This window comes from Gossypium hirsutum, chromosome D10, assembly GCF_007990345.1.
Source record: "Gossypium hirsutum isolate 1008001.06 chromosome D10, Gossypium_hirsutum_v2.1, whole genome shotgun sequence".
In the NCBI taxonomy this organism is placed as follows: Eukaryota; Viridiplantae; Streptophyta; class Magnoliopsida; order Malvales; family Malvaceae; genus Gossypium; species Gossypium hirsutum.
In genome coordinates, this window is record NC_053446.1 from 59,647,423 (window position 1) to 59,719,511 (window position 72,089).

At 32.2% G+C, this 72,089-nt stretch overlaps 2 protein-coding genes and 1 long non-coding RNA gene across 3 annotated transcripts; 2 read left to right on the top strand and 1 right to left on the bottom strand.

The window, feature by feature from the left end:
- Window positions 1–6,384: 6,384 nt before the first annotated feature.
- On the bottom strand, window positions 6,385–14,004 carry LOC107916242 (uncharacterized). The gene is made up of 5 exons (XR_005919834.1): window positions 13,846–14,004; window positions 12,370–12,399; window positions 7,170–7,313; window positions 6,559–7,085; window positions 6,385–6,477 (listed from the first exon to the last, which is right to left on the bottom strand). It is a non-coding gene; the product is annotated as an uncharacterized lncRNA (long non-coding RNA).
- Window positions 14,005–16,663: 2,659 nt separating this feature from the next.
- Window positions 16,664–18,475, top strand: LOC107950201 (cytochrome P450 71A1). The gene is made up of 2 exons (XM_016885007.2): window positions 16,664–17,621; window positions 17,712–18,475. The coding sequence occupies exons 1-2, from the start codon at window positions 16,677–16,679 to the stop codon at window positions 18,324–18,326; spliced, it is 1,560 nt and encodes a 519-aa protein (XP_016740496.2). The 5' UTR covers window positions 16,664–16,676; the 3' UTR covers window positions 18,327–18,475.
- Window positions 18,476–52,813: 34,338 nt separating this feature from the next.
- On the top strand, window positions 52,814–54,624 carry LOC107915770 (cytochrome P450 71A1). The gene is made up of 2 exons (XM_016844927.2): window positions 52,814–53,817; window positions 53,903–54,624. The coding sequence occupies exons 1-2, from the start codon at window positions 52,909–52,911 to the stop codon at window positions 54,515–54,517; spliced, it is 1,524 nt and encodes a 507-aa protein (XP_016700416.1). The 5' UTR covers window positions 52,814–52,908; the 3' UTR covers window positions 54,518–54,624.
- Window positions 54,625–72,089: the final 17,465 nt, after the last annotated feature.

Genomic DNA, 72,089 nt, shown 5'->3' on the forward strand with positions numbered 1-72,089 from the left:
AATTAAAGTCTTACTGCCGCAACAAGCGATATCCAGAAGGATCGATTGCTGAAGGCTACTTGGCAGAGGAATGTATGACCTTCTGCTCAAGATATTTGGAAGATGTCAAAACAAGGTTGAACAGACCAAATAGGAATGCTGAACTCACAGACTATAACTTAGCCGATACTTATTTGTTCCAACGTTTTGGAGAACCAATCGACAAAGTTGAAATTGCAGAATTAGTTCATTTATCGTGGGTACAAGCACATCGATATGTTCTGTTTAACCACGAATCATTGGAACCTTTACGGAAGTAAGTTCTACAAATTTTATAAATATTTATCGAACTAAAACTTGTTTATCTTCTAACAAAGTGAACATTTTTTTAACATAGTGAGTACAAACAAATATTGAGATCTTGTTCGCGCTCCCGAAGAACACAACATCGAGATATCAATAAGTTGTTTACAGAATCTTTTTATGAATGGTTAAGCCAAACAGCATGCAGTTGGAGCTTCCGTTTACAAATAATAATGCTTTCTCATAACATTTTTAATTACTCAGTTTACTTTCCATTTAATAGGTTTGGAGTGGGAAGAACGTAAACGACGAAGTTAAATGGCTTTCACAAGGTCCAAATCGAGTGGTTAAAAGATATAGTGCGTTCCTCATCAACGGATTCAGATTTCATACAAAATATCGTGAGAGGTTGAGGAGAATGCAAAATTATGGAACAGTTGTCAATTCTGCAATTACAAGTTATGCTAGTGCTAGGGACAATAATCCTGTCGAGGGAAATGTGGAATATTTCAGACATCTTACTGACATAATTGAGTTGGATTACTACGGCAAATGGAAAGTTGTCTTATTTCAAGGTGATTGGGCGGATGTTAATACAGCTCGTGGAATTAAGTAAGATCAATTTGGTTTTACAATGGTGAACTTTGACCGATTGATTCACATAGGACAACAACTGATAGATGAGCCGTATGTATTCTCATCTCAAGTCAAACAAGTTTTTTACTCAAAAGATCCAACTGATGAGGGTTGGTACGTTGTACTCCGTAACATCCCTAGAGACTTGTTTGACATGGGCAGTGGAAGTAGAGATAACATCGACGACAGATCAAAAACTTTGCCCTTTCCAGAACAAAACTTAAACGATAATATCCCTAGTACTAGTGCACAATTTCAATGGGTTCGTCAGGATACCGATGGTATTTACGAATAATGATGTAGTAAGATTTTACAATTGTTTAATTATATGTAATATCATAATTTAAATCTTGGTCTTATTATATATTTCAGTTGTTTTATATGTGCTGTTATTGTTGTAATTAGTTATTAAGTTGTGAACTATTTTATGTGTATTGCAGATAAAATGCCTAGAAGAAAAATTCTAAGGGGAAGCATTGTTCAAAATGAACCAAACTCGACAGAAACAAATAGTACTGAACAACAGAGAGTAATTGGATCTTCGAATGTTCCGATTACAGCTGAGGATCCAACAGAAGTTCAAAGTAATTTTACATTTAATTTACATGCGTGTTGACTTATAGTTGATTTATTTTTCAAATTCTTATATGATAATATACCATTTGTAGCTGAAAATGGTGGGACGCGCAGAGGTCGAGGACGTACGCTACTTAGAGAGTTATACGAGTTAGATCCAATCGAGCGTGTCAAAGTTGGACGAAACAGTTTTGGTCAGCCTGTTGGATCAGAAGCTCGACTTTTAGCAGGATACATGGGCATTTTAGCACGAAATCCGAATATGTTGCCTATCAACTATGAGTCATGGCATCAAATGCCCGATAGCAACAAAAACCAAGCCCTCGATAATATTAAGATAACACAGAATGTTAATGTCATCTGTAATGCTTGGGAAGTAGTTTCATTTATATTTACTTTATTAACTTGTGTTTTTTTTTGTTTTTTGTAGGCGAGGTTTGCTTTAGAGGTCTCGGATGCTTATGTAAAGAATGCATTGGGAAAAAGATGGAGAGACAATAAAAGTACTTTGAAGAAAAATTATTATAAGACAAAAACAACCCTCGATGAGAAATTGCAAAATGTCCCGCCGTGTATGTTGAGGTACCAATGGGAAGATGCGGTTAGATTTTGGCATTCGAAGAAATGCGAGGTATGACATACTTCCAAACTATTGTAATTATTTTGGTTTACAGTATTTTCTATTTACGTACTAAAAATTGCATAACATAGGATCGTGAACAAGTTGGAAAAAGCAGCAAACAGAAACAAAAATTCACCCACACAGCCGGGTCGAGAAGTTTTGCATGTGTAGCTGAGGCGGAGGTATTTTTAATTTTTTAATATTGTCAAATATGTATAACTTTCTATTAAATAATATTTTTACTACTATATTGTAGGAACTGTCGTCCGGTCAAAAAGTTGGACGCCTTCAACTTTTTGAAATTACACATAGGAAGAAAGATGGATCTCCCATGACTCCTGAAGCTGCTGAAATAATGGTACGTTTACTTAATACGATTTGACTTGTTTTAGTTATTTATAGTGTTTATTTTCTAATGGTTTAATTCATTGCTTGTAATGCGACTATTGTTATGTTGCATATGTTTTTTAATATATAATATTGCGTTCCTAACTATGTGATTTATTTATTAGAAAAAACTAAAGGATAAAAAGGCGGAGTACGAAGCGATTGCTTCTAGTGATAGTTCTGTTCATCTTGAAGACATTGATAACTGGATTATTACTGAAGTTTTGGGTTCTGAAAGGTATGGTCGGGTTCGATTTCAAGGATCTTTTGTTAGCCCAACCCAATATTTTGGATCTAGCTCGCACCAATACATGGCTTCGGGGAGTCAGGCTCAAGCTGAAGTTCAGAGGTTAAAAGACCAAATGGCTCAGATGCAAGCGACCACAGTTGAGGTTCAAAAGAAATATGAAGAACTCCAGCTACAACTTAAAAAGGAGGCGACAGCGAGGGAAGTAGCGATTGCAGCGAGGGAAGCGGAGGCTGCAGCGAGAGAAGCAGAGCAGAGCAAAAAGTACGACGAACTCCAGCAGCAGCTTCAGATTATGATGAAGATGTTTCAATCGCAACTTCCGCCGTCATAGTGTATGACATAAATATTTTTATCATTTTAACATTTAACATTTTTGCAAAAATAATATGAATTCACTTTTATTTATTGATATTAATATTATTTTATTCGTTTAATTTGAAATATTATATAAATTTATTGTTTTTGACTGGTTTAGATCTGGTTGCTTTTGATTTGTTGCTACAGGAGGGCTAAAAAAATGAAAAATTTAATATAAAAAATCCCCAAAATAGTGGCATTTTTGTAAAAAAACGCTGCTAAAGAACATGTTCTTTAGCGGCGCTTAGAAAAAAAGCCGCTAAAGACCATGTTCTTTAGCGGCGCTTAAGAAAAAACGCCGCTAAAGACCATGTTCTTTAGCGGCGCTTAAGAAAAAAACGCCACTAAAGAACATGTTCTTTAGAGGCGCTTAGAAAAAAACGCCGCTAAAGACCATGTTCTTTAGCGGTGTTTTTTCTTAAGCACCGCTAACGAACATGGTCTTTAGCGGCGTTTTTGTTTATAAACGCTACAAACGTTTGCGACGTTTTCGTTAGCGGCCTTTTTTGCGGCGCTTGTGGAAGCGCCGCAAATAGATTTAGTGGCGTTAAGAAGCGCTGCTAAAGGCCTAAAAAAACGCCGCTAAAGACCTGTTTTGGTTTAGTGATAGGATTAGTCCTTTCAATATATTTTCATGTCATTTAAAGTTTGAACATTCAATTTAAAAGATATATGCTAGTTGGACCCTATATTTAGAGGCTATTTGCATGTTGTTATTATTGCTGGTGCATTTATCCATAACTGATATGTTGTTATTTTCTTCTCCAGCCTAGACTGTGGTGGCAGAATGAGATCCACAGTCTCCATTATCGGTACTGAAAACATCAGTTGTACAGATTTGGGAGAGAATGGTGTTGTAATAATTCCAGACTTTGTTCTATCAATTGATGATTATCTTCAAATTCTCACGAGGATGGCACGGCACACAGTCAATGGTGTATTGCATAGTTTTTTAACTAAAGATGATTCGCAGCATGCTGGCCCGTTGATCGAAATTCTTGAACAATGTGGGCAGGAAGTAGCGAAGAGCTAAGAAACTTGTGAGATGGGGATCTTCAGTGTTGGAATGCTTGAAAAGGGATAAGCAATCATTGTTTCAAGACCCTCCGATTTCTTTGCAGGTAATGTTAGTAGGTGAACTGTTGCACCTGCAGTTTTGCTAATGCAGCACTGGTGTTGACAATTTGTAAAATTAGTAGGCTGTGTGGTCATAAAGAGGCATAAAACAAGTTATTTGATTATTGCTAGGTATCGAATGATGAAAAATTAGAGCTTGATTTGAGATAAAATCAAATTATTCAAGTTTGGTTCCAATTCCAATTTAGCTGTTGGTTTTTCTTTTATGGTTTAAATTTTAAACATTGATGGAGCATTATTTATTTATCATGTTTTAGTATATAAATTAACAATAAATTAATTTTAACAGATAATATCTAGTTATTTACATGATTTTTTTTAAGAAATCATTTTTCCTTGCTACTTAGTTTTTTAGTTTCAAAAAATTATATTCATTATCACTACACCAAAACAAGCTTTTAGCGGCGCTTTTTTAGGCCTTTAGCGGCGCTTTTTAGCACCGCAGATACTTTTAGCGGCGCTTTTCAAAGCGCCGCAACAGACGCCGCTAATGAATGCGCCGCTAACTTTTGCGGCATTTTTTTCTCAAAACGCCGCTAAAGACCCTAATCTATAGCGGCGCTTCTAGCACAAACGCCGCTGAAGACTAAGACCTTTAGCGGCGCTTTAGTGGAAGCGCCGCTAAAGACCCTGATCTTTAGCGGCGTTTGTGCTAGAAGCGCCTCTATAGATCAGGGTCTTTAGCGGCGTTTTTTTCTCAAACGCCGCAATAGACCCTGATCTATAGCGGCGCTTCGACCAGAAAACGCCACTAAAGAACCTAATCTTTAGCGGCGCTTCGACCAGAAAACGCCACTAAAGAACCTAATCTTTAGCGGCGCTTTCCCCCAAAACGCCGCTAAAGACCATGATCTTTAGTGGCGCTTTTTCCACAAACGCCGCTAAAGACCCTTATCTTTAGCGGCGCTTTGACCAAAAACGCCACTAAAGGCCAACACCTTTAGTGGCGTTTTTTTAAAAACGCCACTAAATTTGGCAGATTTGTAAAATAAAATTTTTTATATTTTCAGCCCTCTTGTAAAAACAAATCAGAAGAAATCATATCTAAACCAGCCAAAAGTAATAAATCTATATATTAAACAAATAATAAATATCAATAAATAAAATAAATTTCGTATTATTCTTACAAAAATGTTAAAAGTTAAAATGATAATTAAAAGTCAAAATCGAAGTATATTTACACGATAGTCTAAGACGGCGGCTGTTGCGACTGCTGAAACATCTTCATCATGCTCTGAAGCTGCTGCTGGAGTTCATCGAACTTTTGACGCTGCTCTGCTTCCCTCGCTGCAGCCTCTGCTTCCCTCGCTTTAGCCTCTGCTTCCCTCGCTGCAGCCTGTACTTCTCTAGCTGCCGCCTCTGCTTCTCTTACTGCCGTATCTGCTTTAAGCTACTGCTGGAGTTCTTCATACTTTCGTTGAACCTCAACTTCTCTCGCTGCTGCATCTGCTTTCAATTGTAGCTGGAGTTCTTCATATCTTTTTTGAACCTCAGCTTCTCTCGATGTTGCCTCTGCTTTAAGTTGTGTAATTTGCTCAATTGTTGTCGCTTGCATCTGAGCCATCTGGTCTCTTAACCTCTGAACTTCAGCTTCGGCTCGACTCCCCGAAGGCATATATTGTTGCGAGCTAGATCCAAAATATTGGGATGGGTTAACAAAAGATCCTTAAAATCGAACCCGACCATACCTTTCAGGACCCAAAACTTCAGTGATAATCTGGTTATCAATGTCGTCAATATGAACAGAACTATCACTGGAAGCAATCGCTTCGTACTCCGCCTTTTTATCCTTTAATTTTTCCTAAAAAATAAATCCTATAGTTAGGAATGCAATATATATTAAAAAAACCCAATGCAACATAACTTAACAATATTTGCACTACAATAAATGAAATAAATCATTAGAAAATAAACTCTATAAATTATTAAAACAATTTAAATTGTATTAATTAAGCAAACGTACCATAATTTCTGCAGCTTCAGGAGTCATAGGGTTTCCATCTTTCTTCCTATGTGTAATGTCAAAAAGTTGAAGGCGTCCAACTTTTTGACCGGACGACAGTTCCTACAATAAAATAGTAAAAATATTAATGTAAGTAAGTAATAAATATCTGCCAATATTAAAAATTGAAAATACCTCTGCATGAGCTACACACGCAAAACTTTTCGACCCAGCTGTGTGAGTGAATTTTTGTTGCTGCCTACTTTTTTTTCCAACTTCTTCACGATCCTACATTATGAAATTATTAGTATGTTAATTAGGAAATACTATACACCAAAGTAATTACAAAATTTTATAAGTTAAACATACCTTTCCTTTCTTCGAAGTCCAAAATCTAATGACCTCTTCCCACTGGTACCTCAGCATTCCCGGTGGGACATTTTGTAATCTCTCATCGAGTGTTGTTTTTGTCTTAAAATAGTCTTTCTTTAAAGTGCTCTTATGGTCTCTCCATCTTTTTCCCAATGCCTTATTTACATAAGCATCGGAGACCTCTAGAGTAAATCTCGCCTACAAAAAACACAACTTAAGAAAGTAAATGTAAACGAAACTTAAACCCAAGTATTATAAATGACATACACGTTTTGTTACCTTAATGTTATCGAGAGCTTGGTTCTTGTTACTCTCGGGCACTTTATGCCATGACTCGAAGTTAATGGGTAACATATTTGCATTCCGTGCTAGAATGCCCATGTATCCTGCTAAAAGGCGAGCTTCTGATCCAACAGGCTGACCGAAGCTATTACTGGATACTTGGACACGCTCGACTGGATCTAGGTCGTATAAATCGCTCAGTACCGTATGTCCGTGACCTCTCCGCGTCCGACCAGTTTCATCTGAAAAATAAAAGTATTGTAATATACGAAATTTAAAAAAACAAACAAGAAGTCAACACACATGTAAATTAAATGTTAAATTACTTTGAACTTCTATAGGTTCCTCAGGTGTAACCGGAACATTCGAAGATCCAATAGCAGTCTGTTGTTCAGTGCTGTTTGTTTCCGCCGAGTTTGGAGTACCTTGAACAATGCGGTGCGATCGCACTTTTCTTCTAGGCATTTTATCTGCAATAGAAATAAATTAGTTGAAAACTTAGTATACAATTACAACAATAATATCACATATAAAATAGTTGAAATGTCATCATTCGTAGATGTAATTAGATAATCGTAAAAGCTTACTACATTATAATTCGTAAATCTCTTCATCCGTATCCTGGCGGACCCATTGAAATTGTGTACTAGTACTAGAGATGTTTTCGTTTAAGTTCTATTTTGAAAATGGCAAAGTTTGTGTTCTATCGTCAATGTCATCTCTACTTCCACTGCCCATGTCAAACAAGTCTCTAGGGATGTTACGGAGTACAACGTACCAACCCTCATCAGTTGGGTCTTTTGAGTAAAAAACTTGTTTGACTTGAGAAAAGTTTACCATTGTGAAACCAAATTGATCTTGCTTGGTTCCACGTGCAGTGTTAACATCGGCCCAATCACCTCGAAATAAGACAACTTTCCATTTACCGTAGTAATCCAACTCAATTATGTCAGTAAGAAGTCCAAAATATTCCTCATTTCCCTCTACAAGATTATTGTCCCTAGCACTAGCATAACTTGTAATTGAGGAATTAACCACTATTCCACAATTTTGTGTTCTCTTCAATCTCTCGCGATATTTTGTATGAAATCTGAATCCGTTTATGAGGAACGCACTATATCTTTTAACCACCCGATCTGGACCTTGGGAAAGCCATTTAACTTCGTCGGTGACGTTCTTCTCACTCCAAACCTATTGAATGGAAAGTAAACTGAGTAATTAAAATGTTTTGAGTAAATGTTATTATTTGTCGGTGAAAGCTCCAATTACATACCGTTTGGCTTAACCATTCATGAAAAGATTCTGTAAACAACTTATTGATATCTCGATGTTGTGTTCTTCGGGAGCGTGAACGAGATCTCAATATTTGTTTGTACTCACTATGTTAAAAATATGTTCACTTTGTTAGACTATAAATAATTTTTAAATGATGAATATTTATCAAATTTCCAGAACTTACTTGCGTAAAGGTTCGATTGATTCATGGTGAAACAGAACATATCGATGTGCTTGAACCCACGATAAATCATCTAATTCTGCAATTTCAACTTTACCGATTGGTTCTCCAAAACTTTGGAACAAATAAGTCTCGGCAAAGTTATGATCCGTGAGTCCAGCATTTCTATTTGGTCTGTTCAACCTTGTTTCAACATCTTCCAAATATCTTGAACAGAAGGTCATACATTCCTCTGCCAAGTAGCCTTCAGCAATCGATCCTTCTGGATAACGCTTGTTGCGGTAATAAGACTTTAATTTGGATAGGAACCTAAACACGGTATACAACATTATCAAAAGTTGTAACTAAAGGCATATAGGTGAATGGAGGAAAATTTTAAAAATTGTAATTAACACATTTCTATGGGATACATCCATCGATAGAAAACGGGTCCGCCAAGAATTGCTTCATGCGGGAGATGGATTATCAAGTGAACCATAATAGTGAAGAAGGAAGGTGGGAAGATTTTCTCCATGTTGCATAAAGTTAAAGCGGCTCAATCCTGTACCTTCTGAAGTTCTTGAACATCCAAAACTTTGCCACAAATGACTTTCATTATATTGGATAGTTCAATTATACAAGACGTCACCTTCTTGCACATACAACATCGTAGAGCCACTAGCAGTAAATCTTGCATCAAGATGTGATAGTCATGTGATTTTAGCGAATATAATCTTCGATCTTTAACACTAACACATCGAGATATATTTGATGCATACGCATCTGGAACCTTTATATCCTTCAACACCGTGCAGAATAATTCTTTTTCCGTCTTCGACATTGAAAAAATAGAAGGCGGCAATCAATATTTCCCATTCGGAGTGGATTGGGATGAAGATCAGGTCGGATTCCCATTTGGACTAAATTAAGTCGACTCTGAAGATTGTCTTTTGATTTTCCGTCGATATTCAAAACTGTACCCACAATGTTCTCACAGACATTTTTCTCAATGTGCATAACATCAAGATTGTGTCGTAGAAGGTGATGCTCCCAATAAGGTAACTCAAAAAAATACTTCTTTTTTTCCACAACTCCGCCTCATTAGGATCGTCCTCTTCATCAGAGTCATCATCAGCTTCATCATTGGATCTTCTATTTCTTTGCGTGTTTGGCGGTTGGTTCATCTTCCCATAAATAAAATTCATATCTTCCAACATGAACAAGATTTCAGAGCCACTGGTCTGCGAAGGAGCTTCTCTGAACTCTTCAATACCGTCAAATACAGAACTCTGAAATCTAAATCTATGATTTTCCGGTAACCACCGACGATGCCCCATGTAAGAGAACTTCTTCCCATTGTACAACCATTGCGAACATGTTTGTGCAGGATAATAAGGACACGCATAACGACCCTTGGTACTCCAACCGGATAAATTGGCATAGGCGGGAAAGTCATTAATGGTCCACATCAAAGCTGCACGTAAATTAAAGTTCTCCTTTCTCACCACATCGTATGTCTCGACACCAGCCCACAATTGTTTTAACTCTTCAATAAGTGGCTGTAAATAAATGTCGATATCATTCCCGGGCCCTTTCTCCCCAGGGATAATCATAGATAAGATAAAGGAAGATTGCTTCATGCAAATCCACGGAGGCAGATTGTAAGGAACAAGCACTACTGGCCAAGTACTGTAGGCAGTGCTCATGATCTTGAAAGGATTAAATCCATCAGATGCTAGCCCAAGCCTCACACTCCTAGGATCGCTTGCGAAGCTTGAAAATTTATTGTCAAATGATTTCCAAGCTAAAGAATCTACCGGATGCCTTAATAGTCCATCATCGGTTCGTCCTTCATGGTGCCACGTCATTGACTCTGCTGTCTTCGACGACATGAAAAGCCTTTGAAGCCTTGGTATCAGCGGAAAATACCGCAAAATCTTGATCGACTTCTTTCTTAGCTGTGCATCATTTTCATCGTCGTTCCCATCTTCTGTGTTTCTATTTATCCAACAGGATTCGCCGCATACATGACAGCACTGTTGGTTTCTCCGATCGCCCCAGTACAACATGCAATCATTCGGGCAACTATGGATTTTGTTGTACCCAAGACCTAAGTCTTTTATCATTTTCTTCATATCTTTGCATGACTGAGGGATTTTTGCAAACGGAAACATTTCTCTCAAAAACTCTAACAGCATTGTCAATGAGTTCCCGGTCCACCCTCCCAAACATTTTAACTGGAAAAGACGAATGCAGAAAGGCATTTTTGAAAATTTCGATCCCTCATATAGTTCTTCGTTCATCTCATTAAGTAGCGCGTAGAACTTCGCCGCTTCTGCATTCGGCTCTTCATGAGGTACACTTGTTCCCGGTTCGGTAAAAGCATTTGCACCAACATTGTAATCATCAGATGCCATAAAGTCAGCTGGGAATGACGGCTGAAAACCCTGATTGTGCATATTAAATGCATCTCGCAACATACCTTCCATATCATCCCTCCAACAGACTGATAGTAAGCAGTACCAGGATAAGATACATCCATCGTTGAAGAGGAGGTACTAGGCGGGCATTCTCCATGAAAATGCCATTTTTTATAACCCCGAACAAACCCATCAACAATTAGATGCTCGTATACAACTTCGCGATAATGCCAGTTTATGTTGACACACTTCTTACACGGGCAAAGAATCATGTTCTCTTGGCTTGCATATTGAAATGCAAAATTGAGAAAAGTCTCAACTCCGTTTCGATAACCGTTGCTTACCCTTGACAAATTCATCCAAGATCGGTCCATATCTTAATTCTTGAAGTCTGACGTTGACAATAAATTGCACGGGTAAGTTATGTAAGTTATGTAAGTTGTGTATTATGTAAGTTATTATTATGTAAGTTATGTAAGTAATGTATTATGTAAGTTGTGTATAATGTTAGTTATCAAAGTTACAGTATGTAAGTTATTTAAGTTATGTAAGTTGTGTATTATGTAAGTTATGTAGGTTATGTATAATGTAAGTTATTATGTTATTATGTAAGTTATGCAAGTTTATATATAAGTTTATATTATGTAAGTATTACACTTTTATGTATCTTATTTATAATTATTTTTAAAATTATAAAATATATTGACAATAAAATTGACATATAGGTTATATATCCATACCATATATGGGGTGATATATTAAAAATATAGGTTTTAATATTTAAAAATAACATTTACAACTATTTTTAAAATTATAAAATTTATTGACAATAAAATTGTAATATAGGTTATATATCCATACCATATATATAAATAAAATTGAAATATAGGTTATATATCCATACCATATATATAAATTTTAAATATATATATATATATATAAATTTTAAGTAATGTAATATATTTAAGTAATGTAAGTTAAAAATTTTTGTAAGTAATGTAATAATTTTAAGTAATGTAATATATTTCAGTAATATTGTAATATATTTAAGTAATGTAAGTTAAAAATTTTTGTAAGTAATGTAATAATTTTAAGTAAGTAATATATTTAAGTAAATTTTAGTAATTAATATATTTACGTAATGTAAGTTATAAATTTTAAATATATATATTAATAATTCATTGACATTCATTGACAATTCACTGACAGTCAATCAATTAATCACATCTAACGTCGATAATTTATTCATTGACATAAAATCAAAAATCGATAATTTATTCACATTAAACCGAATAAACTAATCGGCCATAATTTATTCAATTACTCAAATATAAAAAGTGATTGAAGAATCATAATATGAATTTTAATAATTTGCCTCATATAGTTCTTGGGTAAATGATACGTACAAAAATAACAAGCATAATTTAAAACTAGCATAACTTGTAATAAGCTGTAAAGTTACACGCAAATTGAGCTAGCAACATATAAAGCAAAGATGATCATTAAAACCGATACCCACGGCTTTAAAACCAAAAATCTTAATTAAAACTCCGTTTTAAAACTAAAAAAAATAACTAAACGATAAAGCTAAAATATAACCAAATCCAAAATTTAAACATTTGGAGGTGTTTTTTTTAAGAAAACTATCTAGGGAAACATAGAAATAAATACCTCAAATTTCCTCAACTTCGAAGCAAACTTCTGCAAAAGAACAAAAAACACACACACAAGTAAATTAGTACCAACAAAACAGAAAAAAATAACAGAAGAAAACAAAAGAATATTTAACTAAATTAAGATTCAAATCTAAATTTGAATTTTAATTATGACAACAATCAGAACAATACATAAAGACCAATGCAGAACATGACTCTATATTTATTCAGAATTACCGTATGAAATATTTCCATATCAAATTCACTTCATTATTCATACCAAAAATTAATATCAAATATTTAACAACTTTGATTCAGATGAAATATCTAAAATCAAATTCACATCAAAGAACATTTGACAGTAGCCTAAATTTAGGATCTAACCAACCATTCTTTTACAAATTATGAACAGTTGACAGTAGCTAAGATGCTGTCTACAGTCACAATTTCGGCAAAGCAGCATTGAGTCTCATAACCCACAAGATAAAATTTGTTACATTTAACTAAATATAAACAAGATCTATTATTAAATAATATTTTGCTATCGCAAAATTAGACAAATAAACAGAACAGGTATTTGCAAAACAGAAAACAGAAAATATCGCTAAACAGACTAGAAAACAAACTAGAAAACAAAACCCAAGAATTAATACAAGATATTATTCTTCAAATATATTATTTTTTTAAAAAAGGCATACACATTCCATTATCTCCACAATCGTGGATCACTCAAAATCCAAGTAAAATAAACATAGAAATTTAATCTGCAGCAGCATCCTAACACTTGTTGAGTTGAATACATAGAAATTTGGGTTTCAATAAACATAATAATAACTTCATTATTATTTTGAGATTCAATTTACCTAGATTTTCCCTTTTGTGTCCTGCACTTAAAAAAGCCACTAACAAACCCATCATTTTGCAACATATGCTAAGAAACAGTTTTCAATAAACATGAAATGATGATATTTTCTGCTGCAGATTAGCTAGAGGAATGGTTAATTTTGAGATTCAATTTAGCTAGATTTTCCCTTTTGTGTCCTGCACTTAAAAAAGCCACTAACAAACCCATCATTTTGCAACATATGCTAAGAAACAGTTCTCAATAAACATGAAATGATGATATTTTCTGCTGCAGATTAGCTAGACGAATGGTCAAAGACATTCAAACGAATAAAAATAATGGAAACCAAATTGGAAATTTGAGTATACCAAAATAATTAGATACCAAAATAAGAATTATACCAAAATAATTAGATACCAAAATAAGGAAACAGGTATACTTTAGAAGTTAAACCCTGAATTAAACTAATAAACCGTGAAATAGAATCCCCACAAATGGAGTACAAACCCTAACATGCATAACTTTTTCTACAAAATTATCGACCTAACATGCAAAAAGAAAAAAGAAGAAGATTAACTATAGATTAAAAAAATCCCCAAATTGACTGAAAGAAAAATGTAGATCGATTATTGAGGGAAAAAGGGTTACCTTTAAAACAATAATTCCGCAGCTTTGATAACAGAGTGTAGATCGATTCAACTATTGCTTTGTTTCTTTTGATTTCTGAGTTCTCCTCTGATTTTTTTCTTTGTATTTTGGTCTTTCTATTTTTTTCTTTTCCTTTCGATTCTCTACTCTGCCTTACTCTGTGTTTTTTTCTTTTCCTTCTTTCTCAGATACTAAATCGATAGACTGAAACTGGTGTTTAACAACGTGTAAAGAAACGGCGCCGTTTTAGACAAAGTATACAGATTTGCGGCGTTTTAAGGAAACAACGCCGCTATTGCTTCCATAATTTCCAAAATTAAATTCCGAAACAGCACTGTTTTAAGAACCTTAAATATATATTTGCGGCGTTTTTAGCAAAAACGACACTAAAAATTACCTTACTGAATAGAAACGGTGCCGTTTTAAGAAACTTTAATCCATAGTTCTGGCGTTTCCCAAAAAACGCCACTAAAATTTCAAGTCCTGAAGAGAAACAGTGACGTTTTGAAAAACATTAATACATAATTGTGGCGTTTTTAGCATAAACGCCACTAATAGATTACACTCCTCTTCTGAAACGGTGCCGTTCTGAGAAACTATAACACATATTTACGGCGTTTTCCCAAAAAACGCCACAAATTAAATTAAATTTCTAAATGGGAACGACGTCGTTTTGAAAAAAATGGGTACATAGTTGCGGCGTTTCTATGCAAACGCCACTAATGTTTTTTATTTCTTATAATGTGGTCCTATATATCCAAAATAAATAATTATACCTAAATATTCGTATATATATCAATCTATTACTTTTATAACTTATTTATTAATTCTATTTAAACTAATATTTAAATATATCAAATGGTTTAGATTAAAATTTTTAAATATAAAAGCATTAATGTATAAAATTTTATCATTTAATAAATCTTAAGTCCCCAATCAATAATTAACCTTAAATCCTAATTTAACCATTCAATACATGTAATTAAATTACAAAAACTAATTAATCTAAACCTAAACCCCTAAATTGACCCTGAATCTCTAAACTCTAAATCATATAATTCTTAACCCCTAACGTCTAACCCCTAACCCCTAACCACTAAACCTTAAATCCCAACCCTTAAACCATAATCCCTAGTCCTTAATCCCTAAATCTATACTCCATAAACCTTAAAATATTAACTCCTAAACTGGCCTTAAATATTAAATTAATACCCTAAACCCTAAACCCTAAACAAAGTCGTAAATATCTCTTTTATAATTATATAAGAAAATATTTAAAATATAAATTCAAAAACTAATTAATCTAAACCTAAAACCCTAACCCAACCCCTGAATTCGGCCTAAAACCTAAATCATATTCTTAACCCCTGACATCTATCCCTAAACCCCAAACCTTTAAATCCCAACCCTTAAACCATAATCCCTAAATCCATACCCCCTAAACCTTAAAATAATAACTCCTAACCCGGTCTTAAATCTTAAATTAATCATATACCCTAAACCAAAAACCTTAAACAAATTTATTATTACCCCTTTTACAATTATATAAAAACATATTTAAACTATAAATTAAAAAACTAATTAATCTAAACCCAAAACTCTAACTTGACCCCTGAATCCCTAAACCCTAAATCCTTAACTATTAACGCTTAACGTCTAACTCCTAACCCCTAAACATTAACCTTAAAATAATAACTCCTGAACCGGCCTTAAATCTTAAATAATTAATAATCATATATATACCCTAAATTAAACCAAAAACCCTAAACTACAGTGATAATTAATTCAATATTTTAATATTAATACTATCTCTTTTACGATTATATAAGAAATTATTTAATATATAAATTAAAAAACAATCAGTAATCATGTACCCAAAAAACTTTAAAATTATTTTAAATAATATTATTTTAATTTTTCATTTATTTTATTTCAAATTATTTCCACATGTTATTATTTTTTTTGAAGATTTTAAATATTCAATTACAAATAAATTGAATTTTATTTAATTAATATAAATAAACTAGTTAAGATAAAATGTCCTTAGCGGCACTTTTCCATAAAACGCCGCTAAATACCTCAGCATTAGCGGCGCTTTTACAAAAACGCCGCTAAAAGCCCATAGAATTAGCGGCGCTTATTAAAAAACGCCGCTAAAGACCCGAAAGTAGGAAAACGTCGTTTTGCTTTGGCTTTTTTGCGGCGTTTTTATTAAAACCGCCGCTAATGGTTCTTTTTAGCGGCGTGTTATTTAAAACGCCGTTAATGCTCCTATTTTAGCGGCGTTTTCTTAAAAACGCCGCTAATTCTCGATTTTTTCCGGCGTTTTTTGTTAAAACGCCACTAAAGGTGCCGCTAAAAGCCTGCTTTGGTGTAGTGTATTCTTCATGTTACTACTATTATAATATGTATATAGTAAATAAAATTTTCTTTTCTTATTACTACATTAATAATGATTAATTTTTGATGGGGTCTAATTTGAACCTAATGGAGTCCACCCGAATAATTAATCATTTTCTTTTTATATGTGGAGATGAAAAGAAGCATGGTAATAATATGTATTTAAAATTATACATAGTGCGGGATAGTGGTGATAAAGATAGATTTAAAATATTAGGGAGTGGCGGTAAAGATAAACAAAGATTGGGAAAATTGATCCAAAAGCTAATAATGGGGTGGGGGGAAATGTTTGTCCATATATGTATTCTACTAAAAATGTAAATAATGTAAACATTAAACACATGTTTTTATTAATTTATGATTAACTATAATATATATTTATATTTTTGGAAAAATAAAATAACAAATCTTCATGATATATAGTTCTGAACATGCAGTTAGCTGCCATATGCATGGATCTCTTGAAAATGGACCTCTTGAATGTACCCAAACTTCCTAGCAATCCATTGTTTGTCTCTCTCATTCTCCTTTTCACCCTTTTAATTTGGCTCAAACTAGCAAAAAGGAAACACCTCAATTTGCCTCCATCACCCCCAAAGCTACCTATTATCGGCAACATTCATCAACTTGGCAAACTTCCCCACCGTTCTCTTCGAGACCTCTCAAGGAACTATGGTTCTCTCTTGCTTCTGCATTTGGGTTGTAATCCAACGTTACTGGTTTCATCAGCCGACATGGTTAGAGAAATTCTAAAAGACCATGACGTTGTTTTCTCCGACAGACCAAGTTCCACTGCAACAAATATCTTGTTTTATGGATGCAGGGATATGGGTTTTGCACCCTATGGTGAGTACTGGAGACAACTAAAGAAGCTCAGTGTTGTTGAGCTTCTTAGCCACCGAAGAGTACACTCATTTCAGTTTGTCAGAGATGAAGAAGTTGAACTTCTTATCAACAAAATCCGCCGTGCTTGTCTTAAAGGAGACTCTATTAATCTCTCAGAGATGCTTATGTTGGTTTCTAGCAACATAGTTTCTCGTTGTGTTATTAGTCGAAGAAGTGAAGAAGAAGAAGAAGAAGATGGGTGCTGCAAGTTCGGGCAGTTGGCAAAAAGAACGGGGGTTCTCCTCACAAGTTTCTGTGTAGGGGATTTGTTTCCTTACCTGAGGTGGGTCGATGTGCTTACTGGATATATTCCACGTTTGAAAGCATTATTTGGAGAACTGGATTCATTTTTTGATCAGATTATTAAGGAGCATACAACATTGAAAACTGATGACCAAGTTTCCAATAAGGACTTCATTTCTACAATTATGCAGCTCCAAAAGGATGGCATGCTTGAGATTGATCTCACTAACATCAAAGCAATCTTACTGGTTATTCAACACCCTCTCCTTCCTATGTATATAGCATCCCCCCCCCCCTTTTGCATGTTGGTCATAGGTCTTTAATTTTGTCAATCTCAGGACATGCTCGTCGCTGGAACGGATACCACTGGAGCGGCAATACAATGGATGACGGCTGAACTCCTAAAGCGTCCAAATGTAATGAAAAAGGTCCAAGAAGAGGTAAGGAATGTGGTGGGAAACAAATGTAAGGTGGATATGGAGGATATCAATAAAATGAAGTACTTAAAATGTGTGCTCAAAGAAACTTTAAGACTGCATCCGACTGTTCCTCTTCTTGTTCCTCGACAAACATCTGCAAGTGTTGAATTGGGTGGCTACCACATTCCTTCCAATATCACCATCTTGATAAATGCATGGGCCATTCAAAGAGATCCCAAATGGTGGGAAAACCCAGAAGAGTTCATCCCAGAGAGGTTCGAGAATAGCTCCATTGATTTCAACGGTCAAGATGTGCAGTTCATCCCATTTGGTTTTGGAAGGAGGAACTGTCCTGGGATGCCCTTTGCAGTTACTGTTATTGAGTATGTGATGGCTAATCTTTTGTATTGGTTTGACTGGAAGTTACCTGTGGGCGAAATTGCTGAGAACTTGGACATGACTGAACTCTATGGCCAAACAGTCAATAGGAAAAACCCTCTTCATGTTGTACCTATATCTCATTTCAGTTTTTAGATATTATATATTGGCTATGGTTTGAGTCTTTCAGCTCTTTCTTTTATTTGGAGAAGACAATGTTACTATCTTTGGTTCTTGTTGTAGTAATTCAACGAATCCTTATCGTGCAAGTGATCAATATAATAATTCAAGTAACATTTTACAAATTTGTTCCATGTGAAAATGAAACAAAATATTTTTCAATACATAATATTTCTTTGGATAAAGACAAGCTTCATTTACTCATCCACCATCTCTTTTATGGTAATCAAAGTTTATTGAGCTCTCAGTAGCAAATCCTTTTCTTTTCTCTCAAACCTAAGCCTCTTCACAACCCCTCAGACAAAAATGGCCACCAAATCAACTGTTGTTAACCTTGATAACACCAACACCAATTCCATTGTGGTGAAGTTCAATCCGGCATCTTAGTTGCCTATCAAACCAGTAGGCAGTCACAATTTCACGACTTGGAAACCACAAATCTCCGTGCTCATGCATGGACATAACCTCTTTGGTCATCTCCACGGCATATCTGTTGCTCTACCCACCACAATTTCTTACGAAAATAGGAACACTCCAAATCCATTATATCAAAACTGGTTTCGCCAAGACCAGTTGGTTCAAAACGTCATTCTGGAGTCGGTCGGTCCTTCCTTACGTCTACTGTTAATTCACATTATTTTACCTCCAATAATTCATTTTTGGTCCAATAATTCATTTACATTATCGGCTTTGCTTCATTTTTGGTGGGATCTCTACTTTTTCAATAATCCTTCACTTTTTCAATATACTACATACATCATTCATTTGTAAGTTTAATTCACATTATTTTACCTCCAATAATTGCGGGGTTTACTTGAAATTCTTTTGGTTTCAATAGGTTTTTAAGAAAACTTTTTTAGTTGCTACTATTTATATATTATTATGTAATATTTTTGGTTTTATTAAGTATTTCATTTTAAATACTTCAATATTCGTACAATTAAAATTTTTACAAAAAAATAAAAATAAAAATACTCATAATAAATCTAGACAATATTATGTCTAGGTTGTTTTAAATTTGATCAATAATTTATCATTTTATATTTTTTAGAAATTTATATATTTAGATGGGTTTAGGGTAGGATTTTTTAATAATAACATATGTTTTTTTATCTTATTTTGTTAAAATATATTTTTATTTTAATAAAAAGGAATTTTAATTAATTTTTTATGAATTAAAAAGTTAAAAGACTCATGGCTTGACTTGATTCATCAAAATTTTTTTTAAAGTTTTGGACTAAAACATATAACAAAATAATACTTTAAGTATTAAATTGGACAAAAAAAAGTTTAAGTATCAAAATTAGAAAACAAATATATAAATCATGAATTAAGATAAAAAATAAATAAAACAAGTAATTTAATTATTGTTGGATATTGACCGATGAAAAATTAGAGCTTGATTGAAACAAATCATATATATTTTTATATTCCCTCATTTTTTTTGTACTTTTTCATATATATTTTTTAATATTCTCTCGAGTATTAAAAATTATGAGAGAATATCAAAATGTATGAGAAAGTATGAAGAACTCCAGCTGCAGCTTAAAGCAGATGCTGCAGCGAGGGAAGCAGAGTAGCGTAGAAAGTACGATGAACTCCAGCAGCAGCTTCAGAATATGATGAAGATGTTTCAGCAACAGCCGCCGTCTTAGACTATCGTGTAAAATTTTTTATCATTTTGACTTTTAATTATCATTTTAACTTTTAACATTTTTGTAAGAATAATACAAATTTTATTTTATTTATTGATATTTATTATATATTATTCATTTAATTTTAAATATTATATAAATTTATTGCTTTCGGTTGGTTTAGATTTGGTTTTTTCTGATTTGTTTTTACAAGAGGGCTAAAAATATAGAAAACTTTATTTTACAAATCTGCCAAAATTAGTGGCTTTTTTTTAAAAATGCCACTAAAAGTCATGGTCTTTAGCAGCGTTTGTGGAAAAAGCCCTGCTAAAGGTCGTGGTCTTTAGCGGTGTTTTTGGTAAAAGCGCCACTAAAGGTCTTGGTCTTTAGTGGCGTTTGTGGGAAAAGCGCCGCTAAAGGTCATGGACTTTAGCGGCGTTTGTGAGAAAAGCGCCGCTAATGGTCTTGGTCTTTAGCGGCGTTTATGGGAAAGGCGTCGCTAAAGGTCTTGGTCTTTAGCGGCGTTTGTGGGAAAAGCGCAGTTGAGGGTCTTGGTCTTTAGCGGCGCTGTCATTAGCGGCGTTTTTTGCGGCGCTTCTCAAAACGCCGCAAATACATTTAGAAGCGCTGCTAAAAGCCTATTTTGGTGTAATGTTGATTTTAAATACTTCAATATTCGCACAATTAAATTTTTTAAAAAAATAAAAAATAAAAATACTCATAATAAATCTGGACAATATTTTGTCTAGGTTGATTTAAATTTGATCAATAATTTATCATTTTATTTTTTTAGAAATTTATATATTTAGATGGGTTTAGGGTAGGATTTTTTAATAATAACATATGTTTTTTTTATCTTATTTTGTTAAAATATATTTTTATTTTAATAAAAAGGAATTTTAAGTAAATTTTTTATGAATTAAAAATTTAAAAGACGCATGGCTTGACTTGATTCATCAATTTTTTTTTTAAAGTTTTGGACTAAAACATATAATAAAATGATACTTTAAGTATTAAATTGGACCAAAAAATTAGAAAAAATATATATAAATCATGAATTAAGATAAAAAATAAATAAAACAAGTAATTTAATTATTGTTGGATATTGACAGATGAAAAATTAGAGCTTGATTGAAACAAAGCATATATATTTTTATATTCCCTCATTTTTTTTTGTACTTTTTCATATATATTTTTTAATATTCTCTCGAGTATTAAAAATTAGGAGAGAATATCAAAAAGTATGAGAAAGTATAAAAAAAAAATATAAGAGAATATGAAATATTAATTTATCTTATAAACTTTGCTTTATTTATTTATTTTTAAATATTATTAGTATATATAAAAAATTTTATTAGTATACAAAAATATTTTTTTATATTAAAAAATAAATTTTTAAACCAAAAATTTATTTTGAAGCAATGGCATGCTAAAATTTATGAGAGAATACTAAAAATTATAAGGATAACCAATAACTATGAAAGCATACCCAAAATTAGGAAGGAATAACAAAAATTATGAGAAGAAGGAAAAGAAATGAAGGAAGTTGTTTGTGTTAGATGATCATTAATACCACAGATTTAAAAGGTTTATAGCTTAGAAAAAGGCATTTAAGAAAGAATAGCTTGCTCTAAAAACAGTTAATTAAGTTAATTTATTAACGATTTCTATTTTAAATCATGTTGACCGTTAAAATTAATTGACAGATCATTGATGCTAACACGTGATAATTTCTAATCTAATCATATATTTTCTCATGAAAAACATTAGAAATCATAAAAATTTATAATGAATTCTAACAAACTCTAATTTTTTTATAAAATTAATAAAAACATATTTAAAATATTTAAAATGTTATTAAAACTAATAAAAAATCATAAAAATTATTAAAATCATAAAAAAATTATAACAAGTATTAAAATTTAAAAAAGAAAAAAGAAAATACTAGAATTGATATAAACTTATAAAAATTATAAAAAAATCACAAAAACTTATAAAACTTATAAAAACTACCTAACAGAAAGACTAGTTGGGGACCGACTGAGGCTTTGAGACAATTCTGAGACGAGTCAAATCAGTATCATTCTGAGGACGCAACGAGGGTGTTACGAGAATAGGTAGGGGAGAATGTCATGGGCCACGGATCAAAGCCCGTGATGAATGCACACAGAACGTCTCATGGAAGTTAACTAATTAAATGAAACTCATTTGGCCCATTTAAACTAGTCTAATTCGTGAAATACATGGAAAAACCTATCTATTTGAAGCAGTGTGACCTAGTGAAACTCTCTACTATAACGAGAGTTAGTAGAATAATTATTGTAAATCCTAAGATTTTATAAAATTTAAACTCTTTAAAACTTTCATGTAGATAAACATTAATTTCAACTATTAATATAATTCAATTTGTACCCTCGAATTCTTTCACTTAACCACTATCACCCAACCTCTAATAGTTTGAGATGTGTCAAAGGATCATTTAGGCGTGCCCTAGGAAGGGGATGGGTTTAATAATATGTGTTTTTTATGTGGTAATTAAATTATTTTATTAATTAAAAAAAGTTAAAAAAGATGCGTGGGATGACTTGATTGATCGCCTGTTTTTTAACGTCAGCTTATAATGAAATGATATTTTAAGTATTTAATTGAATAAAGAAAAGTTCAAATATTAAGTAGAAAAATAAATATATTTCAGAGGTTAAATCGTGCATTAAGGGAGAAAAATAAATAAATAAAAATAGAAATTCGGTTCAAGTTTGATAGAGTGTTATCCAATGTGATTTAAGATAAAATCGAATTATTTAAACTGAGTTCTATTTATTTTTATTTATTTGTTTGTTGAAAAATAAAACAGCAATATTACATCAAATTAGAAAAGATGAAAAACGCTCTGTTCTACTTATCTCAATTGAGCTGCTGTTGGTGATATTTTTTATTTATTTAATTTTAAACAATAAGTCCCAAATGCATATAATTTGATAGCTATTAATTATTAAACTTTTCTTTTTTAATTTGACATGATTTGGATCCGATACATCCAAAATGCCTGAAATATAACTCCTGAAGAGTTATCAATTATAAAAATTTATAAAAATCTAATAATATGTCATAAATGATAAAAATATATATTTAATAAAATTAAACATATATAATATTATAAAAATTCATTTATTGATTCTTTGGAAATTAAACTCCTAAAATGAAAATGAACATGTAATATTAGATCAACTGTTAGATAATATGAATAATCGTTAGAATCAATGCTGTTTGAACTGAATTAGATTAGCTAGTCAGATCTGAATCGAGAAGAGTACCGATTCAAAGAAAATCATTAGACTAGTTGACTTGGGAGCCGGGTGATTGAACCTATTTTTTTTATTTCTAATATTTTTTATTCTTTTATTTTTAATGATATATTTAATTCAACTAGATGGGCCGATTGAACCAACGAATTGGTGGTTTGATCGATTTGACCATCGATCTAATCTTGAAAACATTGATCAGAATATTTGATGTTGACATGTGCTAATAGTTGGATAATGAAATTTTGATTTAATAGTATCTAACTTAACATAAGATACTTTATATCATATAATACTTAAAAAATAATTTTAAACTTTCAAGGTCCTAACTACACTATTGTACTTAAAATATTGTAGATAAAAATTTTAAAAATAAAAATAAAAATAAAAATTTATAAATAAAAAAGAAGAGGGTTGTGCAATTTTCGTTTTAGTTGTGGAATATTGAGAACATCTTATTCAACATAAAAGTGATCCTAATAATCTGACAGCTATTCCTAGTACCCAATAGTTGGTTTGATGTCATGTATTCATTATAATTTTAGAGGTAAAAATATATTTTTTTAATTTCTAATTTTTTCTAGTTTTCATATTTTTATAATTTATTAGAAAATTTTACATGATTTATATTTTTTATAATTTTTATAACTTTATATCAATTTTAATATTTAATAATTTAATTAATTTTTATGATTTTTATGATTCTTTAAAAAATTTTATGAAAAAATATATGATTAAATCAAAAGTTGTTACGTCATTGATTGGTTTATCAAGTCCTTTTAATGATCAAAGCGTTTAAAGATGAAAATGAGCCGAAGAATTTAATTTATTTTTTAATTAGCAGGTGCGATCCAATCCACTCAAAATACACATTTCTGTAAATCCAACTTAGCATTAAAGTCGAATGGGGATAGGTTATTGGATTTGGAGGATCTAATCGAGTTGATAGAAAGAGAAGGAAAAGAATAATTATGTGTTTACGCTCAACGACTATCACACCAATCTGTCCAATAGTTTGTGATGTGTTTATCAAGGAAAAATTCTGTTGTCGTCTAACAATGATTTAGGTGTCGGCAAGGAAAGAGATGGGTTTAGGGTAGGATTTTTTAATAATATTTTTTATTTAAAAAAGAAATTCAATTAACTTTTTATGAATTAAAAGGTCAGTTAAGTTTTGGACAAAAACATATAATAAAATGATGAATTGGGTAGAAAAAGAAAAGTTTAGATATCAAAGTTGACAGCCACAAAACATATTCTTTTATAATTTTTTAGTACTTCTTAATATATATTTTTGTTTTATATGTACTTCTTCATTTCTTTTGGTATTCTCTTATAAATTTTACAGTACTAAAAAATACGAGGGAATATAAAAGAAATATGAGATGAGTACCAAAAAGTATAAAAAACAACTAAATTTTGGTTCGTCTTATAAAATTTACTTTATTTATTTATTTTTAATTTTAAATCTCATTAGTATGCAAAAATATTTCTTTTATATCAAAAATTGATTTCTCAAGTCAAAACTTTATTTTGAAGCATACCAGAAATTTTAATTTGAAGCATACCAGAAATTTTAATGGCATGAAAAATTTTATGAGAGAATACTAAAAATTATAAGGGATTACCAATAACTATGAAGGCGTACCCAAAATTATAAAGGAATAACAAAAATTATGAGTGAAAACCCAAAAAATATGAAGGAATTTGTTTTCCAAATTTTTTTACCTGTTTATCAAGTAATCCATTTGCAATTACAATTATCAAAAGGCTAACCATGTCCATATGTCACGGCCGTGGATTAAAACTTATGATCATTGTATACAGAACGTGGAATTCATGAAGAAGCCTATCTACTTGAAGCTTTAGTAAACCAGTGAAACATTTCAGTAAAATTAGAATTACCAAGGTAAATAGAGTAAATCCTAAAGAGATAAGATTATATAGCGTTTAAATCTCTTAGGACTCTTAATTGTAGATAGGATATGTAATAACCCGTTTTTTAGTGGTGTCAAAAATAGTGGTTTCGGGACCACAATTTTGAAGAGTAAGTCAGTAGATATTATTTATTTAATATTTATGACTTAAAAAATAATGTTATAGTAAAACATGATTTAATTGATTTTCTTAAATTAGTCGGTTAGTCTAGGTACAAGTGGTACATATCGAAAGTCAGTGATTTTCAAAAATGAGATATCGATACCTCATTTTCATAGGCCAAGCTCGTAAATATTTTTATTAAATATTTATGGAGTTTTAGCATAAGTGTATTGAAGTTTGGTCAGTTAATTTTTATGTTTGGAATGTTAATTAATGAAAAAAAGACTAAATCGTAAAAGTGGTAAAAGTTTAATCGAATTTTTAATTAACCGAAGGACTAGATGAGGAATTAGACCCTCCCTTATTTGACAAACGGTGGTGGATGACAACTAGCATCCACCAATCATGTTAATTACGATTAAAGTGATTTATTTATTTTATTAATTAAATAAAATAAGATTAATTAATTATTAAAATTAATAAAATATGTTAAAAACCATTTATCATGTTTTCTTCAACCTTCCCTCGTCTAAACGGAATAGAAATTGGAGAAGTCATAGCCCAAGCTTCTTCTCATCCATATATCAAGAATTGAATCGTATGGAGGATAACAAGTGAAAAGGGGAAATTATGGATTAGTCCCTATAAGTCAATCAATAGCGTATCTAAGGTAAGTTCATAGAATAGATATATATTTATATGCTCATGTTGTGTTTTGTTAAGAATTAATTAATTAATTTGTGGTTGAATTATTAATATTGAATTGACGATATTAATTGCTTACGTGACTAATACTTAATTGAAATATGATGAATAAATAAATATATATAATTTATATGTTTTGAAAAGAAAATAATTGAATTACAACATGTGTATTGGAATAATTTTTTACGTGCCTTTGAGTTACAATGTTATGAAATCCGTAAAATGTCTGTTTGAACGTAGTAAGCAATTAGGATACGATTGGCATTCCAATAGGGTATTTGCGCTCTATACGAGATATATGTGATGGTATGGAGATATTATTGATTATATCAGAATCCATCATTTGTTGCGGATTACTGAGTTATGCTGGTGTGGTGGAGGGATGTATTGATACTGATTATACGATGCCTGCGACCTTTATCTACTCCATCTGATGTTGCAAAATCACCAACATATTCATTAGCAACATTATCCACTCCATCTGATGTTGCAAAATCACTAGAATATTCATCAACAGCAACTTCACTATCATTATCCTCTCTAACAGTAGACCCTAAACTAATCTATCCACCACTTTCCACACCACCATACTCATCTACCTCAATACCAGTAGCATACACTCTTCCATCAGCTTGTACACCTCCTACGTCATCCTCCCAACAGATTCTACCCTTTCCAGATCACCTTCACCATCATATTCTGCCCCTACATCATCACCCTCCCCATCAACTTCTATCCCTTCAACATCACCTTCCCCAACAGTCAACAGAAACATTTTGTCTATAATTATAAGGTTATCAACCTCATGTTCAACATATAGGTTAAATATCCTTAAACTTGACCCAAAAGTCTAACATAGCTATGGTGGAAGTGTCATCATAAACTTGACCCAAACGTCTACAATTTTAACATCTTTTTGCTTGGGTAACAGAAATAAAAAACATTGGGACCACTATCGCATCACAAATCGACAAAACAAACCCTACATTGTGGCACTGAAATTGCAATAATAAATCACAAATAACCGACAAACCAAACCAAAAAATGGAATTTATTTTCCCAACAAACCAAATAAGAAAACACTTACCTTTCGATTTTGGGTTACGAAAATTGCTCACGATTGTTGAAGCTTTTTTATTCTTAAAAGTTTTAGGGATTCAATGATTTTATTTGTAAAAAGTTTTAGGGATTTCAAGAATATTTTAGAATGCTAATGATTTAGGGATTTCAAGATTTTAGGGATTTAATGAAGATTTTGGATGTTATGGATTTGGAGATTTCATGATTCGAGGAATTTAACGAGTTGGGGATTTTAGAATTTGGGGAAAAAGTTTCAAATTTAGGGGTTTGAGATGATTTGGGGGATTTAGGGTTTTTTGTTTTATGTTTATTAAATTTGTTTAATTTGTTTTTGCCACATCAACGTTATTATTTAAATGTCTACCACGTCATCAGTCAACTGGAACGTCACATAGACTATTTTTTTGACCGGCTGTTGACTAATGGTTAGCTAACAGTTACCGTTTCAACTGGGTTGATGTTTGAAAAGTCCTTTATGTTGAGGGCCAAAATCAGAAAAAAAAGGTTAGAGGCATATATCCAAAATCCCCCAAAGGTTGAGGGCTTTTCTTGCATTATGCCATATATATATACACTAATAAACATAATGAGCAAGACCATCAAAATACAAAATGAACTTTATAACCAAAAGACTTCCTAGGTACATGTCAAAACCAAAATAAGAACATCACCAATACTTGAGTTCAGGATTGTCGCTGGATGCTAAATCGACTTCCTAGGTACATAACTTAGCTGTACTTTTATAATTCGAACAATATGTATAATATGAAACATAAAGGAACATTAAATTAGAATGAAAATAACATGCAATTTATTAATCAAATATGTTATTTCACTTAATCATGTACTCAAACCATCTCATTTCTCTTATATCAACTAAAGTCTGTCACATTTTCAAGTTAATAATCATACAATTCTTATAAGATTCATTTTACCTCGAAATCCAATTTCATGATTTCATGGAACATAACATATTAATGTTCCCAATTCAATCCACAATCCACATTTCATTTTCCATTTTCATTTCCAATTTCATTTCTTATTCTTTTTGTCATATCAAAATCATATAATTCATTTTATTCTTTATATCCCTATTAACATGATTCAAATTCGAATAGATACACGAATCCAACCAACACACCAGTTTGGCACCCAATGCATCATCAGAAAAATAGAACATGGGTCAGCTAACTTAGAGTATCGAAATTCTAAAAATATAAAAATTACGAGAAAATGATTAAATTGCACTAACTAATTTAAACTTTAAAATAAGCCCTAAGGTAGTGTGTGCTTCTCCCCTTTCTTCTTGTTTCAAATTGATGAAGATGAAAAGAGAAAAATAGTTTCTCTTACCATCCACCAACATATTATCAATTCTTTATTTTATTGTACTTTTATTTTATAATTTAATTTAACTAATTTAAATATTATAACAAACATACCGTTTTCATTAACCAACCATACATTAAAATTTTAGTATATTTACTATTTAACCCCTTTATTTAAGTTACAATTATAATTCCTTAGTAAATTGCACTTTTACCAATTATGCGATTTAGTCTCTATACTCAAATTAAGCATTAATTCAATGAAATTATCTAACTGAAATTCAATTTGCTTCTAATATAACTCCATAAATATTTAATAAAAATATTTACGAGTCCATTTTACGGAATTGGGGTTCTGAAACCATATTTCTAACATTACTAACTTTCGAGTCGTTACATATATCTATAACTTTTGCACATTAACCCTAATTTCTAATCAACCCTCATCAATCAGAAATTAGATACTATAGTATCTACACATATTTGACGCATACTTTATTTAATAACTAAAGTTCAGTAAACCTTAACCAAATTATCACACTTTTAATGTGGACTAATCTTTTATGATAGTAAATAAAAACATGTAATTACTATTATTATATAAGTGATGTCCATATTTTCCAATAATCTCCCACTCAGACTGTATATATATATTAATTACTCTATAATTACATATCATTATATAATCTAATGAGCTCAAAAACTTTCCTATCATATCCGAAAGGTATTCCGAATAATCTCGTCCAATAATTATGTTAACATAGAACCAAGGCGACTTCTGTTACATATATCATAACTAGATCCATCATTAATCACATATAATAACATAACCAAATGACATAGATCAAGTATGGATGTGTAGCATGGAAATTACATGCAATGTGAACCAAACATGCCTATTTCCGACTGGTCCTCCTTAAACTTAAGTGAGATCAAACCTTACCAAAATCAGAGTGTGAATAAACCAAATAAACTTTATTTCTACGAAAAATAACCTTAAGTCGAAATAACCAAAAATTTGTCTATAATAGAAAAGCATTTAAAATTACAAACTCCCACTAAAACTGAATATCCCGAAATGACACTACACCCATATGTGCAGTGTGCTCTTGATTTTTTACATTAACAACCAGGAACTTAAAGTCTTTGTACTTTGACTTTGATGTTATAACTCCCCAAAATATAGGGGGTTAAATGAAATGAATAACCAATAAATAACTTGGTCTTCATTGTTAAGTTTTTAGTATACTCCCTAGAGATCCTAGATTCAAACCTCATCTCTCTCATTTCTTTTCTTTTTAATTTCAGCAACCTAGGTTAAAAACCACACTATAATAAATAGTAAATGTGGTGGAAATAAGCTAAGAAAGAGTAGTAGCCTAAGTGGTAAGGCCTTTCATTTCCTCTTGTCCTTAGGTTCAAGTCACGTCACTCTCCTTCCCATTTCCTCTTTTTGGACAGTAAGTAGGGTAATTTCCTAATCAGCCTCTCCAATTTTGAAACCCTAGCTATTCAATAAATTTTCCTAACTATACATTGAGGCTCCGTTTGTTTCACTGAAAATGGCTTTCGGAAAATGATTTCTAGAAAATAACTTACTTCTCTAGAAAAGCTAATATTTTATGGTGTTTGGATGAATTTGTGTAAAAAAAATTGATGTTTGACAAATTTCCTAAAAATATTTTATAAAAGTTATTCTCAATGAAACAAACATACATTTGAGATTTATGCTAGGTAGTGAATTGATTACAAAGTGATGTTAAGGTGAAATTATAGTAAATAATGAATCTTCAAGATGTTAAGGATTAAATTGAAAATTCTGTAAAATTTATAATTGAAACAAGAGAAGTGATATGCATGAAAATTTGTTATGTGAAATAAGATATTATAATGAATTATTTGATTAAAGTGCTTATATGGTGAAAAATAAATTACATGGCAATAAGGGCTAAATTAAAAAAAATGTACAAAAGTTTAAGTGTGAAATAATTTAATATGTGAATAAGGAAATTATGATATAAATTTAATGAATGTGTTATGAGACGATGAAATATGCATAAAGTATTGTAAAAGTGAAATTGTGGAAAATTTTGGAATTTTTATGATGACAAGGACTAAATTGTTAAACTTGAGAAAATATGTGGATAAAATAATAGAAGTGAAATATATAGAAATTTGATATGTGAAACAAGGTATTGAGATGAAATTTGATTAAAGTGTAACAAGAAAGAAATTTGATTTAATATGATTAATTAGTGAATATTGAACTTTTATGACAAAAAGAGACTAAATTGAAAATTTATGAAAGTTTATACGAAAATTTTTGATAAGTGAAGAATTTAGTAGAGAATGTAACATCTCAATGCTTTGACCTGATGTTCAGGTTGAGTCTTATCAGTTTGGAAAATGTCTTACGGATAAATATTTGGTAAGACATTTTATGGGAATAAAGGGGTAATTTTACGTTGACTGGAAAACCTTTTACATTGATCATCCTATTTTACATGAAAAAAAAATCAAAAAAGGATGAAAATATTTTCTGTAAAAACTTTTATGTTGAAACAAACAGAGCCTGATTCTAATTCCTTTTCAAACCTAAATTAAAATAATCTTTTTTTTCCTTTTCAAATCAATCATCTTCTTTTATTATTTTCTTTTCTTTTCATAAAATTTTTACATCCTTTTGTTGGAAATTGATCTCTTGGAAACTCGAGTCAAGATCAATCCTCATTTGGATTTGTTTCTTCGTTGATCATCAAATCTTTTTGGAATAAAATTGTTCTTGTTAATTTTCCAAAATCGATTTCGAATCTTTTACGAGTTTTCCTAAAAATCTTGAGTATCTTGAAAATAATCTCTAATTCTCACATAAATGACGTCTGAAAGACTCATTGTAGCTATCTTGGATCAATTTTGGACGTCAGGACCGTCGCTCGATACCATAGAAGTCAGGTGTGTATTCTTGTACAAATGAATCAGGGCAAAATTGTGCCTAGTAAGGGCTACAGGGGCATGTGGACCACAAGATCTGCCACATGGCCATATGCGTTGGAAACCCTAGTGTGCCCCTATTTTTTAGACGGCTAAGGCATCTCACAAGGCCATGTGCCTATTTTTTAGATTTTATAGTTTTGCCCAGAATTTTATGATATGTTCAGTTTAGTCCTTAATTGTTCCTAAACTATTTTTAGTATTTTATTTAATTCAATTAAACCCCTGATAATACGAATTATATGTGATTGTTACATATCCATTTGTCACTATATTTCTGATGTACTGATATTGTTATGCAAAATCATGATGATACTGATTGCAAGAGAAACATGTCATTGTTACCTTTAAATTGAACATATGATAAGCAAGTTTGTAGCTATTGTTATGATATGTTATAAGCATAATAATTGCTACTGTATATACTTGATATAAGCATGTTAATGTTATCGTACTTAACTGTTATAACATGTCATGTTTCATTGCATGGGGTGGGAAGAACGAACGGAGGAAGTAGGTGGTAGTTCATTTACTCGACCTGTAATATCCCTAAACTGGGTCTAATAGTTTCGAGTATATTTTTCGGGTTCTGAGTGTGAAACTAGGAATTTATAGGGTTTCTAGTAATTTTTAATTTATTTTAGGAGGTTAATTTCATCTAAATCGATTAAACAATAATCCAAAAAAATAAAAATATTTTTGGAAAATTAATTTTATAGTAATTAAATAATTATAAGTGAAAATAATTAATTTAGGTGAAAAAATATTTTTAAAAATATTTTTATTAGGGGTTAATTTGAGCAAAATTTAATTATTAATTAAATTGGGTTTAATTGTAAAGCAAGGGAAATTTTAGAGTATTTATTTAGCAAAAAAACCTTAAAATTCGAAATTTTGGAGGGAAATGATTAAATGGTAAAACAAGAGAAATGTGGGAGTGGCCATTAGGGAAATTCCCCAATTTTTAAATTTTGGTGGGTTGTTTCAGTTTCAAAAACAATGCATCTACTCTACTTTTCAGACAATTTACGTCATATTAGAGAGCTATAAATTTCATTTTCTTTACATGGTTTTAATGATCTATCATCACAGAATAGATCCAACCATTTTCCTTCTCAAAATACTCTCTCAATTCACCCGAAATTATTCTCAAAAGTAGCAAAAAATATTCTGAAATTTCTCTAGATTCTTGAATCAAGGTTTTCAATCAAAGAATTTAGAGCGAATCAAATGTAATCTTCAATCCTAAACTTGTTTTTATGAAGAATAGAAACATTTTTACATAATTTGAGCGTCAATTAAATAATTATTAATCATTGTCATCTTCTTCAAAAGCTTAAGCTGCTTTCATGGTGGATTTTAAATTTTGAGAGGAAATCCACAAATCAATGGATGTTCCAACTCAAAATAGATCTATTAAAAGGTTTTTGGTTTTATTTGTAAAGATTAAACATGATTTGTGAGGTAATTTGAAGAAATTCGAATTTCATCATATTCTTGAATTAATTTTCTGGATTTTTGTGAAATTGATTTAAATGTGAAATTGATACTTATTTTATATGTATTTGGTCTAGTATTGATGTTTGGAAGTGATTAGGAGGGCTGGAGAGGTTGATTTTGTGAGGATCGAGTTTTCAACTTGATGTTACAAATCCGGTAAGGCATATTTGAGAGTGAATTTTGATTAGCATAGTTAATTAAAAATTGTGTTTAATATAGCTTTGGAAAGGCGGTAATGTCTACTTTACCTCTGTTGAAGCTCTGAATCTTGAAGAGGTCCGAGATAACCGAAATTGAAGCTCGAAATTGCCTAGTTGATCACTTGTTGTGATAGAATAAAATTGTGTGGTGAGTGTTTCTAAGGGAAATTTGATACATTGACCCTTAATTATGTTTAATTAGTACCTTAATTAATGATTAAAATTAATTAATTATGGATAAATGGTTGATTTTGCAAGATTGGTATTAAATGTGCAAAAATTGAATTTGTATTGAAAAAAATGGTAAGTGAGTTTTTGGGTGGTGTTGTGCTATTTAATTAGATTAATTTTAAGATGATTAATGATTTATGATTTAGTGTATAATTGGCAATTGAATATGGGAAATTGATGAATGAATTGCTTGATTTAATTGGATGCTAAATGGCTATGTTACAAGTTATACATAATCATTTTGTCACATTAAACAGAGCAAAATAATGACTGATTTATATGCTATGTTTGACTGAATATATCGATAACAGGCATGGTGGATCCATTGGATATAGTTGGCATGCCATAGTATTTGTGGGAACTTACCTTTATTTGTGACATTGTGAGCATATGGCTTTAGATGGACTGATTTGTTGGAGTAGATAAGAGAGTGTTGAGCATGAGTCTCCACTCAATGGGTTATTTGAAGCGTTATAAGGGAGTGTGTGCTTCGGCCCACTCAACTCGGTGGACTGTATTTGATATTTGTGGGAGTTCGGAGATCCATTTATCCGATGTATGATCACTTGATTAAACCATGAGAAGTGTGTGCCAATGTATTCATGTGTAATTGTTGCTATACCAATTGATGATTGAAAGCCATGAATAGATGATTTTTGGTATTGAAAATGCTTATGGAAATTTAATTAACATGTTTTATTATTTTGGCTGATAATTGGTAACTGATTGGCTGTGAATTAAGTATGAATTTGATGTTAAATTACTTGTCATTCTTATTAATATTCACTGAGCTTTTTAAAGCTCACACCCTCACATTCGAGCAGATAATCGTTAGAATTGAGGAGCTGATGAGCCGAGCAAAACAATTCCAATAGATCTAGGCTTGGTAGAGACTTTATTGCACATTTTAGAGACTGTAGTCGGGCATTGTGGAACTCCCGGGAATTAGTTCGATTTTGGTTGTAATTGGACTTTGGACATTAAACATTTATTTTGGATCGTTTTATAATAATTTTGAGGCATGTTTGGGTTTAATTATTGATTGATTTACGGTGTATTATTGCTTGATAACACGATGATTGATAACAGGATGTGTGAAGCATGAAATTTATACTAACGATTGTCGAAACCACTTTTTGAAAACAAAAATTTGTATCGACTTAAAAAAATTAAAATTGGGAGTTGCCACCGATCTTTTATTGAGGTGTGATCGGATCACCTTGAAAACGATTTTGGTTTACGGGTTTCAAAAAATGAGTTCGGGAGTCAGTAACGTGCGAGGAAGGATTAGCACCCTTGTAACGCCCAAAATTGGTACCTAATTGATTATTTAATGCCTTAAGGTCAAAAAAAATTAAAACAAAACAATTCTCCCTTTTAAAAAAAAAACTTTATTGAAATTTATTATTTTGAAAAAACTAAAAACTTGGTCATCTTGCTTCAATGAGGAAATCAAAACCCCGTAAGTTAGGGTACGATTTTTGAAGTTTCGATGACAACACGTGAATTTGCCTTTATTTAAAAAACCTCGTCTCAAGATAAAAAAATGTCATATCCAATGAGTTAGGACACAACGTTTTGAATCCTCGAGATAAGTTTTGATTTGGAATTTTTATGTTTTAATCGAAAAAAGAGATACCCAGTTACCTCGATCCAATGAGAAAAATTGAAGCTCAGTGAGTTAGGGCCCAATCTTCTCAAGAATCTTGGATACCAAGTATTTTGAAAATTTATGGGTAAACAATTCTAATATTTTAATCAAATGCAACCGAATGTAATGCGAATGAATGACAACGTACAACGTAAAGGATAATTTGTAAATATCATACTCTAACGAATAACAAATGGTCAATACATAAATACAAATAAACCTAACAACTATAATTTCAATCACACATTAAGCAAATACCAATATCAGTATTAAAATTAAATGAATTACTAATCAATTTTAAAGGATACACCAAAAAATCAATAACAAGAAGGAAAATCACAATCAATAAATTATATCTATAAAAGTTTTAAAATAAACAATATGTATATAAGTATGAAATGTGTTCAAAATAGAGTAAAAAAATAAACACTACAAAATAATAATATTTAAATTAATTTGGAAGCAAATAGTATACAAGAAGAAAATTAAATAATATACGTATATTAATTTAGAATAAGTAATTCATAGGGAATGGAAACATATTGTAAATGATAATATATAATAATATACATAAAAATTGAAATAAACCAAATATATTAAAATATTTAGAAGAAGAAAAGCATCTATGTATAGAAATAGGTATGAAAGTATATAATTTAAAATTAATGGTATATTACACATGATAAGTTATAATACAAATAATATTATATAATAAAAATTAAATATCAACATATCATAATAAAACAAAATTTTAGTAATAATACATAATTTTAAAACAAGTGTATAATAATAAGTCCAAAATGATAATACAATGAATTTATAATACAAATAAAAAATACGTAAATAAAACGTTAATATACAATAATAATATAAGACATAAAATCATGAAACATAATAAAATAATAAATAAACAAAAGTATAAAAAATATAAAAATAATAGGAATAATAATAGCAATAATAATATAAAAAATACATATATATTAAAATAATAATAAAGATAATTTTAAAAAATAACTAATTTAAAAATAAAATAATAGAAAGACGGATTTGAAATCTGTTTGAAATTAAAAGAACTAATGTGGAAATTAAGCGCACAAAACTTGGCAACCAAGTCAGATCATCGAAAACGGTGCCGTTTCGGGCATATGTTTCCTCAACTGATAGAAGGATGAAATTGAAAGTAATGTAAAGTTATGTGACAGAATTAAAAAATGAAAAGGATTAAAATGAAGCAAAATGAGAAAACAGGAGGACCGCGCACATAAATATTCCACTTTCACAAAATGCGCGGATCCTTCCTGGGTTGGGTCTGTACGCAAGTCGACAGCCAACGTGGCGTCATTTTGAGGCCACTGAGAAAGGCTTCAAACGGCGTCGTTTTTCACACTATATATATAACCCTAAATCAGTAGCTCTCTGCCATTTTTTTGAAATCACAGCCGCAACCTTCATCCATTCTTCCGTCATTCGAACCCATTTAGTTCTGATTTAGACGAAACGAAGAGGTATTTCGACGACGCTTATATGGTAAACTCTTTTCACCTTTCCTCTTTTTTTATATTTTTTATATGCTTAAATGAAAAATAAAAATAAAAATCAGATAGTCACCTTTAGCAAAAACTGCTATTCAATTCTTTCTCTTATATCTTTTTCAAAAATCCCCCTCCCCCTTTACATATTCAAGTCTGCTTTTTATAGCAGATAAGGAAATAGAAAAAAGGTAAGAAAAATCTAATTTAAAATGCATCATTTGCTTGCTGATTTTTTTTATTTTCTGCCTATACTGTTTGTTGCCATCTTTGTTGTACAGGTACAGGCTTCGAGGAAGCGCGCGAGTGGAGACTCGGCACGTGCGGAAGGGCTTGGCTATGGCGGCTGAAGTTTGCTCTAGAAACCCTAGGGATTTCTGAAAACTGCTTTGGGCTTCAATGTAATTGGGCTGGGGTTTTGGGTTAAGGAACTTTAGGTTAAAACGATTTGAGTCATGTATTTCAGGCTTGGTATTTTATAATTTAGGGCGGCTGAAATTTGTAAATGAACTGTTATTTCATTGGACTTTTATTTTTTGATTTGGTTTATTAATTTAATTTGGCTTTAATGGGTCCCGGCAAAATTTGGGTTTTACAACGATTGTTTAAATGAAGCTTCCACAGAGTGGTTTACTAGCGATTAAGGTACGTCACATGTTTGATTTATTCGGTATTTGTTATGCATGAAATTGATTGCCTAATTCATTTTAATTAAGGCTTAATTGATGTCCGTAAATTTAATTGAAGGTGTATGTATATATATGTTAATTAATCGTAGTTAAATCGGGTTTAATTGGTCACTAAAATATGCAAAATTAGGATTTTAAACGAGTTTTCGCAAAAATAGGTGCAGTGGTTTTCACACAGGCGTGTGAGGGGTTGCACACGAGCGTGTGGGTAAATGGCACGAGCGTATGGAAACAGGAGCTATCACACACGGGCGTGTGTGATTTGCCAAAAAAATTTTCACAAAACCGACATGGGCTGGGGGACACGGCCGTGTGGATTTTTGGGGGTTTGAATTTTTGTTTTTGTAAATCTGTATTCTAATTTGTTAAAGTTGCTATCTAGTCCTGAAAATTGATTAGTGTAATTACACTATAGGAAAACAGACTTTTAGCGGCGTTTTTAGCGTCGTTTAGACCAAAAATGCCACAAAAGTTGTACATTAGTGGCGGAAGTGAACAAACGCCGCAAAAGGTTAGAGCTATAGTGGCGTTTGTGTCAAAAACACAGTAAAAGATCAGTATTAGCGGTGTTTATGAGAAAAACACAGCAAAAGTTCGAGAATCAGCAATGCTTTTCTAAAAATGTTGCAAAAATGTAATCAAAACGCATCGTTCTATCTTGAGCTTTAGTGGCACTAGCGACCCTTATTCAAAAACGCCGATATATGTCAAGAATTAGCGGCATTTTTCTAAAAATGCCGCAAAAATATTAATCAAAATGCAACGTTCTATCCTGAGCTTTAGTGGCATTAGTGGCGCTTACAGAAAAATGCCGCTATAGGTCGAGAATTAGCGGCGCTTTTCTAAAAACACCACAAAAATGTTAATCAAAACGCATCGTTCTGCCTTGAGCTTTAGTGGCATTAGCGGCGCTTATTCAAAAACGCCTCTATATGTCGAGAATTAGCGGCGCTTTTCTAAAAACGCTGCAAAAATGTTAATCAAAACGCATCGTTCTATCTTGAGCTTTAGTGGCATTAGCGGCGCTTTCCGAAAAACGCCACAAAATGTTGAGCAAAATGGCATCGTTTATAGTGGAGCTTTAGTGACGTTTTAGCTAAAAACACCATAATAAAATTATTTTATTTTAGGTTTTAGGATTTAGAATTTAAGATTTAATGTCTATGGTTTAGAGTTTTAGGGTTTATGGTATAATGTTTATTATTTTAGGTTAAGGGTTTATGTTTTGGAGTTTGGGTTAGGGGCTTAAGGTTTGGGGTTTAAGGTTTTATGATATATACTATTTGAAAACAGAAGAATAACATTTGGATTTTACTGGGATTCATGCCATTTTGTACTACGTACACCCATATTATTTAATATAAGAATATAAAATATATATTTTGTACTACACTAACATTGGCCACACGAATTCCCAAAGATATGGTTTAGGATTATGGTTTCGGGTTTATGGCTTAGAGTTTAGGGTTAGTGTTTTATGGTTTAAGATTTATGGTTTAAAGGTTTTGGGTATATTGGGGATTGGATTTTGGGGTTTAGTGGTTGGTGTTTGTGGTTTACGGGTTTAATGTTTATGTTTAGAGTTTAGGATTTATGGTTTAAGGTTTATGGTATATTGGGGGTTGGTGGTTGGTGTTTTGTGATTTAGGGTTTAGGGTTTAATCTTGGATTTTTTAGAATATAAATCTACATAAGATAAATATAAATTATTATTTTAAAAAAGATATTTATCAAAATGGGTTAAATCCCAAAAGCATACATGAACAATGGTTTAATGTTCAATTGTATACATGAACTTTTAATTAATTTGATCCAGATCTTGTAAAATATTAACACAATTATTGATTTAATTAACATAATTTTTTATTTATATATTGCATACATAAATATTTATATTTATTCAATATAAATGTGTATTTATTTTTTAAAATGTGTATTTATTTTTTAAAAGTGTATTATTCTCCTTTTTTATTAGTTAATATTTTCTCTTGTAGATATAATTTAAAAGAAATTATAAACATTTTTAAATTTTGTTGAATTTTTAAATATTTATTGGTATGAAACGCATTAGCGGCATTTATGTAAGAAAAACGTCGCAAAATGTAATTTCACGTTAATATAAAATGGTGTCATTTTTTGTGGTGATTGTAGTAGCATTGGCGGCGCTTTATAAGAAACGCCGCAATAGGTGATATATTCCTGGCTTTTCTTGTAAACGCCGCAACTATTCTTTAAGTGTTAGCAAAACGGTGCCGTTTTGTGCTTTGCTTTTAGTGGCGCTTTTAAAAAACGCCGCTAATATATATGTATTAGGAGTTTAGGAAACAGCACCATTTTCTATTGTTATTAGTGGCACTTTACTTAAAACGCCGCAAATATGAATTAAGAATTCTTAAAACGTCGCCATTTTTTCTATGTTATTAGTGACGGTTTAGCTAAAAACGCCACAACTTTAAGTTAACTGTTTGGGAAACTACTGCGTTTTGTACTTTTATTTAGTGGCGTTTTATTTATAAATGCCGCAAATGGGTTTATTTTTATACGAAAGCGGCATCGTTTTTTTTCGTCCATATTACCCAAACTTAAACCCGAAATCCCCAAATTTCCCCCATTTCCCCCATTTCCAAATTTCCCCAAATCCCTAACATTTCCCCAAACCCTTTCATTTTCCCCAAATCAAAATCGAGCATTCCATCTGCCGTTGAAGACTCCGAGCCGACCACCTGTTGTGTTGCCATCTCCTCTACTGCATCTCTGTCACCATCGGTCTCCGCTGTCGCAACCATCGGTAAATTTTTACTAGGGCATTGATATTTGACAGTTTAAAAATGAATGTGATTTATCTAATATTGAAAATATAATATTATTAATTCCAAATTTGGCTGAAAGTTGCGTTATCCTTGTTATATAATATTGGTTGGAAATTATAAATAGTTTTATTGGTTTTATTGTTATATAATATTGGTTTTTTTCATTAAGATTTAATTTTATATAAAAGAATTCAATAAATTCGACTCTGTTTTAAAAATACATTTAAAATATTTAATTTAAGTTGAAGCCAAATGCATTTTGTATGAAAGAAGTCAAGTATATTTAATTTTACAGTACTTCGATATATGCAATTAAATTTTCATTATTTTAGTTAGAAATAGAGAATTAAATCAACTAAATAGAAAAAATATATAAAAATAACAATAAAAATCATATATTATATTATTTTAAATTTACTTAATAAAAACGAAAATTAAAAAAAATCAAAATTCTTAAAACTATAATAGTAAAAAATATTTTACACTTGAAGGGTAAGTAAGTTTTATCTTAAAAAGTTACCAAAAGAAAGTCCATTAAATGAGTTTACATCTTAAATGCTAAAAAGGGGTGGACAGTACATTGAAGTCCTACGAAGATATTGGGGACTCCAAAAACAGGTTATTTTGTGGCACTCAATCGCTGTTTTTTAATTTCGATTTGAAATTTGGGATTCTTTTACCCCATTAATATTACCTTTTCTTTAAAAAAAAAACAGTAGGTAAGGTAGAGGAGACATTTAATTTCACACAAAAACTTTTAAATTCTTCCTTGGTATTATTACGTTTCATTGTTGGGTCTGACACATTTTATTAGGGGTGAGCATTCGATCGAATCGAATCGAATCGAATCGAAAATTTTCGAGTTAATCGAGTTTTCGAATCTCATTTTATCATCCTAACTTTATTTGAAGTTTTCTCGAATCGAGTCGAGTGAGATGAAATTCGAATTGAATCGAATCGAATCGAATATATTTGTTCGAGTTAAGTTTTAAAAAATAATTTTGGGTCCTTGTAACTATTGTCACCCATCGTAATAAAATTTGTCCACCTTAATCAAATTTTTTATTAACTTTCATCACCTCATAATTTATTTATTAATTTTTTATATACTAGTTAGCTTATTTGTTTGCTTAGCTGTTTCAATTATCTTTAGATTCTTGTCACTATGTATTTTGGAATTAAAAAATATATTAAATATAAAAATATGATTTTTTTAATAAAAGTTATTTTAAAAATAAAATGTTAAATTGATACCAATATAAAATTTTAACACGAATATTTTATGGCATAATTAAGAATTCAATTTTAATATAAATATTCAATATGACTAAACAATTCAATAATATAAATAATATAAAATGTGAAATTTAATTTAATAATATAAATAGTATATATAAATAAAATTATTACTATTTATGTTTAGTGATTTTTTTGGATAATTTTGATTTTTTATTTGAGAGTAAAGGGTGAGAAGTAAAAGTTTAGGGGGAAAATAAAAAATTTTGGGGAATAAAAGTTTGAGGGAAAGTAAATAGGGGGAGTAAAATTTTGGAGGGAAAATATTAAAAAAAATTGGAGGGGGGAGGGTTTGGGGTAGATGGGAGGTGGGATGGGAAGAGAATAAAAGTTTTAGGGGAAAAGTGGGAGGTATGGCATGGAAGGTATGGCATCCGATGATTATAATTTTGGTGGAAATATTTTCACCCAAACGGGAAGAAGTGTAATTGATGAACAACCAAATGAATAAGCGGCGAAGTTCTACACGTTACTTGGTGAAATGAATGAAGAACTTTATGAGGGATCAAAATTTTAAAAAATGTCTTTTTGTATTCATCTTTTTCACTTAAAATGTTTGGGAGGGTGGACCGAAAACTCTTTGACAATGTTGTTAGAGTTTTTGAGAGATATGTTTCCATTTGCAAAAATCCGTCATTCATGCAAAGATATAAAGAAACTAATAAAAGATTTAGGCCTTGGGTACAACAAAATTCATAGTTGCCCAAATGACTGCATGTTATATTAGGGTGATCGAAAAAACCAACAGTATTGTCATGTATGCGGTCAATCCCGTTGGATGAATAGAAATACAGAAGATGGTAACGAGGATGAAAATGATGCACAGTCAAGAAAGAAGCCAATTAAGATTTTGCGGTATTTTTTGCTAATACCGAGGCTTCAAAGACTTTTCATGTCATCGAAGACTGCCGAGCCTATGATGTGGCACCATGATAGACGAACCGATGATGGAATGTTAAGGAATCCTGCGGATTCTTTAGCTTGAAAATCATTTGACAGTAAATTTTCAAGCTTTGCAAGCGATCCTCGGAGTGTGAGGCTTACGCTAGCACCTGATGGATTTAATTCATACAAAATCATGAGCACTGCGTATAGTACTTGGCCTGTAGTGCTTGTTCCTTACAATTTGCCTTCACGGATTTGCATGAAACAATCATCCTTTATCTTATCTCTGATTAACCCTAAAGAGAAAGGTCCCGAAAATTATATTGACATTTATTTTTAGCCACTTATTGAAGAGTTAAAACAATTATGGGCTGGTGTTGAGACATATGATGTACTGAGAAAGGAGAACTTTAATTTACGTACAGCTTTGATGTGGACTATTAATGTCTTCCCAACTTATGCCAATTTATCTAGTTGGAGTACCAATGGACGTTATGCTTGTCTTTGTTGTACCGTGCAAACATGTTCGCAATGGTTATATAATGGGAAGAAGTTCTCTTACATGGGGCATCGTCGGTGGTTACCGGGAAATCATGGATTTAGATTTCAGAGTACGCTGTTTGACGGTACTGAAGAGTTCAGAGAAGCTCTTTCGCAGACCGGTGGATCTGAAATCTTGTTCATGTTGAAAGATATGATTTTCATTTATGGAAAGATAAATCAACCGCCTAACACGCAAAGAAATAGAAGATCAAGGGATGAATCTGATGATGAATCTAATGAAGAGGATGATCCTAATGAGGCGAACTTGTGGTAAAAAAGAAGTATTTTTTTAGTTGCCTTATTAGGAGCATCACATTTTATGACACAAGCTTGATGTCATGCATATTGAAAAAAATGTCTGCGAGAACATCATCGGGACAATTTTGAATGTCGATAGAAAATTGAAAGACAATCTTCAGAGTCGACTTGATTTAGTCCACATGGGAATTCGGCGTGAGCTTCATCCCCAAGCACTTTTGAATGGGAAATATCAGTTGCCGCATTTTATTTTTTCAATGTCGAAGACGGAGAAAGAAGTGTTATGCATGATGTTGAAGGATATAAAGGTCTCAGATGCATATGCATCAAATATATCTCGATGTGTGAGTCTTAAAGATCGAAGACTATATGCCTTAAAATCACATGACTATCACATCTTGATGCAAGATTTACTGCTAGTTGCTACGCGGTGTTGTATGTCGAAAAAGGTGACGTCTTGTATAATTGAACTATCCAATATAATGAAAGCCATTTGTGGCAAAGTTTTGGATGTTCAAGAACTTGAGACACTACAAGATCGAGCCGTATTGACTTTATGCAATTTGGAGAAGATCTTCCTACCTTCCTTCTTCACTATTATGGTGCACTTGATAATTCATCTCCCTCATGAAGCAAAACTTGGTGGAACCATTTTCTATCGATGGATGTATCCCGTAAAAAATATGTTAATTTATTTGTATATTATTCCTCCATTCACCTCAATTTCTTTACTTGCAACTTTTGATAATGATGTATATCGTGTTTAGGTTCCTATAGAAATTGAAGTCTTACTACCGCAATAAGCATTATCCAGAAGGATCAATTGCTGAAGGCTATTTGGTAGAGGAATGTATGACTTTCTGTTCAAGATATGTGGAAGATGTTGAAACAAGACTGAACAGGCCAAGTAGAAATGCTGGGCTCACTGATCATAACTTCGCCGAAACTTATTTATTTCAAAGTTATGGAGAACCAATCGGCAAAGTTGAGATTGCAGAATTAGATGATAGATCGTGGGTACAAGAACATCAATATGTTCTATTTCACCACGATTCAATGGAACCATTACGGAAGTAAGTTCTAGAATTTGATCCCTTATTCATCAATTATAAATTGTTTATCTTCTAACAAAGTAAAGCTTTTTTTAACATAGTGAGTACAAACAAATCTTGAGATCTCGTTCGCGCTCCCGAAGATTACAACATCGAGAAATTAATAAGTTATTCACAGAATCTTTTCATGAATGTTTAAGCCAAACGGTATGCAATTGAAGATTTCATTGACAAATAAAAATGTTTTCTCATAACATTTATAATTACTCAATTTACTTTCGATTCAATAGATTTGGAGTGGGATGGAAGTCAATGACGAAGTTAAATGGCTTTCCTAAGGTTCGAATAGAGTAGTAAAAAGATATAGTGCCTGCCTCATCAATGGATTCAAATTTCATACAAGATATCGGGAGAGATTGAGGAGAATTCAAAATTGTGGAATAGTTGTTAATTCTTCAATTACAAGTTATGCTAGCTAGGGACAGTAATCTTGTTATGGGAAATGTTGAGTATTATGGACTTTTTACTGACATAATTGAGTTGGATTACCATGGCAAATGAAAAGTTGTCTTATTTCGATGTGATTGGGCTGATGTTAATACTGCTCGCGGAGTTAAACAAGATTAATTTAGTTTTACAATGGTGAACTTCTCTCGATTGATTGACACTGGACAACAATTGATAGATAAGCCGTATGTATTTTCTTCTCAAGTGAAGTAAGTTTTTTACTCGAAAGATCCAACTGATGAGGGTTGGTAGTACTCCGAAACACCCTTAGAGACTTATTTGACATGGGCAATGGAAGTAGAGATGATATCGTCGAAAGATCAGAAAATTTGCCTTTTCCAGAACAAAACTTAAATGAAAATATACCTAATACTAGTACACAATTTCAATGGGTTCATCAGGATGTGGACGAAGATACTTATGAAGTATGAAATAGTAAGATTTTACGATTTTTTTAAATATATGTACTATTATAATTTTAATATTGCTCATGTTATATAATTTAACTATTTTATATGTACTATTATTGTTGTTATTTGTTACTAAAATTTCAACTATTTTATGTGTATTGCAGGAAAAATGCGTAGAAGAAGATTACAAAATTTAAGTATTGTCTAGAATACTCCAAATTTGGAAGAAGGAAATAGTGAACAGCAGGCAACTATTCGAAAGAAGGAAATAGTGAACGGTAGGGTCGAGAAGTTTTACTTGTGTAGCTAAGGCCGAGGCATTATGAATTTATTAATTCTGTCAAATATTAATCACTTTCTTCTATTAAATAATATTTTTACTACTATATTGTAGGAAGTCTCATCTAGTCAAAAAGTTGGACGCCTTCAGCTTTTTGACATTACGCATAGGAGGAAAGATGGATCTCCGATGACATCCGAAGCTGGAGAAATTATGGTATATTTAATTAATAAAATTTGATTTATTATAAATATTTATAATGCTTAATTATAATGGTTTTAATTCGTCGTTAGTAGTTTTAAATAATGTTAAGTTATGTTGTATTCCTTTTTATTATATATTTCGTTTCTAACTCTTTAATTGATTTATTAGGAGAAACTAAAAGATAAGAAGGTAGAGTATGAAGCGATTGCTTCAACTGATAGTTCTGTTAATTTTGAAGACATCGATAACAGAATTATTAATGAAGTTTTGGGTCCTGAAAGGTATGGTTGGGTTCAATTTCAAGGATCTGGTGTTACACAAACCAATATTTTGGATCCAACTCACAACAATACATGCCTTCCGGGAGTCAAGCTCAAGCTGAAGTTCAGAGGTTAAGAGACCAAATAACTCATATGCAAGCTAGCACAGTTGGACAACTTTTTCAACTTAGAGCGGAGGCAGCAACGAGGGAGGCAAAGGTAGCAATGAGAGAGGCAGAGCAAAACAGAAAGTACAATGAACTCCAGCAACAGCTTCAGACTATGATGAAGATGTCCCAGCAGTCACAAATACCGCCATCTTAGACATTTGTTTTCTTCTAACTTTTAACATTATTGTAAGAATATTTTGAATTATATTTCATTTATAATTTATATAATATATCTTTCGTATAATTTTGTATCATTTAGATTTACTGTTTTTGGTTGGATTTTTGCAAAAATATTTGCTGTTTTTGGTTGGATTTCATGCAGGAAGGGTTGGATATTGGTGAAAAATGTATACTGCAAATTTGCCCAAATTAGCGGCATTTGTAAAAAAAGTGCCGCTAAAGACTACGAATTATAGCAGCGTTTTATAAAAAAGCACTACTAAAGGCCATGGCTTATAGCGGCATTTTATAAAACAACACCGCTAAAGGCAATGACTTATAGCGGCATTTTATAAAAAAGCGTCGCTAAAGGCCATGATTTATAGCGGCGTTTTATAAAAAAGCGCCGCTAAAGACCAAGACTTATAGCGGCGTTTTATAAAAAAGTGTCGCTAAAGACCACGACTTATAGCAACGTTTTATAAAAAAGCGCCGCTAAAGGCCACGACTTATACCGGCTTTTTTATAATAGCACCGCTAAAGACCACGACCTTTAGCGGCGTTTGCTATAATAGCGCCGCTAATGACCATGACCTTTAGCGGCGTCTTCTATAAAAGCGCCGTTAAAATTCAGGATCTTTAGCGGCGTTTTTTTCATATAAATGCTGCAAATAGTTATAGCGGCGCTTGCCAAAAAAAACGCTGCTAAAAGTCTATTTTCCTGTAGTGTTAGGGCCCTAGATGATAAGAAAACTTGTTAAAATTTTAGGATTGATCTCGTAATAGGAAAAGTTTGATGGAAACACACTTAATTTGTAACTTAGAATAAGTCCTGATAGTTTTATTTGTTACAATTTAGTCCATAATAGTAAAACTTGAATTAGATATAGCAAACGAACTTAATTTAAGCTGAATATTTTAGGCTTGTATGCTTTTGACTAAAAGAAGGTCGGTAAATAGTTAGATCTAAAATCGGGTTAGTTTTACCATAGGTGGTAAAATGATTAAAATGCCCTTAGGTTAAATTACCTAGAGAAAGTTTAAAATTGGCTCATAATTTTCTTCTGTGTTAATAAATAACTAAAATTCAGATATGATTAAGGTGTTATAAGGTTGGGGTGTGTCTTGGGTGGTCATTAGCCGAAGAGTCACTTAGATGGCTAATGTAACGCCTCGAATTTGAGCTGGTCCATCCTGATCAGGTTTAGGGTGTCACACGACCAATGGTTTATCCACAACATATTTTAGTCAACAATCATCTACTCGACTAGTGGTTTATCTATAATGTATTCTAGTTGACAGATCATCTGCTCGACCAGTGGTTTATCCACAACGTATTAGTAACTTTTATCTACACAGATATATGGTTCATCCACCAATATATTTATCATTGGCAATTCATTTTCAATGATTAGTGGTTTATCCACAACGTCATGTGAAGGTAGAAGAGTTTTGAGGAACTCGTAATTGTTGTGTGTAGCAGTGGGTAGGAACTTTCTACTATTAAACTAAACTCTCATTGCATTCATAAGCAATTACATGGCTACGGACATTGGAATATTATGTTGATTAGTTGTTCTGAATTATCGATATCATGTATTGTTATTAATTGTGATTTGTTCTATGAGTTGTTATTCTGCATGACTTGTCTACTGTTGTAATCTCTTGGTCGTACTAGGCCATCTTTGTGGCCAATGTAATCTTCCAAATTCGGGTTTAGCGTCTAGGCTAGGTTGGGGAGGTTATCGATGTACTCCTACTGTTATTGGAATAAAAAACTACTAATGTTGTCACAATTTGAACCCTAATGACAAAATTTTACATCAATATTCCATCAAAACCGGAGTATGTATACTTGATGGTCTCTAACTTACCAGGCCTCCGATATGTGAGCTTGTAATCTTTTGTTCTCTGAAGATATCTCATAACCCTCTTGGCTGCTATCCAATGGTCCATGCCAGGTTGCTTAAATGTCTGTCTAACATCCCAACAATGTACGCAATATTCGGACATGTACATACTTGAGCATACATTAGACTCACAATAGCTTATGTATATGGAATCTTTTGCATTTCCTAAATTTTAATGTTACTTTTAGGGTATTGAGTAATATTAAATTTGTCTCATTTAGCAACAAGGGTGTCACCTAGTCTACAACCTTGCATGCCAAACCTTTTGAGTACTTTATCAATATAACTCTCTTGTGACAATCCAAGAATACCTGAGATTGGTCTCAGTGTATTTGAATTCCTAAAACAAGGCATCCCCATAATCTTTCATCTCAAAATGCTTAGATAAAAACCTCTTGGTTTTGTGTAATAAGTCTATATCATTAGTGGCAAGCAAAATGTCATCGACATATAGAACCAAGAATATATACTTACCCCCACTGAATTTGTGATACACACAATCACCAACAATATTCATCTCAAAATCGAACGAGACAATTACTTGATGAAACTTGTGGTACCATTGATGAGAAGCTTGTTTGAGCCCATAGATGGATTTTGTTAATTTGCGAACCTTATTCTTTGGGTCTCCCGATTCAAAGTTTTCTGGTTCTACCATATACATTATTTCTCAATGTCGCCATTGAATAACGCAATCATAAAATCCATCTAATGTAACTCAAAATCAAGATGAGCAACAAGTGTCTTGTCTTAAAAGAGTCTTTTTATGAAACTGGAGAGAATTTATTATTTGCCTTATAAAAAGCATAAATTATATATATTTAATAAATTTATTTTATGTAAAATAATTAAAATACTTATTGTATGTAAAATTTATTATTTTATGATATTATATGAATGAATGAAAATAATTTTTATTATTCATTATTATATTATATTGACAATTGAATAACTTTTTAGCTTTCTTATTAAATTTATAAACCTAATACTCATATTCTAAAATATTTATTTCAAAACTCAAATATATTATATTAAGCTCAAACCCAAATAATATACTCATTAATACCCAAACTCAAAATAAATTAATTATAACCCAAATCTCAAGTCCAAAATAAAAAGAATTTAAACCCAATACTCAAATACAATTCGTAAAAGTGAAAGCCCAATTCAATTTCTAATTTAAAAAATAATATTTTATCAAGATATTAAAATTTTAATAATATTTTATGTATCGCTAGTTATAATTATAAACATGTATTTTAATACACTAATTTACACATAAATATTGATGTTATATATTTTATTATAATCTATAATATAGTAATAGTTATTATATTAATACTTATAAAACATTTTATTTCATTGTATAATACTATATCACATATTATAATAGTAAAATAGTACTAATATATTACTTATTATCATATATTATTGTTTATTATATTGGTTAAAATATGCTCTAAGTCCCTATACGTTTCTTACATTTGAAAGTTAACCCTCCTACTATATTAGATAATGTTATATTATACCGTATATAGTATGTTAATAGTTTATATATATGCATCAATGATTAAATATTCTAATATCATATAATACTATATGTTTTATTATAATCTATATATCTATAGTAGTAGTACATTATATATTACTTATTATATATTATTGTTTATTATTATACTAGTTGAAATATGCTATAAATTCCTATACATTTCGTACATCCGAAAGTTAGTCATCCTACTATATTATATAATGTTATATCTTATCATACAATATATTAATAGTTTATATATGCATCGATGACCAAACACTATAATATCGTGTAATACTATATCTTTTATTATAATCTATACTATAATAATAATAATTATATATGTATTAATATTTTTAGTAATAGTTATATATTATATTACAATATTATTTTATGTATATAGTACCACTGCTCTATGTTATAGATTTTAATAATTATTAATTTCATATATTTATGATACATATCTAATTATAATATTAAAAATATTTTATATATTAAAAACATGGATAAACAATTGAAAACTCTGCTCTATGTGAATTAAGTTTATATTAAAATGTTAAAAGTAATATATTATATAAAATCAATGTTTTTTTTCATAGTCGCTTAATCGATTTTGTCGCGTTTAATTTTGGGTTAAAACTTAAAATTTAAATTTATTGAAAAACATGAATATTTTAATTTTTACAAAAGTACGAAGTTTTATTTAAAATAGAACTCGTCCAATCAGAGAATCATCTTTTTAATTTAAAAAGAATTGAGTTTAAAAGTTGTTTATGCGTTAGGAAAGTTTTAATACACTCACGATGTACAAAATTGATACCTTATTAAATAAACATTGTCTTAATTTTCAAAAGTACGAGCTAAAATTTAAAAGTAAATTTACTCAAAAGCAAAAAGATCTTTAAAAATCTTCGATTAATACAAAAATATCAGATTTTATTTAAAAGATAAAAGAAAAAGGACATTCTATTTTTAACAAGGATGAATGAAATATAACATAATTATGAATTCAAAGGAAGATGTTGGCTTATGCACTTAGAATTTTCATTTTTTTTATAAAAAAAACTATAGTTTTATGAACCTATGTATCCACACTCACAAATAACAAATTGGCATAAGGAAAGAAAACACAAATCATGGTATTAATATTAAAATATATTGGTAAAATGAACTCTTCAGTCTCTATTAATTTTAAAATTTAGCAAATTACTCTATTTGAAAAAAAGTATAGAACAATTTAATCTCTATCAATTTCAAAAGTCAGCAATTAAGGACAATTAATCACGATGTTAATATTTTCCATCAATTTACATAATTTTTTTTGGTATAATAACAAATTTAGTCTTCAAATTTTACACATTCTGTTAATTTGGTCCTAATTTAACAAATTTATCTCGTGATATTTCTATAAATGTGTAAATGCTAAGGCTAAATTTGTTAATTTTTTTTAATTAAGGCCAAAATGACAAAATATGTAAATATTAAAAGATGAATTTATTATTATACCAATAAAAATCATGTACAATTAATAAAAAATATTAACATTATCACTTTTAAAATTGGCAGAAATTAAAGTAGTCTAATTTTTTTTAAAGATATCAATTTGCTAAAGTTGGAAATTAAAACAAAAAATCAAAAGGTATTTTTACAAATATATGAACAGAAACACAGTAAAAACCAATCATAACATGCATGGCCATCTATACTTACTTCCACTAAAGTCTACCAAATCTTGGCTTTTCCTCAATCAACCATGCAATAATGCTAATATCGTCCCACCAATCACTTTCTTTCATTTTTAAATATTATTTTAACTCACGTTTTTTTAATTTCATCTTTACTTTACATATTTTATATGCGGGGATGGATCTCATAGTGATATAAAACTCCATTAATATATTTTATATAAAAATTAACTGTTAAATATATATTAATAGATATGTTGAATTTTTTAAAATTTACCGATATATATTGTTTTTGGGAGAGAAAGTGACACGTTTTCACTAAAACTAATAATTTAGCTCTTTTGCTCAAATGGTTCGATTTCATTCTTTCACATTTCATTTTGTTTTAAGTTTTTTTAATTAACATTTTTAATAGTTAGCCCTTTTGATTAAATGGTTAGATAATTGTAATTTCATCTTTACGTCCCATCTTCAATTCTTCTTATAAGCATTTTAATATGTATTTTTATTTCATGTTATTTCAATTTTTTTTTATTTTTAATTGATATTTATAATTAATAAATATTTTTTTCAAGTTTTTTATTTTTAATTCATCTTTTTTAATTAACAAATCTTTTATTTATAAAATCAAACAATTATTGCAAATATCATTATTTTTAGTAAATATAACTTTTATATGTGTAATATTTATTTTTCAATCCAAATTAGAATTCACCATACCCACAACATAGGTGGAGAAAATAAATATTTGACATATAAATATTATATATAAAGAAAAAGATATCAAAAGAATTATTTGATGCTTTTAAAAAATAATTACATATTTATTATTTTATTTTATAAATAAAATATTTTTAATTAAAAATAAAAATTGAAAAAAATATTTATTAATTATAAACATTAATTAAAAATAAAAAAGCTTTAAACAAATGAAATAAAAAATATAAAAAATGCTTGTAAGAGGAATTGAATTTGTGACTCAAGGATGAAATCACAATTATCTAACCATCTAACCAAAAAAGATAAATATAAATTAAAAATAAAAAGCTTAAAACAAGGTGAAATAAAAAATAAAAATGTAAATAGGAGAAGATCGAACTCGGGACTAATGGACAAAAAAAATTAACATTTAACCATCCGACTAAAAAAACTAAATTGTTAATTTTTAGTGAAAACTCGTTCTAGAAGGTTCATTTTCACTTTCTCTCTCAAAAAAACAACATATATCGTTAAATATAAAAAAAATTGGACCCTAAATGAAAATCTGAAATAACAAAATTGAGTTACAATAAATTTTCTTTTGTAAAATAGTAGCTTCTCAAAACTTTAAGTATAAAAATTATAATTAATTGTTTAAATCCGACCAACAATATGAAATTAACATTAAATCGAATTTTAATTTTTTTATTTTAAAAATAGAATTACTTTTCATTTCTAATATTAAAAAAGAAGAAGAGAATTTTATTGAAAGTTTCAACAAAGAATTAAATCAGTGGGGCTTTACTAATTCTATACCCCATTTGAATTGTAAATGACATGATATCCATAAATAAATATTTGGATTTTTAAAAAAATATTTTATTCATTTCAAATCGACAATTGTTTTTGTTAGTAGAAGATGCGAAGACGATGGGGGAAAATAAAGCTACAAGGGATGCAAGCATTTGTAGGCTATAAAAAAAGAGCAAAGTAGTGAATGCATTTCATCACTAGATTTGGAAATGGAGCTCCTTAACGTACCCAAACTTTCCATCAATCCTTTGTTTTCATCTCTGATTCTCCTTTTCTCCCTTTTAATTTGGCTTAAACTAGCAAAAAGGAAAACCCTGAATTTGCCTCCATCACCTCCAAAGTTACCACTTATTGGCAACATCCATCAACTTGGCAAACTTCCCCACCGTTCTCTCTGGGACCTCTCTAGGAAATATGGTTCTCTCCTACTTCTACAATTGGGGTATAACCCAACTGTAGTGGTTTCATCACCCGACATGGTTAGAGAAATTGTGGAGAACCATGACATTGTTTTCGCCAACAGACCAAGGACCACAGCTGTAGATATCTTATTCTACGGATGTAAAGATATGGTTTTTACACCCTACGGTGAGTACTGGAGACAAGTTAAGAAGATCGGTGTTGTTGAGCTTTTTAGCCACCAAAGAGTGCACTCCTTTCAGTTCGTTAGAGATGAAGAAGTTGAACTTCTTATCAACAAAATCCGCAGTGCTTGTCTGAAAGGAGAGTCTATAAATCTGACAGACATGCTTATGTTCGTTTCAAGCAACATAGTTTCTCGATGTATTCTTAGTCACAAAAATGAAGAAGAAGATGGGTGCAGCAAGTTTGGGGAGTTAGCAAAAAGGTTGTTGATTCTCTTCACTAGTTCCTGTATTGGCGATATGTTTCCTTACTTGAGGTGGGTTGATGTGCTTACTGGATATATTCCAAGTATGAAAGCAGTCTCTACGGAATTGGATGCATTCCTTGATCAAGTAATTGAGGAGCATAAAGCTTTTGAAAGTAATGACCAAGTTTCCAATAAAAAGGACTTTGTATCTATCATTATGCAACTCCAAAAGGATGGCATGTACGAGATGGACCTCACTCATGACAACATCAAAGCTATCTTACTGGTTACTGTTCAACAATGTTTCCGTTCTTTTTCTTTTTTTTCTGTGCCTTGGTTTGATTTGAAGTGTTTACTTTTGATAATCTCAGGACATGTTTGTAGGAGGAACTGATACCTCTACAACAACAAAAGAGTGGATGATGGCAGAGCTTTTAAAGCATCCAAATGCAATGAAAAAGGTCCAAGAAGAGGTGAGAAATGTGGTGGGAAACAAGTTAAGGGTGGATGCCGAAGATGTTAGTAAAATGGAATACTTAAAATGTGTACTCAAAGAAACTTTAAGACTACATCCGGCCGGTCCTCTTATGGTCCCTCGAGAAACAACTGCAAGTGTTAAATTGGGAGGTTATGACATTCCTTCCAATACCACAGTCCTGGTCAATGTATGGGCCATTCAGAGAGATCCCAAATGGTGGGAAAACCCAGAAGAGTTCATCCCAGAGAGGTTCGAGAACAGCTCCATTGATTTCAAAGGTCAAGATTTTCAGTTCATCCCATTTGGTTTCGGAAGAAGGAGATGTCCTGGGATGCCATTTGGAGTTGCTGCTATTGAGTATGTGATGGCCAACCTTCTCTATTGGTTTGATTGGAAGTTACCTGCTGGTGAAATTGCTGAGAACTTGGACATGACTGAACTCTTCGGCCTCACAGTCACCAAGAAAACCCCTCTTCATGTTGTACCTCTGTCTCATTTCTCTTTTTAAATATATATATATATGTGTGCGCGCGCGCGCGCGAGCGATGATTTTAGGCTTTTATCACTTTCTTTCTTTGGAGAAGATAATATTACTATCGTTGGTTCTTGTTGTTATACTGATATTGGTCAAGAAATTCATTTCGTGCAAGTAATCAATACAATAATACAAGTAAAATTATAGAAATTTGTACGATGTGAAATGAAAGATAAAACTTTTGTGTTTGAACTAAAAGGAGTTGCAAACACAAGCTAAACCGCATAAGAAGTGCTTATGGAAGTAGGCATTTCGTCAACCACTATGAAACAAATAATAAAATTGGGAACTGTTATAATTAACGTCGATAATGGAAATAGGAATTATTACAAAGCAATAAGAAAGGTAAATTAGAACACATAAATTTTATGTGGAAACCCCTTATTAGGAAAACCATACGCAGAGAAAGAGAAATTCACTAATGTTGAAAAACAACAATACAAGAGGAGTTCGACTACACCTATTTTAAAGGTTAAACAACCCTATTATAATCAATGTCTAATAGGAGAAGTACACTCCTATACGGATTCGATTTGTGCGGGATGGTCTATCCCATAGATCCCCCTATTTTGTTCTTTATTTTATTTCTTTAACAATTGATGGGATTCGGGTTACACAACTCTAACAATATTCACCTTGACACGAATTCTCGACGAATAAGTTCACCTTTTCCATGAAACCCATTAAGGGTTATTCTTCAACAATGAACATCGATCAAGTCCAAGTAATGCTCAAACTTGGCTATAGGAAGTGACTTAGTCATCATATCTACAGGATTATCATGAGTACTAACTTTGCTCACAATAATATCACCTCAAGCAATAATATCATGCACAAAATGTTACCAAACATCAATGTGTTTTGTCCTCTCATGAAACATTTGATCTTTCGTAAAGAATATGTCACTTTGACTATCTCAAAACATTGTACTGATCTGAAGATCTTTACTGAGTTCACCAAATAGTGCCTCTAACCAAATAACTTCTTTATAAACATTAGTAATCGTCATGTACTCAACTTTAGTAGTAAACAACACAATTGTAGTTTACAAAGTGGCTTTCCAACTGATGGCGCAATTCCCAATAGTAAAGATGTACCCTATGAGAGACATTCTTTTATCAAGGTCTCCAGCAAAATTAGAATCAATGTACCTAATGACTCCATCTCTAGTTCTTCCAAACTATAAGCAAAAAACAGTAGTACCTCGTAAGTATCTAAAAATCCACTGAACTTCTTTCCAGTGTTCCTTATCGGGATTTGTCATGTATCTACTAATTGCATTAACTACATATGATAAATCTGGACATCAACAAACTATAGCATACATGAGAGATCCCACTCCACTAGAATATGGAACCTGTGACATATAGTAAATCTCATCATCTGATTGTAGAGACAAAGCTGATGAAAGTCTGAAGTGGGCTACTAATGGAGTCCTAACGGGCTTAATACTCTACATATTCAACTTGCAAAAAACTTTCTCAATGTACCTTTTCTGACTTTGGTACAATTTGCATGCTTTTCTATCTCTAAGAATCTCCATCTCAGGTATCTTCTTTACTACTCCTATTTATCTCCCATTTATCTTTGGTTGATATCAACATGTCATCAACATAAAAGAGTAGATATACAGATGAACCATCACCACTCTTCTTAAAATAAAAACAATTATCAAAATTGGTTGTTGTGAAATCATGAGTAGTCATAAATGAACCAAACCTCTTGTACCACTGCCTAGGTGGCTATTTCAGGCCATAAAAAGACTTTTTTAGCAAACAAACATAGTCATCCTTTCGTGAGACTATGAAACCCTTTGGTTGTTGCATGTAAATATCTTCCTCAAGTTCTCTATGCAAGAATGTTGTTTTCACATCTAACTGCTCAAGCTCCAAATCTTACATGGACATAATATCAAACAAGGCTTGAATTGAACTATGTTTAACAACTAGAGAAAATAGATCTGTGAAATCTACACCTGGAATTTAACTGTAACCTTTTGTAACCAGTCTTGCTTTATACCTAGATTCTTCAACTCTTGGAGTCCCTTCTTCTTTCTGAACACCCATTTACAACTAACAGTCCTTTTACCCTTAGGAAACTTCACTAGGTTCTATGTACTATTCTTATGACGTGATTTCATCTCTTATTACATAAAAATCATCCACTTGCTTGAATTTTCACAACTAACTTCCTCAAAACAAGTAGACGGCTCTTGATTTACATATATATCTTCAGCCACATTTAAAGCATAAGCAACTAAATCAGCCTCACCGAACCTCTTTAGAGGTTTAATTTCTCTTCTAGGTCTATTCTTGGCAATAGAATATTGTAGTTCTGACTGTGGTGAAGAAACAACTCTACTCTGAGTTTTTGTACTAACTTGAGGAGTAGACTCTATTGTAGATCCTGGATTAATCTGAAGCTCCACCTATTTCACACGTGTGTTTAATATTTACTGGTCTTTACCAGAAGAGTCTTTAAGAGGTAAGTTATGCAACATAACAGTCTCATAAAAATAACATCTCTGCTAATTACAACTTTCCTAGTTTTAGGACACCATAGTTTATACCCTTTAACACCAACCTTATAACCAATAAAAACACACTTAATAGATCTAGGCTCCAATTTACCATTATTAACTTGAGCATACACGGGACGCCCAAAAATCTTCAAATCAGAATAATTAGCAGGAGTATCAAACCATACCTTTTGTGGAGTCTTTTTCTCAATGGCAATGGATGGAAATTATTTAATTAGAAAACATGTTGTACAGGTCGTTTCAGCCCAAAACGACTTTGGTAATCACCTGTGATGGATTAGATCGATATCTTCGCAACATTTATACATGAAAGAAATTATGGATCCTATCGAACTTTAGCAGTAAGGCTAGCCAGTAAGTTACTAGACCAACACACTCCAAAAATCTCATATGGCCTTCTAAACTTCGGACTCAACTTTCCCTTCCTTCTAAATCGAAGAACCTTTTTCCACAGACAATCTTTCAAGAATATTCCCCCACATTATATTCACTATCTTTCCTCTTATGATCAACATAGGATTTCTGTCTATCGAAGGTTGCTTTCAATCGATATCTAAACAACTTTACTTTTTATTTTGCTTCTCTGATCAAATCTGATCCTACTATCTTGTTTTTGTTCATCTTTATTTATCAAACAGGAGTTCTACACTTCCTTTCATATAACGCTTCATATGGTGTCATTTTAATACAGTATTGATATCTATTATTATAAGTGAACTCAACCAATGGCAAATATCTTTCTCAACTTCTTTCAAATTCAGTGATGCAACTTCTCAACATCTCTTCCAAAATTTGACTTACCCGCTCTGATTGTCTGTAGCCCCTTGTACCCAGCCTAAACGTTATGATCAAATCATGTAGGTTACATAAAAGAATTTCTAAACCTAACCTATTTTGAAATCGAAAATTTTATAGAAACTTACTTTATTCCTTTGGTAATAAAAGTTTCCAATCAAAATGCGTATGTGAAGGTTTTGAATTGTTATATTATAAAACTCATTTTACTTCAAATATCGTGTTGTCAACCTTATTTGTAACGCCCTAAAATTTTAATTTTGGGTATTGTGAATGTGTGACACAAATATCTGTCAGCTTTAGTGGTTATGTGTTCTGGGAGTGTTTGAGAGGTTCCAAGTTCAAGCCAGGACTTGGGCAAATTTTGGTATTTTTATGAGCAAACCTTATCTTTGTTCAGTAGGCTTTTAAGTAAAAGTTGGCAAATAATTAACAAAATAGGCCTGTTGGTCTGGTGGATAAGTGGAGTGTTGGTGTGAGGGAGGTCATGGGTTTGAATCTTTGGGATGACAAGAGTTGTATTTTTTTTTTGCTCCTAATTTAGGCAAGAGTTGTGCTGAACTGGGTTTCTGGGTGGTGGATGTGAAGTGGGGGACCGATTTTAGGAGTGAATTAAGGGATTATAGGAAAGTATATCCAAAATTTGATCATTTTTTTCCTTTTTCGAAAAAAAGAATCGTTTTTCTCTCCATCTTTCTGACGTTTTCTCCCTCCATCTCTATTGAAAATTTCCTTTTTCTTTGCTTTGCCGAATTTTTGCTCCCTAGTCCACCCTCTCTGTTTGATTTTTCTACTAGCCTACTTTCCGGCCAGCAATTGTATACACTCATTCCGTAAGTATCTGACTGCCTTTATTTTACCATTTCTTAGCTAGTTCCTAAAAAGGATTGTTTTGGCTCTCTTCATTTAGGGAAAAATAAAAAATCAGCTGCGGCTTCACAAGCAAATTGAGCGTTAGAAATTTCAGTTCGTTGCCGGTAAGTGTTTAGATTCGCTATCGATTTTGATGTAGACGATTTTCCGTTGTGAATTTTCGTTAGTGATCTAAATTAGGCTCTTATTATTTATTTTTAGGTCTTGGAGTGCCTGGGAGCGTATTTGCAGTGAAATGATATTAGGTGTGTACCCGAAACACAAAAATAAGGGATTCGGTGAAAAATTGAAATTGTTTGCTATTTGGACAGCAGTAGTAGGCTAAATTTGAAAAATCACCATAAATTGTGAAAATCGAATTAGAGGATGAAAAAAATATGGGATTAAATATATTTGAGTCTATTTTCTCATAGAAGAAACGAAGTAATCAAAATAATTTCATATTAGGAGATATTTGAATTTTAGTGAGACAGGGTCAGAATGATTTCGGAATCCCCTGTCCTGAATTTGGAAAATTATTAAATATTGTATAAAACTAATTATGGGTTAGAATTTATATTTTTAAAATCATGAATGAGTCTATTTTCAAGAGAAACAAATGGGAACATCATCCAAATTTTGTGCGAGAAGATAATTAATTTTTAGTGCAGAAAGGTTGAAACTTTCAGACAGCAGAATAGGGGAACTTTAAAGAATAAACTGTATTTATTGGCTACACCAATAATTCTGAAAATTTTATGGTAAGAAGATAAGTGAGTCTGGTTTCAGGGAAAATTTGTGGATCTTAATTCGAAATTTTGTAGCTTAAGATACAAATAATTTAGTAGCAGTGACTCAAGTAGACCACTTTGAAGGATCATATAGGTAAATAGTGGAAACACATATGGATAATTATCTAGCTTGGGTTTCACTAAAATGGATCACGAGGCCAAGGCCAATTTGGGCCATGTGGGCCACACGGGCGTGTGGGCCCACACGGGTGAACATCATGGGCTCATAGGCCTAATTTCACTGTTTGACTGATAAGGTCACACGAGTCACCCAAGTCGACTATGAACCTACTGTAGGGTCGGTAAGATTATCTAGACCCCTAACTGACTGGAATGACTGTATGACTGATATGATTAAGCATGATAATGTCCCACTGGTTTGATACTATATGCCCTATTTACATGCATGATATTATGTTATAGAATGTCATATTTGTATATTGCATTGCATTGGGTTGGGGGATTATAATGTTCCAAGGAAGTGTACTGAAAGGCCTCGAGCCTAATTTACTAGCAGCTTAGCCGCAAACTACTGTCTAGTGCCGCATTCGGTACTACTTGGAGTGTAGGGATGGGTGGGTTGATTATATCCCCACATGGAGTGTAGGGTTGGATGGAGATGGTGTATAGAGGCTGGATGGGTAGAGTTTTTTTTTTGTGACTGCATACCTTTTAATGCTACTGATACTGTGATGGGCTAAGGCCCTACTGCATGACTGTTTTTGTACTGAGATGGGCTAAGGCCCAAACTAGACTGATACTGATACTGAAAAGGTTTTAAGCCGAGACTGTGATTATTTGTTTACTGTCTGTTCATTTGTATAGGGATTATTTGTTCTTTTACACTGTTTATTACCTATTTATGATTTTACTTTTATTTGGGAGTAGTTTGTTGTAATTATGGCCTTTACGGATTTTGGTTTAAATTTGGATTTTATACTGTTTTATGATTTAAATCTGCTAGTGTTAGGTAAAACTCGGGTTTTCAAATGAAATTAATGTTTTATCAAAAATACCACAAATATGTAAACTGAATAAAAGCTTCCGTAATAAAAAAATGTTTTGAAATTGAATAACGATTGTAAATGAATAATGTTTTGAAAATGAACTGCACGATTTGAAATTAACATAAGATATTGAAAAAAATGGTTAAATAGAAAAGGGGATTTAGCGACAACATATTTTTCGAAAAGCATTACCATGTGACATCGTCAGATTCGGCTATAACGTCTAGGCCGGGTTGGGGGGTTACATTATTTACTTGTTATTTTAAAATGTGTATTTCTGATTAAAAACTTTAGAGCAGAAAAAAAATCTTAAGCTTATTTAATATTTTAAAATTGAATGCTTAATTTTTTTTATTATCAGAAATGACGCTAAATTTTTAGTAGCTAACTAAATACTTTGCAAATTCCAAAACCACAATTAAAGTCTGTAAAACAGTCCAACAATCCCAAGAGTCCATAATTTTAAAATAAACATTACTAATAAGTTTTATATGAGATAACCAATCCGAGCTCCCGAGCGCCACCAAATCCTAAATCTGAGAGTTACCTAAAAAGTTTAAGCAAACAGAGTGAACTATAAAGCTTAGTGTGTGCCTTGGCCAACAAAGCAAAATCACAGAGTAGAATCATGCATATATCAGAATAGAGAGACCAAAATTTATAACATGCTTAGCATAACAATGCCATATAGAAATTTCTACACCAATCCACTACACACCAACTCTGTCCAACTAATTACACTAAATAGGGTTACAAGAACCCATCCACCCACCATATTGTAATGTGGTCGTATGCCACTAAAATAATATGCAGTTGTGCTGCTAGAAATATATTGCGGGTATGCCTCCAAAATAGTGCAATTAGACTGCCCGAATCAAACTTCCTCTGACACATATCCATATCCCACCCCAATGTGTATGTAAAAAAAATTTTACCACAATATCATGCTTAAACATCATAACATGCCACATGGTTTCATATCAAATCAGATATAAGTCATACATACATACGAGATGTAGAACAATATATATTATAATTTTCTCAGAGTTTAACTGATCATAGACAAAATTATACTAATACGCGAACACACAGATTTTCATGGCCTAGCATGTGTAATATCCCGAATTAGGGCCTAATCGGAATAGTGGTTTTGTGACCACAAATCCGAGATAGAAATAATTATTTTATAATTATTTTGAGGTTTATGATATGATTTCATGATTGTGTGAAAATTTCCTGATGAAATTCTATGCCTAAAGTGCTTAAATTGAAAGTAGGGACTAAATCGAATAAGTTGCAAAACTTGCATTCTAGAAGTTTTTAGTATGAAATTGTTTTGGAATATTAATGAGGAGGTCTTAAATAGAAATTTGACCAATTTTAAGTTCATGGACAAAATTAGGACATGGAAGGAATTTTTGGAAAGTTTAGTAGTAAGGGTATTTTGGTCATTTAGTTATTAAAATGAATTAAAAACAAAATTAAAAGCCAATTTTTGTCCATCTTCTTCATTAGGCCGAAATTTCAAGGGTTCTCCATAGCTAGGGTTTGTTTCAAGCTTCCAAGCTCCATAGTAAGTGATTCCAAGCCCCGTTTTTAATGATTTTTACGTTTTTGATATCCCGGTAGCTCGATTAAGCTTATGCTAACAATAATTCAACTTAGGGTTCATATTTGGAAAAATACCCATAGGTGAAATTTGTGTATTTTGATGTTTTATAATAGAATATGGGGTTTTAAATTATGTTAGACAACTTGTGCTACTCGGTTTTGAGTGAAAACGAGTAAAAGGGCTTAATCGGTAAAAATACCTAATAGTCATAAGTACATGTTAGAGTGAGAATTTGATGTTGCCATAGAAGAGAAAAGTGATCAGCATGTTGTAAAACATAAGAATAAGGAATAAAGTTTAATCCCGAGCCTAGGGGCAAAAATGTAAATATGCAAAAGTTTAGGGGTAAAATTGTAATTTTGCCAAAATTTGAGTTAAGGATTAATTTGATAATGTGAGTATTAAATAAGCTAAATGTGTTATTTTAGATCAAGAAAGACGTGGAATCGACCTCAATCGAGGAAAAGAAAAGATTGTGGACTAAATTGCAAAATCTTTGTATTTTGGTACCAAGGTAAGTTCATGTGTAAATAATGTAGCATAATGGTTATTTTTAAGTTATTGATGTTAATTATATGTTATGCTAAATTTTATTATGAAATGTATGCTTTGTGGTTAATTTCAAATAATATGTAAATTATGTGAACTACTTGTTAAATATAATTGTTACCGAGTATTGATTTCGGCATTCTACGGAAGACGGCAAGGATAAGTGTTCGAGGAAAAAGCCCGTTTGAACCTTAGGAATAGATTAGGATACAAGTGACATGTCACTAGGATGGTTGAGCATCCGAACTCGTTGAGTTGAGTCCGAGTTCACTTATGGATGCGAATGTCCGAACTCGTTGAGTTGAGTCCGAGTTCGTGAGATGTAACTAGGCATCCGAACTCGTTGAGTTGAGTCCGAGTTCACTTATGGATGCGAACGCCCGAGCTCGTTGAGTTGAGTCCGAGTTCGCTTATGGGCGGGTTACATGATTGCTTGATTGAATATGTGGCACTTATATGCAAATTATCCATGTATCCGAATTATATTCCGATGTGTTCAACGGGTAAAGTTCTACTCAATGGAGGAATATTCGAGATGTAAAGAGAAGAATTGGTGAGTGATGTGAAATGGATATTTTGGACAGGTATGTATTTAACCCTCGGGTTGAGTATTGATACAACCACTATAAGGTAATAAGATGATGAAAAATGATCAGAAATGTGATATGTGTTTTAGTGATGTATGCTAATGTTGATTGGTATAACTGTTTGTTATGTTACTTATTATTTTCATATGAACTTACTAAGCATTTATGCTTACTCCCTCCTTCTTACTCATTGTAGTTTTGGATAAGCCAGCTCAGGAGTCGGGATAGGTCGAAGGCTCAGTCACACTATCCGGAAGACTTTTGGTAAATGGCTTGTAAATTTAAGTATGGCATGTATAGCAATATACCTATTTTGTGTAAATGATCTTATGGTATGGTTGTGGAATGGTTGAGGAAATGCTTGATAATGATAAATTATGAAAATGGTTAGTGTAGATTATGTTTGATGTTAAGGAAAACTATTAAGATACTTAGTGCATAAAAACTCATAAAAGGATGAAATTTGCCATAAACAGAATACTGCAGCAACACTGACGCGAGTTTGAAAATTTATTAAAAATCATAGAAATTGAATTTGGTGATGGAATACATATCAAATTGAAGCTTATTATGTCTAGTTTCACATGAAACAAATGAAACAGGTAAAGGAATTATATGTTAGAAGATATTTGAATTTTAGTGAAACAGGGTCATAGCAGTTTTTGAATCCCCTGTTCCAACTTTAGAAATTAATTATAAATTATAAAGATATAATTAGGTGGTATATTTTATATCCTCAGAATCCTTATTGAGTCTAGTTTTAGTAGAAACAAATCTCATAGTCATATGAATTTTGTACAGAGAGAAATGTGGTTCGTAGTAAACAGAGGTCAGACCAGTCGAGTCCTGAAACAGGGGTAACTTTAACTAATAAACTGTACTAATTGGCCCAACAAAAAATTCTAGAAAAAATTTAGTAGATAGGTATATGAGTCTAGATTCAGGAAAAATTTACGGATCTTGATTTTGAGTTTTGTAACTCGAGATATGATTTTTCTTGTGACTGTGACGCAAGTAGCTTAAAAGCTGTGAATGTAGAAACAATAATCCAAAGTTCTAAAATGTTAAACTAAGCTTAGTAACACCTCATACTCGACTCCGGTGATGGTCTCAGGCGTGGGGGCGTTACATTTAGTGGTATCAGAGCAGGTTTAGTCTGTTCTCGGACTACGTGTTATATGTACGGATTTTGCTATACATGCCATATGTATGAATTGTGATAGTGTGACGACTTCTGACCTTTTTAAAAGATTTTTATATAGTAAATGGATCCCGATCCAGCTGTGACAGATGAAGTAGAGAGTAATGCGCCAGCTCCGGCTGAAGGAGCAGCGCCGACTGAAAATCCACCTCCTACTGTTGGTCAGGGAGGAGGAGAAAGGGGTCGGGAAGCCTTTCTCCAAATGATGAGTGCATGGTACACTGAGTTCGTTCGTACGAACCCAAATGTACGACCTCCCCCACCTCCCCCAATTCCTCAACCTGTACCCCCGATGCCTCAAGGTATGGATATGATAAAATTTCACAGAACCCCGTTGACAGAATTCGTAAACAAGGGGCTGAAGAATTCAGAGCAAATATTGATGATGATGCAGAGAAAGCAGAGTTCTGGCTTGAAAATTCTATCCGGGTATTTGATGAATTATCTTGTACACCTGAAGAATGTTTGAAATGTGCTACATCTTTGTTGAGAGATTCAGCCTATAATTGGTGGAAGACTTTGATTTCGGTGGTACCGAAAGAGAGGGTAACCTGGGAATTCTTTCAAGAAGAGTTTCGGAAGAAATATATTAGTGAAAGGTTTATTGATCAGAAATGTAAAGAGTTTTTTGAGCTGAAGCAAGGTAATATGACAGTCTCAGAATATGAAAGAGAGTTTGTTCGATTAAGTAAGTATGCCAGGGAATATGTTCCTACAGAAGCCAAGATGTGCCGACGATTTGAAGACGGGCTTAACGAAGACATTAAAGTATTTGTCGGGATCCTTGAACTAAAAGAAATGGTAGTACTGGTTGATCGAGCTTGCAAGGCTGAAGAACTACTTAAAGAAAAGAAAAAGGTAGAGGCTGAGACTAGAAATTGGAAGAAAAGACCGATGAGCGGTTTATTTTCACAGCAACCTAGAAAGTCAAGGAATATGAATCCTCGTTCCCAAGCTTCAGCTGGGCAATCATATGGGAATTATAGGAAGCAAAATGTGGGTCCTAAATCCCAGACTACTTCGGCAGCCAGTGTAGGGAACTCGAGATTTGTTAAACCTGAGTGCCAGCGGTGTGGTAGAAATCATTTTGGTCCGTGTAGAGCAAATGAATGTTTTCGATGTGGTTCTCTGGATCATTTTATTAGATACTGCCCAGAGAGAGCTGAAAAAGAAAAATTTCAGAATACAAAAGCTAGTGGTGCAGACTCGAGAGGAAGATATTCGAGAAAAGCTGGAAATGAAGCAAGCAGCAAGAATGTAGCCAGAGATTCAGCAGCTAAATCTGAAGTAAGGGCTCCAGCTAGAACTTATGCCATAAAGGCACGTGAAGATGCTTCCTCACCTGATGTGATTACCGGTACATTTTATCTCTATAATGTTAATGTTATTGCTTTGATTGATCCCGGTTCTACTCATTCATATGTATGCATGAAACTGGTGTCTAGTATGAATATACCTGTTGAGAACACATAATTTATGATTAGAGTGTCGAACCCGTTAGGCAAATGCGTAATAGTTGATAAAGTAAGCAAGAAATGTCCTTTAATGATTCGGGATCAGTACTTTCCGGCCGACTTGATGTTGTTGCCGTTTGATGAGTTTGATGTTATTTTGGGTATGGATTGGTTGACATTGCATGATGCTAAAATAAATTGCAAAGAAAAGATTATAGAATTAAAATGTGGAAATGGTGAAACTCTGCGGGTTGAATGAGATAAATCAGAGGCATTATCTAGTATGATTTCTTCGATGTTGGCTCAGAGATATTTGAGAAAGGGTTATGAAGCTTATTTGGCGTATGTAATTAATACAAAAGAAGTTGAAAAGAAAGTTGAATCAGTGCCGGTTGTGTGTGAATTTGCAGACGTATTTCCAGAAGAATTGCCGGGTTTGCCTCCAGTCAGGGAAGTAGAATTTGGTATTGATTTGATACCGGGAACAGCTCCGATTTCGATTGCTCCGTATAGAATGGCACCAGCAGAGTTGAAGGAATTAAAGTCGCAGTTGCAAGAGTTGACTGATAAAGGTTTTGTGAGACCGAGTTTTTCACCTTGGGGTGCTCCCGTGTTATTTGTGAAAAGAAGGATGGTTCTATGAGGTTGTGTGTTGATTATCGGTAGTAAACAAGGTGACAATCAAAAACAAGTATCCGTTGCCAAGAATTGATGATTTGTTTGATCAGCTAAAAGGAGCGACATGGTTTTCAAAGATTGACTTGAGATCTGGGTATTACCAACTGCGGGTAAAAGAGTCGGATGTGCCTAAAACTGCTTTTAGAACAAGGTATGGTCATTATGAATTTTTAGTTATGCCATTCGGATTGACAAATGCTCCTGTTGTGTTTATGGATTTAATGAATCGCATATTTCGGCCATACTTGGACAGATTTGTTGTGGTGTTTATAGATGATATTTTAATTTATTCAAAAGATGAGACAGAGCATGCTGAGCATTTGAGGATAGTTTTGCAAACTTTGAGAGATAAGCAGCTGTATGCTAAGTTTAGTAAAAGTGAATTTTGGCTCCGAGAAGTTGGATTTTTGGGTCATATTGTTTCAGGTGATGGTATACGGGTTGATCCTAGTAAAATTTCAGCCATTGTTGATTGGAAACCACCGAAAAATGTAACTGAAGTTAGAAGTTTTTTGGGGCTAGCTGGGTATTATCGGCGGTTTGTAAATGGATTTTCTATAATTGCTGCTCCTATAACTAGATTACTCCGAAAGGATGTTAAATTTGAATGGACGGAAGAATGTCAACAGAGTTTTGAAGAATTGAAAAAGTTATTAACAGAGGCACCAGTGTTAGTACAACCCGAATTAGGTAAAGAATTTGTGGTGTATAGTGATGCTTCTCTAAATGGTTTGGGGTGTGTGCTCATGCAGGAAGGAAAAGTGGTGGCATATGCTTCGAGGCAGTTAAAACCTCATGAGAGGAATTATCCTACTCACGATTTGGAATTGGCTGCGGTGGTGTTTGCTTTGAAAATTTGGCGACATTATTTGTATGGTGAAAAATGTCGGGTATATACCGACCACAAAAGTCTTAAGTACTTGATGTCACAAAAAGACTTGAATTTGAGACAGCGAAGATGGTTGGAGTTATTGAAAGATTACGAGCTTGTTATCGATTATCATCCGGGAAAAGCGAATGTGGTTGCTGATGCTTTGAGCAGAAAGTTGTTGTTTGCTTTGAGAGTTATGAACACTCAGTTGAAAGTGTCAGATGATGGTTCGATTCTAGCAGAGTTAAGAGCAAGACCGATGTTTTTACAAGAGATTTCTGAAACTCAGAAAAATGATCAAGATTTGCTAGCCAAAAGAAAACAGTGTGAAGCTGATATGGGATCAGATTTCAGAATTGGTGCTGATGGGTGCTTAATGTTTAAAGATCGGATTTGTGTACCGAAGAATGAGGAATTGATTCAAAAGATCCTACAGGAAACACATAGTGGTTATTTCTCGATTCATCCGGGTAGTACGAAAATGTATAATGACTTGAAGAAAATGTATTGGTGGAATGGAATGAAAAGAGATATATCAGAGTTTGTGTCCAAATGCTTAATTTGTCAATAGGTGAAAGCTGAACACCAAGTACCTTCGGGATTACTTCAGCCTATTATGGTTCCTGAATGGAAATGGGATCGGATTACTATGGATTTTGTTTCAGGATTGCCATTGACTCCAAGAAAAAAGATGCCATCTGGGCAATAGTTGACAGATTAACTAAGTCGGCTCATTTTATCCCGGTACGTACGGATTATTCTCTTAACAAGTTGGCTGAACTGTATATTAGAGAAATTGTTAGATTACACGGAATACCATTATCGATTATTTCAGATAGAGATATAAGGTTTACCTCGCGGTTTTGGCAAAAGTTGCAAGACGCGTTAGGTACGAAGTTAAATTTCAGTACTGCTTTTCATCCACAAACTGATGGACAATCAGAAAGAATAATTCAGATTCTTGAAGATATGCTTAGATGTTGTGTATTGGAATTTCAAGGAAGTTGGGAAAGATACTTACCGTTGGTGGAATTTGCTTACAATAATAGTTATCAGATGAGCTTGGAAATGGCACCTTATGAAGCATTGTATGGTCGTAAGTGTCGAACGCCTTTGTATTGGACTGAACTCAAGGAAAATCAGATTTATGGAGTTGATCTAATAAAAGAAACTGAAGAAAAAGTGAAGGTAATTCGAGATTGTTTGAAAGCTGCTTCAAATAGACAGAAATCTTATGCAGATTTAAAACGAAAGGACATTGAATTTCAAGTTGGTGATAAAGTATTTTTAAAGGTGTCTCCGTGGAAGAAAGTCCTTAGATTTGGACGGAAGGGCAAATTAAGTCCGCGTTTTATTGGGTCGTATGAAGTAATTGAAAAAGTTGGACCGGTAGCATATCGGCTAGCATTACCACCTGAACTAGAGAAGATTCATGATGTGTTCCACGTATCTATGTTACGTCGGTATCGTTCGGATCCTTCACATGTAGTTTCACCGACAGAAATTGAACTACAACCAGATATGACCTACGAAGAAGAACCGATTAAGATTTTAGCTCGAGAGGTCAAACAACTAAGGAATAAAAATGTTGCACTTGTGAAGGTGTTGTGGCAAAGGCATGGAGTAGAAAAAGCTACATGGGAATCCAAAGAAACTATGAGAAATCAATACCCACATCTGTTTACAGGTAAGATTTTCGAGGACGAAAATCCTTAAAGGGGGGAGAGTTGTAATATCCCGAATTAGGGCCTAATCAGAATAGTGGTTTCGTGACCACAAATCTGAGATAGAAATAATTATTTTATAATTATTTTGAGGTTTATGATATGATTTCATAATTGTGTGAAAATTTCGTGATGAAATTCTATGCCTAAAGTGCTTAAATTGAAAGTAGGGACTAAATCGAATAAGTTGCAAAACTTGCATTCTAGAAGTTTTTAGTATGAAATTGTTTTGGAATATTAATGAGGAGGTCTTAAATAGCAATTTGACCAATTTTAAGTTCATGGACAAAATTAGGACATGGAAGGAATTTTTGGAAAGTTTAGTAGTAAGGGTATTTTGGTCATTTAGTTATTAAAATGAATTAAAAACAAAATTAAAAGCCAATTTTTGTCCATCTTCTTCATTAGGCCGAAATTTCAAGGGTTCTCCATAGCTAGGGTTTGTTTCAAGCTTCCAAGCTCCATAGTAAGTGATTCCAAGCCCCGTTTTTAATGATTTTTACGTTTTTGATATCCCGGTAGCTCGATTAAGCTTATGCTAACAATAATTCAACTTAGGGTTCATATTTGGAAAAATACCCATAGTTGAAATTTGTGTATTTTGATGTTTTATGATAGAATATGGGGTTTTAAATTATGTTAGACAACTTGTGCTACTCGGTTTTGAGTGAAAACGAGTAAAAGGGCTTAATCGGTAAAAATACCTAATAGTCATAAGTACATGTTAGAGTGAGAATTTGATGTTGCCATAGAAGAGAAAAGTGATCAGCATGTTGTAAAACATAAGAATAAGGAATAAAGTTTAATCCCGAGCCTAGGGGCAAAAATGTAAATATGCAAAAGTTTAGGGGTAAAATTATAATTTTGCCAAAATTTGAGTTAAGGATTAATTTGATAATGTGAGTATTAAATAAGCTAAATGTGTTATTTTAGATCAAGAAAGACGTGGAATCAACCTCAATCGAGGAAAAGAAAAGATTGTGGACTAAATTGCAAAATCTTTGTATTTTGGTACCAAGGTAAGTTCATGTGTAAATAATGTAGCATAATGGTTATTTTTAAGTTATTGATGTTAATTATATGTTATGCTAAATTTTATTATGAAATGTATGCTTTGTGGTTAATTTCAAATAATATGTAAATTATGTGAACTACTTGTTAAATATAATTGTTACCGAGTATTGATTTCGGCATTCTACGGAAGACGGCAAGGATAAGTGTTCGAGGAAAAAGCCCGTTTGAACCTTAGGAATAGATTAGGATACAAGTGACATGTCACTAGGATGGTTGAGCATCCGAACTCGTTGTGTTGAGTCCGAGTTCACTTATGGATGCGAATGTCCGAACTCGTTGAGTTGAGTCCGAGTTCGTGAGATGTAACTAGGCATCCGAACTCGTTGAGTTGAGTCCGAGTTCACTTATGGATGCGAACGCCCGAGCTCGTTGAGTTGAGTCCGAGTTCGCTTATGGGCGGGTTACATGATTGCTTGATTGAATATGTGGCACTTATATGCAAATTATCTATGTATCCGAATTATATTCCGATGTGTTCAACGGGTAAAGTTCTACTCAATGGAGGAATATTCGAGATGTAAAGAGAAGTATTGGTGAGTGATGTGAAATGGATATTTTGGACAGGTATGTATTTAACCCTCGGGTTGAGTATTGATACAACCACTATAAGGTAATAAGATGATGAAAAATGATCAGAAATGTGATATGTGTTTTAGTGATGTATGCTAATGTTGATTGGTATAACTGTTTGTTATGTTACTTATTATTTGCATATGAACTTACTAAGCATTTATGCTTACTCCCTCCTTCTTACTCATTGTAGTTTTGGACAAGCCAGCTCAGGAGTCGGGATAGGTCGAAGGCTCAGTCACACTATCCGGAAGACTTTTGGTAAATGGCTTGTAAATTTAAGTATGGCATGTATAGCAATATACCTATTTTGTGTAAATGATCTTATGGTATGGTTGAGGAAATGCTTGATAATGATAAATTATGAAAATGGTTAGTGTAGATTATGTTTGATGTTAAGGAAAACTATTAAGATACTTAGTGCATAAAAACTCATAAAAAGGATGAAATTTGCCATAAACAGAATACTGCAGCAACACTGACGCGAGTTTGAAAATTTATTAAAAATCATAGCAATTGAATTTGGTGATGGAATACATATCAAATTGAAGCTTATTATGTCTAGTTTCACATGAAACAAATGAAACAGGTAAAGGAATTATATGTTAGAAGATATTTGAATTTTAGTGAAACAGGGTCATAGCAGTTTTTGAATCCCCTGTTCCAACTTTAGAAATTAATTATAAATTATAAAGATATAATTAGGTGGTATATTTTATATCCTCAGAATCCTTATTGAGTCTAGTTTTAGTAGAAACAAATCTCATAGTCATATGAATTTTGTACAGAGAGAAATGTGGTTCGTAGTAAACAGAGGTCAGACCAGTCGAGTCCTGAAACAGGGGTAACTTTAACTAATAAAATGTACTAATTGGCCCAACCAAAAATTCTAGAAAAAATTTAGTAGATAGGTATATGAGTTTAGATTCAGGAAAAATTTACGGATCTTGATTTCGAGTTTTTTAACTCGAGATATGATTTTTCTTGTGACTGTGACGCAAGTAGCTTAAAAGCTGTGAATGTAGAAACAATAATCCAAAGTTCTAAAAATGTTAAACTAAGCTTAGTAACACCTCATACTCGACTCCGGCGATGGTCTCGGGCGTGGGGGCGTTACAGCATGCTTATAGAATATTTGCAAATTAGTTTTCAAAATTTTCATATCCAACTTGTAAACGGACCAATTTAACATTTCGAGTTGGGCCACATGACCTACTAGTCCAAACTATCTAGCCCACATG

Excerpts from the sequence above, each read along its gene's own strand:
- LOC107950201 (XM_016885007.2), top strand. The coding sequence starts at position 16,677 with ATGCAGTTAGCTGCCATATGCATGGATCTCTTGAAAATGGACCTCTTG. Across the intron at positions 17,622-17,711 it reads ACATCAAAGCAATCTTACTG|GACATGCTCGTCGCTGGAAC; the intron begins GTTATTCAACAC and ends TGTCAATCTCAG.
- LOC107915770 (XM_016844927.2), top strand. The coding sequence starts at position 52,909 with ATGGAGCTCCTTAACGTACCCAAACTTTCCATCAATCCTTTGTTTTCA. Across the intron at positions 53,818-53,902 it reads ACATCAAAGCTATCTTACTG|GACATGTTTGTAGGAGGAAC; the intron begins GTTACTGTTCAA and ends TGATAATCTCAG.